This window comes from Haemaphysalis longicornis, unplaced genomic scaffold (genome assembly GCF_048455015.1).
Source record: "Haemaphysalis longicornis isolate Haplotype H1 unplaced genomic scaffold, Haemaphysalis longicornis Haplotype H1 scaffold_2, whole genome shotgun sequence".
Classification (NCBI taxonomy): Eukaryota; Metazoa; Arthropoda; class Arachnida; order Ixodida; family Ixodidae; genus Haemaphysalis; species Haemaphysalis longicornis.
Genome location: NW_027526295.1, coordinates 224,694,023 through 224,765,625, shown reverse-complemented (window position 1 = coordinate 224,765,625; position 71,603 = coordinate 224,694,023). Strand labels below are relative to the sequence as shown.

At 46.1% G+C, this 71,603-nt stretch overlaps 3 protein-coding genes and 1 pseudogene across 4 annotated transcripts; 3 read left to right on the top strand and 1 right to left on the bottom strand.

The window, feature by feature from the left end:
* The first annotated feature begins 3,273 nt into the window (after window positions 1-3,273).
* LOC144170012 (cuticle protein 16.8-like) lies at window positions 3,274-6,396 on the top strand. Its single transcript, XM_077699500.1, has 3 exons — window positions 3,274-3,388; window positions 3,516-3,575; window positions 5,832-6,396. The coding sequence occupies exons 1-3, from the start codon at window positions 3,377-3,379 to the stop codon at window positions 6,327-6,329; spliced, it is 570 nt and encodes a 189-aa protein (XP_077555626.1). The 5' UTR covers window positions 3,274-3,376; the 3' UTR covers window positions 6,330-6,396.
* A 7,166-nt stretch (window positions 6,397-13,562) lies between these two features.
* Window positions 13,563-18,027, top strand: LOC144170011 (cuticle protein 16.8-like). Its single transcript, XM_077699499.1, has 3 exons — window positions 13,563-13,638; window positions 13,756-13,812; window positions 17,393-18,027. The coding sequence occupies exons 1-3, from the start codon at window positions 13,627-13,629 to the stop codon at window positions 17,858-17,860; spliced, it is 537 nt and encodes a 178-aa protein (XP_077555625.1). The 5' UTR covers window positions 13,563-13,626; the 3' UTR covers window positions 17,861-18,027.
* A 3,045-nt stretch (window positions 18,028-21,072) lies between these two features.
* Window positions 21,073-22,911, top strand: LOC144168524 (cuticle protein 16.8 pseudogene; annotated as a pseudogene). The gene is made up of 3 exons (XR_013322186.1): window positions 21,073-21,084; window positions 21,192-21,248; window positions 22,080-22,911. The product of XR_013322186.1 is annotated as a cuticle protein 16.8 pseudogene (transcript).
* A 17,686-nt stretch (window positions 22,912-40,597) lies between these two features.
* On the bottom strand, window positions 40,598-42,056 carry LOC144170010 (cuticle protein 10.9-like). The gene is made up of 3 exons (XM_077699498.1): window positions 41,917-42,056; window positions 41,749-41,808; window positions 40,598-41,199 (listed from the first exon to the last, which is right to left on the bottom strand). Exons 1-3 carry the CDS (start codon window positions 41,926-41,928, stop codon window positions 40,912-40,914), a joined length of 360 nt encoding a protein of 119 aa, XP_077555624.1. The 5' UTR covers window positions 41,929-42,056; the 3' UTR covers window positions 40,598-40,911.
* Between the last annotated feature and the right edge of the window lie 29,547 nt (window positions 42,057-71,603).

Here is a 71,603-nt window from a genome sequence, read left to right as displayed (position 1 = left end):
GCAGGCAGAGTTACTCAATATATACAGTTGCGAAACTCCGCTTCAGAATTCCCCCCGCTCCGTGGAAGCTGAGGGGAAAGTCGACGCGCGCGGCACCTAGGAGATCAAAACTGAACTTCGCTAGACTATTATTATTCAAAATTTTTTTGTAAAATAAAGATTGCCTTTTAAATTAAAATACACTAATTACGTGAAATTTACTTGTGTTTTTGCGGATTTTCTGTTCATGACTTACGGCAGCAGCCGCAAGCACTTGAGTACTACTTCAACGTCCTGCCGACAGACGACAGGCTAGTCAACTTGCTCCGTGCTTGCCCCGGCGCTGGGGGCAACCGAAGACCGGCTTTTGATACATGGGGCCTATGGGGAGTTTCGCAACTCTATGTATCCAGTAACTGTGGTGGCAGGGGTGGCAGACGACAATTGCAGCTACGCGAGCAGATACGCGGCCATTTTTTGTACCACAATATTACTCAAGCAAACATCTAAAATCAACATAGGGAGTGTTTAACATTTTAAACCAACGAGGTCAAGCAAAAAACGTCTGGCTTAAATGTGCTTTCGAAGAACTTACTACAGTTACTTGGCGGGTTAAGTTATCGAACTAATTGTTTCGTTTAGAGACGGCGTATAGTAGCACAGAAAAACGGATTTTAGAATTTTTCCCATATTTCACTAATAGCGTAGTTAATTAACAACGTTTGGATTAAACTTGGATTTTCATATACCATAGTATCTCCTTGAGCCGTTATAACCAGTTGCTACTGATATAATTTGGTTAGGAAAATTTTGCAAATGTCTTGCAAATTATTTTTACTTCTTCGTATTAGTAATTAATAGAAGCAAATTGCCAATTCAATAACTTAAAGCTGTTAACGACTCTTGGAATATCTCCTGGATCTGTATGGTTATAGCCTTGGTTCAACGTTTAACACGAGACAGATGCCTAAAAACAAATTTAACTATTTTATTCCACACTGTTTCATAGTTTCTTCATGCCTTGCAGTCCAGACTTCTGTCGCTGTACCCGAAAAATATAGAACGGGGAGGAGAACAAAGGCTTTAATTATATTAGTTAACGTCGACTGAATTGGTGGAAGGAAAAGAAAACGCTGCGTGGGCGAGTGGCGCCAAAGGAATGAGTGAACAGGTTACGGTCAGGCGGCATTTAAACTGTTAATTCTGTAGCCGTACTGTTTCTTTAAAAGATTGAACACACGACAATATTTACCAATGCTTGGGGTGGCGTGAAGCTTCTGTGGTAAGCTGCTAACCTCCGTATTATATCATGTGTATAGTCCTTCGTGCGCCGGTAAAAGCGATGTACTAAACCGGATATCTTCTCAGAAATCTCCGCTTAACAGAGATCTTTTATATTCCACTAACAGAAATAACACATATGAGAAGCTTTTCGCGTCTCGAAAGATATAATGCAACAGATTGGAATTTTTCTTGTTTACGACAATAAAAAAACGCCAGTTGACTATCGAATGCTTTAAGTTCGAAAGTGGATCTTATCACTGAGCACGGCTGCCAGCTAGAAACTAGCAAACGAGCTAACCGAGCACTTCTAGCACTGTGTGCTCAGCTGTGATTTTTTCTCGTCCGATCCAGCCGTGGTTAACTATCATGGGTCTGGACAGTTTTGCATATTTCTCGCAATCAACAGGCCTATACATTCTTCGTTTCTTGTTCAATTCACCTTTGAGGGCATTGGCCGTACGTAAGTATGTGTCTGCAGCAGTTTTCTTTTCTTCGGAACGCGTATGACCCTCAGCTCGTATTGCATTAGAGTACGTTACACCGTCGCATCTTCTTTTTGAGGTAGATGCTCAAGGATATTGCGAAACGATGAAGGCGCAGACTCGGCTGTTCACAAGAAGAGCGAGGACAGGATGTGTGCACGTTTAGTGCTAAACGCCAGTAATCCTAAATGTGGGCACGTGAAGGAAGCTCTAGCTGTTCAGAAATGCTGCAGACGATTTATCAAAACAATTCACTGGAAATATACGTTTCTTAACTCTCCTTTTCTTTTTGTAGTGTACTGATATATCTCGACGCGTTTTAAACCAGAAAAACATCCATTATATGGCACAGTAGCTTTTGTAAGTTTTCCAATAGGATAAGGACGGTAAGTTATTGCTGAAAAACGTACTGTCGGCCCGTTCGCAACGAATGTCACAGAGGCACCTGAATGTAGACTAACGTACGTTACAAATTAAGTGGAAGAAGATATATGCTCAAGATAAACAATCGCCCCACAAACAATGCTATCAGCTGACATTGCTACGGCCCCCTCCGTCTCTCGACATTTCTGTGTGGAGGAGGATTAGAAGGACGTAATAAATCGCGTTATCACAGTCCTATAAATGTGCAAGCTTTCGACAATTATAAAGCACACAGTAATGCACTTTCTCTGCCAAATTGTGAAATATCATTCTGTGTCCAGCACGGGAAGTCGGATGGGAGGATAAGCTGCGCTAAAGAACCAAGGCAAGAAATATCACCTGTTTAAACTATTCCTAACCGGATCTGAAAAAAAAACCCACAGAGCAAACACACATTCATCATGCGATTGTGGTTGATTTTGTAAGCGTAAAGACGGCAAAAATGAATTATGAAGAGCCTTAATGCTGAGTTAGTTGACAGCCGATATAACTAAATCACGGGCTTGTTCCCGTACTAAGAAGAAAACCGGGAAGTGATTCGCCTTTGTTGGACCTAACCGTAAGAAATCCTTCCAAAAATTACGCACATTAAACAAAACACTGTGCTTTTTTCGCTGCACTTCTGCCGTCCGACGACGGAAATCTTCGCCTCGTGGTCAAGCGTAATGGCCTGTTAAGTCGTTTAACGTAAAGTTAAGAACTCCAAGAGCAGTTACTCAAGCTATTTCTTCAAGAACAAAAAGAAGCGGGGAGGGCTGCGAACTTCACGGTGAGAATTCTGAAATTCTTTCTAGTGAACAAGTGGAGCCTGTGAATTCGATTTTTTTTTCGCATAAAACCAAAGCCGCCCGCGTGTATTGTATAACATTAAGTCTTTCGACATGACCGAGATTAGGATCTGCGAAACGTGCAGGGAAAAGAAGCTCGTCTAGCCGCCCGAGGCGTAAACGGTTGAGGTGCGAGGGGGAAGAAAGGTTGGTCGTGTCTGTTACCGAACTGGCGGCATACCGCAGGTACCCCTCTCCACCCGTCCTTTTGTCGTCCACGCTATTCTGCCCGCCGCCTCATCCAACCTTTGGTGGAAAGGGCAGGGTGGAATCAGCATGCTTTGATGGTCAGGAAAACGCCAGTGAAGGGCTCGATGGGGTATATAAGCCAACACGACCGCCACACTGTCCATCGAATCGGAGCAACCGTTCGCCGACGCCATGTTCTCCAAGGCACGTACTGGAACGTCCTTTCGAGCGTGGATTATTCCTAGAAGAATGGATGCCTTTTTTCGCCAGAATACGACATTCCGGGGGTGTACGAAGTTTTTCACTTTTCGCCCTCTCCCTTCTCGTGCAGGTCCTCCTGTGCTGCGTGCTCGCCCTCGCCGCTGCCCAGCAGCAGCCAAGCCTTGACGGGGTAAGTCGTACCGGCTCGACAGGGTCGCAAGTTTGCTTTGTTGTGTGAGGTTAACTGTGACTAACTTGACGAAGAGAACAGGACGAGTTATCGTCCTCAGCTGCGCTTCGCTTCTAGCGAAGGTAAACCGTATTCTCGCTGCTGAGCACGAGGTCGCGGGTTCGATTCCCGGCCGCGGCGGCCGCTTTTCTGATGGAGGCGAAAAGCAAAAACGCCCGAGTGTACGAGATTTCGGCGCACGTTAAAGATCCCCAGGTGGTCAAAATTAATCCGGAGCCCTCCACTACGGCGCACCTCATCGCCTGCGTTGCGTCGGTGCGTTAAACCCTACAATCAATCAACCGTATTCTGGCAGGTAATTAAGGATAGCATGATGACAACACATATATTGATTTCACTTTAAAGATCTAGCCTTTAGTAACTCAGTTAACATCCATTTAGCTGCGAATAAGGTTCCTTTTACCCAATAAAAACGTTTAACTTCCCTACTACACCAGTGCAGCAATGACGTTATTGGGAAGATTAAAAAAATCAGTAATGGGTTTCCTAGCTCCATTGCAGCATTGAAGAGAGGCAGCCAGATACAGTCATAGGCACCACTACATCACGTTCACTTATCTCTAGCTCCCACTCGCTCATCTGTCTTCCTCTTTATCTATCTGAACTGGTTGAAGTTGGCATCAAATGGGCATGATCGTTATGCTGGTGCGGCAATCACTGGAATGAAATGAACTTTTACCCGCAGCGGTGACTTAGTGGCTATGCTGCTGAGCACGAGGTCGCAGGTTCGATTTCTGGCCGCAGCGGCCGCTTTTCTGATGGAGGCGAAAAGCAAAAACGCCCGTGTGCACCAGATTTCAGCGCATGTTAAAGATCCCCAGGTGGTCAAAATTAATCCGGAGCCCTCCACTACGGCGCGCCTCATCGCCTGCGTTGCGTAGGCGCGTTAAACCCTACAATCAATCAATCGAAATAAACTTGTATTGTGTCTTCATGGTTGGTTCCCCTAAGGAATATGCATTTGACTTTAAGCAATCTGCATTTGCATTTGCAATGACTTCGACTTCTAAATTTACGGGCATTTTGTGAAATTTGCCACAGGAACTTTCCCATAGCAGAGAAGGATGCATTTGTGTGCACAACCGGGGATAAAAAGTTTTTAAAAAGCAAAGAGCAGCTGATTTTTGGCACACTAACGCTTTAGTTTAATAATTTATATCTTTCCGGCTTACATTCCCCAAGTTTCCCCCTTTGTGCATGTAGATGGGATGGAAAGAATTAGCAAATAACATATATAGCATCACATCAGACTTTTACTGTAGGCAAGGTTTCAATGAAGCTATGAATTTCAGAGCCGTAGTGTTGAAAAAGAGGGTTGCTTTTTACCGATAATTAGGGAAAACTTATTTACTCCTCACATATGTGGTTGCTCATAGTGAGAGTAACATAGCATGCCGATTGGTATAAATAATAAATTATTTGAATATATTTTTTGTGCACGAGGTAAACTCACGGCCAGATTCAATTCAACCTAGATTTCTCGCCCATTTCTATTTTCACCCAGTTGAACATTACATAAAGCAAAAAAGAAAGGGTGGAGACCAAATGTTTATTAAGTATATTTGCTATGTATAGCATACTAATCCAGTAAGGAAATTTATGTGTTGTAGATGCTTTTTTAGGCAAAGCTTCCTATATTACATTACGTCGATCAGAAGCGCGTTCTTGAAATTTCGAGATAGATCGAGATGTTCTTACAGGTAATTAGTGTCCTTAAAAGAACAAGAAAAACAATTTAGTTCCCAAAACTGGATCACTAGATATGTCGGTTGTGGAATTTTACTAGAACCGACATTCTTGCTTTGTTGTTTTCCTTAGCTTTAAAGCTTTTCCAGGTGACGCCTAAAGTTCCACGTCGCTATCTTCATTAGTTTACTAGTTGTATCCCTATTCTTCGTTTCTGCCACTAAATCGTCGATGGCTACTTATCTCGTTCGCCGAAATTTTCTATTCAGTCAAATGGTTACCGCGATGTTTCGATAATACGGGATGTCGTTCTTGCTATTTAAAGTCGAAATATTTTCTTTCCTCGTTTTTTCTGCTCACCCTTGCGATCATGATTTCATGACTGAAATAACGGGCATTGCTATCATCACACGGCGACCAAAGGCGCCAGCCCATTACAGCATCAATCCACTTGTAGTTAATGAACGCCCATTTCCTCCCCCTCCCCCCTCCTGAACCCCCTCCGTGCAGCCACCCCAGCCCTACAGCTTCAGCTACGACAACACCGACGAGTTCGGCACCCGCATGACGCAGCAGGAGAGCGGTGACGAGAACAACAACAAGGTCGGCTCCTACAGCTACACCGACGCCAACGGCCTGACCCGTACCGTCAAGTACACCGCCGACGCCGAGGGTTTCCACGTCGTGGTCGAGACCAACGAGCCAGGCACCAAGACCTCCAACCCAGCCGACGCCCAGATTGTCTCCAACGCCGCTGAGGTCGCCCCCGCCCCCGCCCCCGCTCCAGTCGTCGTGAAGGCCCCAGCGCCCGTGGTCCGCACCGTCCAGGCCACCCCAGTCACCGTGCACGCCGTGCACGCCGCCCCAGTCGCTGTGCACGCCGTGCACGCCGCCCCCACCTTCACCCTGCACGCCGCCCCCGTGTCCTTCGCCACCGCCCACCACGTGACCCCCGTGTCCTTCCACGCTCCACTCACCTACACCCTCGGCCGTGCCAAGAGCCGTTAAGAACGGACCGTAGTGATGTAAAAATTCATAGGAATAAACAATATTTTTTTAGTTTTTGCTTTCAAAAGTTTGTTCGGGTGTTTGTTTGATGCTACAGTGATGGTGTTTGATGCTACACTAAAGCGCGCACCATCTCGAGCATCATAGTCAGCATCATCATGATCATAATCACCGTCGTCGTCGTCGTCATCATCATCATCATCATCATACTGGGAGAGGACGAAGGCCTCTCCCAAAGATCTTCAGCCACGTCTATCGAGTGCAGGTCTAGTTAAGTAGACCCTTTCCAACCCTATTTTTGTAGCTCATCCATCCATGGAGTCCATGGCCAACCTGTATTGCGTTTACGGTCTATTGGCCAATAATTGGGCAAATGTTAGAACCGTTACTACGGAACATATTAACCAGGGCGTCGAACCGGGACTCCACTCGGAGGGAAAACAGGACAGAAACTGTTGTTTTTGCCTGAATTGAACCCGAACTCGAAGCGATATTTTTACAGCATGCCGGAACCAAACCGTAACTGAACGAAACGGAAAAAAAAAAAATTGGAAACGCACTTAAGACTGGTCACGTTTAGGAATGCGAGGACACTTCGTCAAGCGGGCGAAATATTTTCGAGTAATGCTTACACAAGCGTAACCCGCACACGGAGATATATCTGGAGCTGCGACTGCGGTGTAACGGTTATACCCCGTGTTTTATTCAATAACCGAAGGGCTCGTGGCACTCATCTATAGCCCTGAGGCCCTAAATTCCCACCTATCCCTGAAACCGATTTGACCGGGTCAAGCCGGTTTGCCCAGAGGTGCCTTCGAGGGGAGCAGCAGCCAAGCAGCGTTTTTTTTCGCTCAGCTAGTGATAGTGAGCCCAGCCCATTCGGCCATCCGCTCCCGCCGCCGCACTCACCGGTTGCCCACGTCGCTCTGCGTCCACCCAAACGTCGCCTAGTAACGGAGGCGCCCACTCTGCTTACAATTTCATTTCTGAGGGTCGGGGTGCGCTTAATGGCGTAACTTTACTACCATCTTTCGACCACTGACGACGCCGCCGCTGTTTCTGTTAGTGGGACACGTGACGAATTCACCCTAACAATGGTTGCCGGTTTATGTCTGAACCGGTCGCGTATTTGGCAAGCCTGGCCGCCTAGACGCAGCCCACGAGAGCTTCTATCTGTCTCGGTATACGAGAATTTCAGAACTAATTAAACGTGTTCATAGGTTAAACTGTTCTAAAAATTGCCAAAACAACCGTATTTTCTAGAAGAATGCGTAGAGTTGACCTAAGTAAGCATGTTGCCGTAAAAAATGTCTGGTATTTTGAAAAAGATTGTAGTCACCGGGGCTCGAACCCATGACCCCATTAGCGGGATAATCCGGGACCCTAACACGACAACAAAACGGAGCTGTATTACTTGCTTAAGAGATTACAATAGGTGTCCAAAGAGAACCAGTAGATGGCGCTGGTGGCGGTGTGTCTATTCGCCCAGGTTTGCCAAACACGCTGAAGACTTAGTTCGGCCATTAAGTCTGTAGCACTTAAAATTGCGGTTCGTTTCTCACGCAATCAATGTAAGGCAGTAGAATTATCGAAATACACTACCGAGATGCCTGGCAATATGCTAATAGATGAGTAATTTCACGAAGGGAATAATTGTCTAAACCAGATGCCATGCACTATGCATATATTACAAAAAATTCGTTTGTACGTGATCAGTGCTGACCCGCCCAATGCAAAAAGTCATTCGCGGATTGCTTGGTATTACAAGTCCAGCTCCATTTTTCCAGCCAAGTGGGGTTCCGGGGCTAGGGTATCGGATAATTTGTGCCTGTGATCGCAGTGTTTAGTCCTTGAAGAGCATTTCTGTCAAGCACGCCCACAAGAATTCCTTCAAGGCATACATATGCTCGTTGTCAAATCAAAAGGAACCCGACATTGACGACCAAATTAAAGCCGCTCCACTCAATGTGAAAGCTGTAGGAACTGCAGAGCAGTGATTCGCCATAATGGGCTGTAGCGCCGTTATTCGCTCACTGCTATCAGCCAATGCAATTCGCAGTGCTCGCGTGCCCCCTCCCTGAAACGGCGCCAGCGGGAGTTCTGTTCTTTTTGTGTTTGCTTGTCCTCCCGCACGTGCCGGCATTGCACTGCCACTTTTTTTTTGCTCACTATCGTAAAAAACAACCCAACGAGCGTTCCTATAACTAAATGAACGCGGGCGCTGCCGGTTAATTACATATATTTTGCGTCAAATGCACCTGCAGTTTTTTTGTGCGAAACAACGGGGAGATGTATGACAAGCGCCAGCGTTTTACGAGTTTCGAACGCTTATGACTATTTAAACCACTTGGTTTTCGATGTTTCTGCGGAACGCCCTACGACGGAACACCGGGCTGCACTTGAGTCCTTTATCTTGCGGCACCGCCTGATTCCGGCAGCCGTTTGACATCAACCGTTACAGCGAGCTACGACAACGACGCGATACCCTAAAGTGCTCCGCACTTCAAAAAGGAGGCGAAATTTCGGTCCAACAGTAGGCAGCCATATTCTTATTTTTTTATCTGAATAAGCTGTATTAAATTCGGCAGCCTGCCCAGCTCTCAGTTATTCTATTTTCATTGGCTTCCTAATAAACTTTGTAATACCTGTCTGTCTGGCTACGAGACTGTCTGCCGTCCTACACTGGATTATCTTTAAAAAGGCCATGAAGACGAAGCACAAGTTTGCTTCATTTAAAAAATTGCCTCGTTAGAATCAAACTGACAGCACTTTTAACGTAAGCTTCTCTCAAACAAGCTATATAATTAGGAAAGGGGAACGGCCATGCGACCCACAGGCTCATTTCCCGCAACAGAACCTATGATGTCATACCAGCCAGCTCTGCAATTGCGGAGGCCGGCAAAAGCAAACGCAAATTTGGCAAGCTTATAAACTTGCCGAACGAGATATTTGCGCTTAAATTTAGGGCACATTTTTTTTAAAGCAGTAAGAATGGTGGGACAAAGAGTGGAAGTTACAAAAGCACGCATTAACATAGAAGTACCGATACGTACTGCTGTTGGTACTTCGAGCACTATGCTTGGTTTAGCTGCACACGACTGCAGGGCTTTGGGGTTGCCTCAGACGACACTGGCCGATTGACGCGGACAGCGGTGTCTTACGTGACCATATTTTTCGAGCGAGCACTATGTTTTACAAAACCATTATTTTCTCCCTGAACAAAAACAAGCCACGTTTAAATACGGTCGAAAACAAACCAGAGGCAGAAAACAGCTTGCCGCGGTATAGTGGCGCCATCTAGGTTCACAAACGGCAAACAAGGCTTCCCAATCGGCGGCAGAGCGGTCGGTTCTTATGATGTCTTTGCAGACAGCGAAAACTCACGATTTAGCGGGAAATTCAAAATTTTAATAAAGCATGATTTGCATCCGGACAAGCGCTGTACGCACTATAAAACACGAAATGTCGAATAAAACAAACTTGTATTTTGTCTTCATGGCCTCTTTAAGCGACTCACCCGTTTAGGCGATCCACCCCATGACAGCGTATTCTTGGGCTGAAGCAAACATCTCCTTTAAAGACTATTATCCCAGATCAATTCTACAGTAACATGTTGCGGTAAATATACGAGAACAAACAGTGGGGTTACCGAGGGATGGAGGAAAGTGAGGAACATGAATAGCAGATAACGGGACGGCATATTCAAATTGAGGCTCCAAAAACAAATCCGGCTGATGCAATGCAAGAATGGGAGTAAACCATTTGGAGAATTCTGACAGGTCATAAATCGTTGAAGTGGTGATGAATGCTGTTAAAGCTAAGAAATCATTGTTGCTTATATAACATGCTCGGTCAATTTAGCTCACTTTATCTGCATAATAATTCCCTTTATTTCCGACTTCGTATAGGCGTGGGCATCAGATACACACACCTATAGTCCACGTAAGTTAATGTATTTGGGAGAATTTCTCTTTTTTCGACTTTTTGTTTCCATAAGGCACAAGATTTATATGTAGGACATACTTATTTCTTCGATACTAGCAAGATGATAAAGAACAACACAGTTTTGGTATTTAAAAAACACAATATTGAGAAAGTATTGCTCAGACAAGTGTGGTTACTCTATCGTCATTGCATTTTTTTTTAAATATTTGCTTAAGGATAGCACGTTTCTTAAAATTCAAATTTGTTTAGCTTAAAACGAATATATGAATAAGGACTAGTGAATGTTCTGCGTGGATCTCTTTTCGCCCTTCTCTTGTTTTCGCTAACTAAATGCCATCAACTGCGTGACTAAACGTTGAAAAACATTAAAGAAACGCCGTGTTTGGTGCATTGTAACTGTGCTCTGTCTTTTTATTATGAATGCTAAACAGCTCACTGTCGTTTTCATATTAACAAATGTCTATACAGAACGCACTTTCAAAAATGCACGCGAAGCATGTGGCGGTCACATCCGCATTAACGACTGACTCACCAGCCTAAAGCTCTTGCGTCTTTTTTTCTTTGTTGTCGTATTTGGATTGGTAAATGCATTTAATACCTATCTTGTACGTTCGATGTCTCGTACCCTACGTAACTCCGCCACCCCCCGCTAGTTATGGAATATATTACAGCGAAGCTGTTTATGGCTAAAGTTCCGTGGAGCTTTCTTGCCCGTCAACAAATCGGGCGCAACTGAAATGCCTTGCGGCCAAGCCACCTTTATCGCAAGTGCTAAGCCGTAAATGGCTGTAGGTCTCGTTTTATCAAAACTGATCCCCCTCCCCTCCCCACCCCAAATGATATCATAATTGACCGCTATGACGATTCTAGCGTTATATGGAGATTCATTTACCTGCCAGAGTTAGTTGATAGTCAAGTTGCATATGTTACGTAATCCCCGTCTGCTCTTAATGCACGGGCTTCTACCTGAGGAATGTGGCTCCCGAAAACGGCTGCAACTGTTATTGTACAGCAGTGTTCCCTACAAAATAATACGTAAATTGGCGATAATGACACTATATCATTACCCCGAATTTCATTAACTTGTCATAATCAGTTAATTCTCTGGGAAGTTGTAAACGTTACATAATTCCCTTCTGCTGTCAATACATTGTCATCTACGGGAGGAAAACGAACAGTATAAAACTTTAGTCCGTCGATGTCTTATTAAGTAATTACAAATCCATAGCCGCTATCATTCCCAATTGGCGAGGAAAATCAATTAGCGCGCATTGTCCAGCCATGTATGTGATGTGTATTTTATGCAGATCACCGGTAATGCACCTTCACAGAGTAGAATGGCTCCTCAATTTGTCTTCAAGGCATGAACGTTTTAGTGCGTCCAAATAGAAAAGTAAATCTTCCTAATCCGTTAAGCACTAATGCAATCGGTTCGCCGTTTTAACGAACAAGATAGCTTTCTGTAGCCGAATGTTTATGAAACAGACTAAAATGGTAGATTCAGACGTCAAATAGCCTCTTTTTAAAACCCAAGCAGCTTATGGCTGCTTTCTCGGTCGCCGTATACATGATGTTGTATATATCCCTTCACATGTTACCTGATTTATTTGAACGGCAGGGTCACATATCTTCGTGCAATACTTTTCACATTTAGAACCTGACAGCGTAACGTTTCAGGGGCCAAGGAGGAGAAGGAGGAACACTAATTTATCCCGGCAAGTGTAAATGATATTGCGGACAGCGCTCAGAACTTATTTTGATTCGGGACCTGGGTAAACGATTGGAGAGAAAGGCATCATGGTTCTTTTACTGCTTTTTTCTTAATGCCTGCATTTTTTAAGAAATCCTTAGTCGGGGTTAAATGAAATAGGAAGTGGGTACTCAGATAAGTAGTTATAAATAGCTTGTGCATCGGATAGTGGGCTGCTTAAACGTTAAATAAAATGTCTTGTAATGGCTGGTTTGCCCTGTTGCGTGCTTCGCGGCCTCATACGCTGATCAATTCTAAACTCAGCGACACAAAAATCGGTTACACAACTCAGCTGCATAAATCAGCGATAAGTGATGCTCACGCATTTCGGTATCTAATAGAAAGCCTGCGTGCCCCCGCAGTTTTTGAAATCAATCAATCAATCGATCAGTCAGTCAATCAATCAATCAATCAATCAATCAATCAATCAATCAATCAATCAATCAATCAATCAATCAATCAATCAATCAATCGATCAATCAATCAATCAATCAATCAATCAATCAATCAAATCTGAGCTGTTAACAAGCGCCAAAATAAAATTTGAAAGGAGTAGCTAGGAGCGCGAAGTGATAAAGAGCGAGTTAATTTTCACAAATATATCAAGGCTACAGAAAGAAATGGATAAAGATAAAGAAAAGTGATTTAGCTTTCCCAAACTGGATGCGCAGCATGAAAATACTTGCTTGCAACATTTATGTTAATTAAAAAATGGGTGCATTCCTGTGTGCCTGTCTGCTTGAGGGACTTCCATTAGCTGCGTGCATCTCCGTGTCTGCGTTGCACAAGATGACTAGGTTCTCAAATTCCACAAAATTACGCAAGATCTTCTCGCGCACTGAAATGCACATTAAGGGTCATTATACTGAGCCAAGGCATCAGCCTGCTCATTTTAACTCGACCGTGGGATATTTACGTTTCTAAATTCCCGTGTGATCGTGGAGATAATAACCCCGGACAGTTTTCTCACTCCACTCCGCAACAAAGTTTGCATTCAGAAGCGTATTCTGTGCTATCGCCTCCTTAAATTTTTTTTTGCGTTTCCGTCGGAATACTAAGAACCGTGGGCGGCACTTTCCTTCCCGCGGGTATTCACTCCGGACCCGCATAAGAAACTATTTCACAGGTCAATTTTTGTAATGCAAAACGGACCAGATGTGAACAAAATGAGAACGCGAATTCTGACGGCTGCTTTGAAGGCACTGTACTCTAGAGGAACAGCACAGAGAGGGACAGAGAGAAAGAGAGAGAGAGTGATAGCAGCTTAGGCGATCTAGAGACCAGTAGGTGCAATATGTTGACAAACCAATCATCACTACGCAATGTCGCTACATCAGCTGCGTCGTACTCTCGCCTCATGAGGGAAGTCTCTTGCCCCGCCAACATGTTGACAGGAGGCTGCGGGGTGAATACTTTCACGCACCAAAGGTAGATTTGAGTGAGTGCGTACAACAGAGTGAGAAAAATGACGTGGACTGCGTCTTCGCTAAGTGACGACACTGGAGGAGGGTGTGAGAGCCTGCTATATAAGGGACAAACTGCTGATCTTGGGTCAACTGTTCGTTTTACCAGTCCAGCACGGCATCCCACCATCCAGTCGCCATGTACACCAAGGTACCCACGTAATTACTATTTTCTTTCAGGCGCTAACTGTTGCAAAGGGCACCTAGCAGACCTTTCTTACGCAAAGTTCTGCTAACGACTCTGCCCTCTTGTGTTCCTTTGTTTCAGATTGTTCTATGCTGCCTCGTTGCCGTTGCTGCCGCCCAGCAGATAAACCTGGATGGCGTAAGTGTAACTGAAATTTTTTTTTAATCTGATACTGTCAAAATCAGGGAAATGGCATTGTAGGTAGCTACAGCACAAAGCAGAACGCACTCAAGGAAGGTAAAGAGGCAAGCGTGTTGTACATTCCGCTCTGCGCGGTTGCAATTTTCTGTATTGCCCATCTGCCTCATTACCATTTTATTACGTCTCATTTATTTTACTCGTAGGATATGAGGGAGGGTTGCAGCATTGAACATAATATGACTGAAAGTGCACTGGGAACTCGAACAATAACAGACAATTGGTAACAACGAATATTTAAAATGTTGTTCAGGCACACAGCGACAATTTTATTCTGCGTTGTTTAAATAATGCATATTTGAAGCGAAGAATATCGGTTATGCTTCTTAATGAACTCGGTAAAAGGTCCCACACCTTGGACTTAGGATTCACGCCTACTTAATTGTTACAACATGGCGTCTAGTGGCCTAGAAGGTCTGCCGTTACGCAGAAAGTCGTGGTCCCGACTAGTGGCTACGGAGATGTATTCTTGAAGCGAGCGTAATTCAGACTCTGTTGTCAACACCACGTTCCTTGGTACCCGACAAATAGACCTAGGTGTTTTACAATCAACTTACAGGTCTCCTGATAAGTGAAGAAAGTTTCCTTTGTGCCCTAACCCCTAATCTGTACGTCTACAAATTCTAATTAGGGACGAAAAGTTCGTTGGCCTTCAACAATACAGAGTACAGCAGGAAAAGATCGACTACCTCGGTTTTGTTAGGGTGTATTGACCATAGAATTCGCTTGAAGCAGAATAGGTGAGCGAACATTATCAACGCAGCAAGGCAGCAGTGACTGTTTTTGTACATGAATTTTTTTATATTTTTTTCTGGGCGTCAACAATGTTGTTTTCAATATATCCAGTAATAAAGATCGAAAGGGAGTAGTCGAATCCGAATAAGGCTAAAAAATATTACCACAAATAAAATACGTCAAGTAATGACCAGGTAAGACGCGATAGAAAGAAATAACCGCGGTATGCTATGTTGATACACCATGTAAAATGTAATTTAGCATGATCAGTTAATAAAAAGTACTTTATTCTTTACCAAAGTACTTTGCCAAAACATTTCGCTACCCTGCTTAAAAGACAAAAGATGCACGGTGAGTAGGGGTATTCTTCTTCCTCCTTAAAATGTAGGGTGTCACGCAATCTTGTCACTCCTCCTGGGTTCAAATGAAAGGAGGGCCGTAGCTCCAGGACTGAAACAACATTAAATGGTGAAAACATAAAATTAACGTACACCAGCCTAGCAACCACGCTTACCTACGGTTGTCACCGTGACGTCTGCACCTGCAGCTGTGTCCTAACGGTAGTAATTGATCATAGGCAGAATGCAATTTTGGCTCATTCGAATGACTGCAACATCAAAGCAGCCATCATGCAAATGTTAACGCAAACTTAAAGCAACTAGACCAGACACTAAAAAAATAAAAAAGGTGGCGATGCACCGGCCACCTTCTCAGACTGCGTTTATGATGTTATAGGGATCAGTTTGAGCTATTGGCAGCCCCCTACAGAAGCCACTACCGGAAAAAGAAAAGGAAATTTACATTGCAATTGGTGGTGTCTTTATTTTGCAATTGGTGCATGATAGCATGCAGCTACTCCACTAATTATCCTGTCTTCAGGATCCCTCGAATGACGTCACTGGTTTCGTTGGGTGGCGGGAAATTTGGAAGTTTGCCAGTGCTACCCTACTGAAACGTTCTGTATATACGGAATTATGAGAATACGGAGTTCATACGGATTATGCCGCACCCAAGCACACCGAAAGTAGATGTTAGTATAAAAAACAGGGAATCACATTTGTGTGTGCAATAAAAACGTTTGGCACAGGTTTCGTGTTTTTATCTTCAATAATAAGCAAAATGACGCTCCGTACGTTTTCCGTATAATCCGTATATACGGAATTCATACGGACAATGATTTGGCGGCTCTAGTAAACTTACAGACTTAAAATCGGTGTCAAATTCTTGGATAAGTATGCACTATTTCGTTCACATTTGTTTCTCAAAAATATTTCGTGTTATGTTGCGGCTTTGTGTCATTCTAGGAAAGTACTCCGTATTCCCATATTTCCGTATATACGGAGCTTTTCAGGAGGGTAGTAACATATTCTAGGTTAGAAAAATGTTCGTCAGGGCCGGAATGGAAGGCTAGTTCTCTCACCTAAAATAAGGGTGTGTGTTGTCTTCATGGTCCCGTTAAAACAATTCCAGAATGAACATTCAAGAAGCCGAGGCGGAAATACGGTTTAAAAAAAACGGCGACACTTTGCCCTCCAGGAGTAAGACCCTCTTTTTTCTGCGATGCTATTCACTTCGCCAAAAGAGAAACGCGCCAGTAAGAAACACGACTCCAGACTTTACGTGCCCTGCGTCGATAGTGCATCGGTGGCACTTTTTTTTTTGTTGAGTCCGACTGCAATGAATAGCGGCCGAATCGCGTGCTGCCCAGTAAACTCAAGGCTGCTGGCCGACTTTTCCCTGTCCGTGTCGCAACCCTACCTGCAAGTTCAGTGTAGCCGCGCGTCTCTCGGAAACGCTGTAAAGCGCTGGAGTTTCACGGAGATCCTCTTTACGTGCCGCAAGGCAATTAACTGGGTCTGCGCTAACGGCAAATCTTGACATTCGAGAACTCGAAGGGCATTTGCATTCACGTGAACGAGCTTCGAAACCATTTCGTGCGCCGTCATTGGAGTAACCTAAAATTGCGTAACAAAATCTATACTATGGAACGTTTACGATGTGTTGGCCTAAGCTATTTCCACCCGTATTCTCCGAAGAGAGCTTTTATATACACTAATGGTGCTAAGGACCCCCTCAAAGCGCACTGCCTAGCTCGACATGTGCCCCATCTTACCGCCGAGCCTATTTCTCACCTGTTGAAAGTACAGTGTCAGAATGTAAAGCGTCAGACATTGTTCGAACGCAAAGTTACTGAACTGAGTGGTTACCTCCATATCTATAAATTCAAGCTTGCGCTTGATGTGGCTGGCTCATCAGGCGCAATAACAAAATTTTAGCTAGGAGTTTTATTCGAGTGATTTGGCTCGACATGCGCCGTTCAGAAGTGAGCTGGGTTACTAATAAACGAAAATCCTTCCTTGTTTCGCCTTCCTTCTTTACTTCTTCTCCTGTTATATTCACAATTAATCGCCAGCATAAGGAAGTTTTTAAACTGTGAGATATTTTATTAATGCTATTATTGTCTGCGGCCTGATGCTGGTAGAGGCTGCGTGGAAGAGGCACAAAAAAAGGCCAGCGTCTTGCCGGGAGTCGTTGCATCAAAGACCCGCGTACGTCAATGAGCCTTTTGTAGCAATCATTGGCACCTATCATTGCTACAGCCAAGGCTGGAAATCGCATTGTCGTAGCGTAACGGTATGGTATTTTATTTTAGCGTAAAGACTTGGCGCCGTATACGAGCTGTTCATCGTTTCCTCACTTAGAAAATACGGTGGGGCGCCTACTTATAATCGTGTACGAACTTAATTCGTTCAAATATGTGACTCCGCTCTACCTTCCACCGCAGCCACCGCAGCCGTACAGCTTCAGCTACGACAACACCGACGAGTTCGGCACCCGCATGTCGCAGCAGGAGACTGGTGACGAGAACAACAACAAGGTCGGCTCGTACAGCTATGTCGACGCTGCCGGCGTCACCCGTACTGTCAAGTACACCGCCGACGCCAGCGGATTCCACGCCGTGGTCGAGACCAACGAGCCGGGCACCAAGACCTCCAGCCCAGCCGACGCCCAGTACGTCTCCAGCGCTCTTGACGCCGCCCCAGCTCAGCTCGCTGCTGTCAAGCCCGCCCAGGTTGTTGTCCAGTCCAGCCCCGTCGTCCACGCCGTGCAGGCCGCCCCAGTTACCCTGCACGCTGCCCCGGTCTCTTTCGCCACCGCCCACCACGTGGCCCCGGTGACCCTGTCCGCGCAGCCATTCGCCATCTCCGGCGCGCCCCTCACTTACACCCTGACCAAGGCCAAGAGCGCCTGAAGTGGCCCCTTTGTCTCCTGCCCTGGGAATGGCACTCCGAAAGTGTGCGCATCCTTGCGAGAGTGTTTCAACTAAGGATGAGATCAAGGATGTGTTGTTTACCTTTCCTCTCCAGAAGTTATTTTTTCTCGTAGGTAGTTTCAAAGAATAAAACAATTCCCACATCATACTGTCTCTTAATGTACCTTGCATCTATAGCGTTCCTTACTGCAGACTGTAATGAGGTTGTTGCAGCTTTCCAAGTACACCAAGAAGAAGAAGACTATTTCTTAGCGAGTGTTTTGCGGTCCCCTAAGAGGAATGAGGGTGGGATTACCTGCTTGAAGGGACCATTGAGACAACATACAACTTTGCTTCTATCGAAAGATGACTTTGTCAGAATAATACTTGTGCGAATATTACACGAACTTAAAGCTAGTAATCTGTATAATAAGGAAAAAAGAACAGAGGTTGCGACTCACCAGCTATTTTTAGACACTCAAGTTGCGACGTTACTACTCTTATTTGCTCAACTGGGTAGAATTCAGTTGCTTCGGGGGCTTTCAGCCTGAAGGTGGAACTGGCATACGGCGACCGACGGACGGCTACAAAGAGAGAGTCGGGCAAATCAACATAAAATCGGGGTGAGCGCTAGGAGGGGCTTTACAAGCAATGGGCACGCCGCACCTTTTATTGAGTGGCTTTCGCTATAGCATGACACCTGAATACGAAAGAATAACGAACAATCGGGCACTTCCGTTTCCTCAAAAAGCGTCGAGGGTTCAAGAGAGCTCAAATCGTCTGATTCTACTCATTTGAATTGCGCACAGAACGGACAACGGCGTTTTCGGGGCATACAGTTATGACACTCTGATACGACTTGCTAATATTAATCAGCGATTCTAAACTTGCCGCTTTTCATGAGCATGTCGAGTCAGCGTACTGACTGCCCATTTTTGGCTGCTCTCCCAAGTACGTCACAGAGCTCTTGACATGTCATATATAGTGAGCAGTAAGCTAGCGATAGAGGTTGCTCTGTTTAAACAGTAATTTGTTCGTCACTGCAGAAACAGTTGTCATCGAAAAACATTGTATTGAGGTGTGAGCTGCTGAGTATTTCGGTTAAAGCAAGTTGTATGTTGCTTTGCGAGCCTGAATCCGCAGGTTCCCTGGTGTCCTACCCAAATCATTCGCACCCATTCACTCACTGTTCCATGCGACAGAGATTTGTCGCCAATGCACACTCTGTAATGGATTTCGTCTGGTCGACCACCTTCAGCTATTAGGAGCTAGATCACCGTGGACTGACATTCCTTGGAAAAATTTTCTCCCACAAAAGCATTGTCGTCGGTGTAGTCGAACACAAACCAGCCACGCGAGCAATAGTGAACACCTCACAAAAAGTGCAACGTCATCGATCTTCACGTGCGCCCGTCTGTGTGGATGCCGTGGAGAAAACCGTGTTCCATGTATCCCACCTCGCGGTAATGGTCGAACTTCTGAGAATCTTTTAAAAAGAACAGTGTGCTTTAGTTCCACTCAGTCGAATTTAGTTTACAAGATGTGAACACGGGCGTTGCAGACCAGGCTGTTTTTTCGAAGCTGCTTAAACCAAGCACGTGTCGGCAAATGAAAAGGGAATCCCAAGCTGCATAAACGCGTTTTTTTTTTATTCCGTTGGGCCCCAGTAATCCCACGAGTGTGAATGAGAGAACTTGATGTAATTGCATGTATCAAACACGTCCCCTTCCTTGCCAACTTTTCATTCTGAGCCCAATTTTACGATAGGCTTACCGGCAGCTGAGCGTTTTTTTTTGGTGGCGTTCCACACAGTGATTTTGCAGGGTTTGTTTTTACATACCGTAAACTCTCATTTGATGCGGTGCTCTTGCGTTTTGTGTTACCATGTACGATGACCGCGTTTCCAATTTCACACTGGCGCCAACATTGGGAGGAGGACGTGAAAATTGGCAGCAGTTTAATTTAGAGCGTCAATGGAGGAATGCCTGATATTATCTATGCGCACACAGAATTCGGAGTTAGTGCTCACTGCCGATATTTATTAGTTTCGAAGCTTTAATAGTTGTTTTTGAGCTAAACTTCCGCAATTGATCCCTTAGAGAAGTATATCAAATTCCCGCTTGAACTTAGAATGCCGAACAGCGCAAATGGCTGACGGAATGATTACCGAACTGGATGTTTTCCGATGGTTCGAATAAACGGTGCACAACCACCAATCACAAGTGGCGAACTGATTTTACAAGCTTCAAGAAGCGTTGTTTTTCATTTCTGTTTCTTACTCGTAGAAATGATATAACACAACTCTCCCCCCCCCCCCCTCCCTTGAAATCTTCCGCAACTTGCTCAACTTCAAGAATAGTAATTGACAGGCGATTGTTCTCTCTATTAAAAACAGAGGTTAAAAAAATGCAAAGTGAACCACATAAGATGCGTTCTTTGCGTAAACACTTCTGTTGCAAGCAGTTCCCCAAATAAGGAAGTTATTGAGTATTGTATCTAAAGCAGATTTGAAATCAATATGTCAATCTACTTTTTAGAATCTCATCGAAAGTAGTAGAAAGTAGATTTGCAGATTATGTTCGTACAACGCTATATAGGGCATTCGCTGAAGCAAGGGCTGCTCCGCGCGGCTTTTCGCATAGCGCCACACAATGCTCAGAACATCTGCCCTTATTCGTATTTATTACCATACAGATCGCGTTTCAGTCTCTCATCGCGACGACAACCTCGATAACGAGGTATCGGCCTCCGAATTTGGCTCGAGGAGAGAAGCCCCGGGAATACCTCATAATAGGAAGCTACACACGGAGGGAGCTAAACATAAGCCGCCGCGTCCTCGCACTCCAAAAGATAACCACTGGTGCGCGCGTCTTGGCAAAGCCTGCGGTTGCTGGACATCTCTCGGCCTCTCTTTCCGGAGCGATACGGTCCCCCAGCTATTCAGCAGTGCGAAAACATGGCCCCTGAAAATATTCCCGCCCTCTCCGAGGTCGTTAAAGTAAGAGTGTGAATAGGGAGAGAGAAAAAAAACGGACAAAAATAATTTTAAAAGCCGTGGTTGCTTAAGCGTCAGTAGGGCTTCCAAGGAGCCGGGTATAAAAACGGACACAGGGTGAGATAAAACGTCAAACATCCTTGAATCACGCAACTCGGAAGAGCTTCGGACACGTAACATCGGGAACGGACTAGACAGCCTCCACACAGGATCTAACATGATCAGCAAGGTACGGACACGAATGTTCTCAACAGCTGAGATCTGGAGCATGGCTTCATTGGCAGTACAGAGTCTTTGTTCATTTCACGCAAGGGGTCCCCGCGCGCGCTTTTTCAGGTTCTTTTGTGTTGCCTAGTCGCATACGCCGCCGGCCAAGCCCTCCAAGGGGAACTGGTGAGTTTTTTTTTTTTTTTTTTTTTTTTTTTTTGTGAATGGAGATCGTTTTACTGAAATATAGCTGATTAGATAACTTAAGCGCAATCTGTAGCTGATAAGCACTGCAAAAAATGGGACTTAACAAGATACGGTGAGACAGCTGCACTTTTCGCAGCCTTTTCAGTCGTCTGCTAAAACTGTTGAAGTCTAGCGAGCGTCATGTGTGCATCTTAGCCCTCGTCTTGTGTTAGCTAGTGACATGTATTCAACTAAACAGCGCGACGACTTAAAAAAATGTAGCCCCATTTGGCCCATAAGTAACCCGATTAAGCACTTTATAAAAAAAGCTGTTATTTATTAGAAGAGAAGGCATCAAGAGGCCAGCAGGAGAGGCGCTGTGCCTATTTATTTTGCCGTTAGGGAATTGCTTTCTCGCAGTTTTCCAACCGTAAACCGCTATACTAACTAAATTACCAAACTGAATGTTTCTTAACTTTGCCTCATTTCGTAAATAACTAATAAAACACCGTTGAAAGCGGGTTTTCATTAATTAAAGGTGATACAGATCAACAGAGGAGGCAGCTGTACCTTTTTATTATGCGTTTATATTCGTACTTTCGCACGATTTTCCAATTGTGAACCACTAAAGCAACTAACCTACCGCAATAATTCGTACCTTTGCCACCCTACATCGAGTATCGGCACGCTTTCTTTATGGAACAGCGTTTAGTGACCACTGTAAACCGTTATGCTTCCCTCACACATGTCAGAGACACGGGATCAGGCCGTACAGTGTTTGCAAATTGTTCTCGCTTGTGCCTTATCGTTCGTTTCCCGCTGTCACCCTAGCCGGCGTCGCCATACAGCTTCAACCACGACACCACGGACGAGTTCGGCACGCGCACCACCCAGGAGGAGAAAGGCGACGAGAACAACAACAAAGTGGGCTCGTACAGCTACACCGACGCCGCGGGCATCACGCGCACGGTGCGCTACGTCGCCGACGCTAACGGCTTCCGCGCCACCGTGGAGACCAACGAGCCCGGCACCAAGACCTCCAACCCCGCCGACGCGCCCTTTTACTCCAGCGCCGTCGAGCCGCCCCCGGCCCCTCCGGCGCCCAAGCCCGCCGCCGTGGTCGTGAGGCCGGCCGCTCCGGCGCCTGTGGTCGTCCACTCGCACCCGGTGGTGCACGCGGTGCAGGCCTTGCACTCCACGCCGTTCACACTGCACGCGCTGCACGCGCACCCGGTCACCCTGCACGCCGTCCACTCGTCCCCCGTCACTTTGCACCATGTGACGCCGCTGACTGTGGCCTCCCATCCCATTACCCTGTCTCACTCACCCCTCACCTTCACCCTGAGCCGCGCCAGGAGCTAGACGCATTCACACCGCCGTCTGCCTCACAGGCGAGATGCACGAAAACGCTGCTGCGGCGGCTCCCGTGCATTCCACAATGAAACAGCCCCGCCGGCGCCCTTTTCTCTGCTCCTGTTCTACCCGCTTAACCCTCCCGTAGCCTAGCAAGCACTGAAAGCAAAACTTTCAAAAACAGCCAACGTAGCAAGAAGGGTATGGTTTTTGAAAGCCTGCAACGAGTAGCGGATGCAGGATGTCTCTTGATGTACTACCAACACCGGTTTGTTGGAGAGCAAGCACTCTTCTCGCCATCGGTCACCAACAGCGTTTGCATTGCGCTCTTGCGACAAATGTCCTTTCCCCTTTAGTGCGGAGTAATCTATAAGCACGCAGCAGGTTAACCGATCGCAGAAGTAGCGTCTCTTTAACGGGGTTTCCTCAGGTTTCTCTCTTCAGGCTTTACGCTTCTGAAACAAGACCATATGTTCTGGGCATTTCCTAATCCCAACGCTGTGCAAGTCTTCACTCTTTCTTAATGATACTGCCTCTAGCCTTGGCCTTAACTTTGTGAATACGATTTTCAGCGAGCAGTCTGTGTTCTGTATTGCTCATTGTGCTTTGTGTCTTGCAAACTAAAAAAAAATAAAGATAATGTACAGATTCGTGTACGTGTATTACCTTTTGGTACGGCGGTAGTAAACACCCACTAAATAAGGATAAAATATAAGGCCGAAGGATATTTTGCCGGATTATTCTTGATCACCCAGAACACAGGTAAACACTTTCATGGAAGCGTGGATAGAGCGTTGTGTTAACGAGCAGCAGACTATGCTTATCAGCCCGTGCTGCTGCGTTAATTTTCGACTGTTGTCTGCATTCATGTTCAAGAGAGGGCCATAGAGCAGGTACTCAAGGCACTCGAAAGGCACGGACTCCGCAAAGGGGTCCCTGTCGAGTAGGGCTGCCCAAGAGGATGCAACGCACGGCCACGTTGAGGTCGGCCCGGCAACCGGGCTTTACCTACTGCAGGATTTAGTCAATAAAGTCCTTTCCATCCATCCATCCGTCTGCATTCATGTTTAAAGCGCGGACAGACGACACACAGGAAGAGGACAACGCGAGCGCTTCTTGTGTATCGTCTTTCCGCGCTTTAAACACGAATCAGATCCAACTAGCTCAACTTTCCGTTCTACTGCTGTCTGCAGGCGCCATGTTTCAGATTAACAAGGAACAAAAAAAATAAAACCGCAAATATCGGTTACCATCAATTAGCACCAGTGAATTTACGTTTACCGAAGGCTCCCTATATGTAAGCCGCCTCACATTACAGGCGTTGGTGTTTATAACCGAACACTATGATTCCAAGTAAGAATTTTTCGACAGCACATGTTCTGTTCGCATGTTCCTGACACAAGTTAGAGCAAGCAATTAACCGCCAAAAAGGGGTTGTTTTGCTTACACGCTGACATGCATTACAAATAATCAAGGGTAGCGAGTAAAAGAAGGTAAGTAAAGATGGTGAATTGGTTATCACCTTAAGCATAATTACTTGACCGGGTAAGCATTCACTCCTTGAGAATTCACTCCTGGAACTAACAAGAGTTATTCCAATTTGCGTCACCGCGCTACTTATACAGGCGCAACCTTGGAGCAATCCAATGGAGACGCATGTGAAAGTTGAAGACAGTGAACCTGATGAACACGAACGGAGCGAGGCCACCGAAACGGCGGAACTGTATGCCACAGTTGGTGCTATAGGCCTTACGACCAGGAGAGCTGGATGTCAGCCTCTGCTGGCCTGCAGCTGTCAGCTGGATGATGATGACACCAGCCTTTTCCTCAGTGCTAATACCATGCAGAATTAACCCATGCAGCAAATAGGACCCTGGAAAAACTGCATCAATGGAGTTTGGCTAACTCACTACCTATCAACGTAGCAAAAACTAGATCAGTTGTTTTCATAACTACAAATACATTATTGCGCGGCCCTCAAATTTATTCCTTGGTGGCACTAAAATACCCTGTGCTCCGAATGTCAAAACCCTGGGTGTTACATTTAATGAGAATTTATATTGGGACCATCAGATTGACCAAGTAAAATTTAATCTTTCGAGGTCGTGTGGGGCCCGGTACTTTCTTCCACAAAATGTGAAATTGCATATTTACAGCTCATTATTCTGCAGTCAACTAACCAATGCTCTATTGGTCTGGGGGAAGACTGCACCAAATTTCAAACAGTGCAAGCAAGGTACTGCGGAATGCAACAAACTGCTCTCGTGGTTCCCCGTCTACAGACCTATACCTCGTTCTAAAAATGATTCCAATTAAGCGTCTATATTGCACGACACTACATAAAGGAAATGAAGACTGGTGGTACATTCTTGCAGGATACTGCTAAATTAACAAAAAGCACAATAACTCGAACGATCTGCTGCATTCCGCATTGGCTTACGTGCCTCACACTAAGCTTTCTTACACCCTTTTTGGCCGAAAGGGGTGTAAGAATCTTGTCCCATGGCGAACACATTTAAAAGGTGTTTTGGAGAAAAAAATGTACAGATGAAAAAAGTGTGTTCGTGTGAACACCCTAAAAAATGAGTGTAAGGTTGCTCAACACCCTAAAATAAGGGTGTGGCCAGGGCAGCAGCTACGCGTGGCTATGTGAATGGGTGGAGCGCGCAGCATTCAACACAAACACTCAATACGCAAAAGTTACACTTGGAACACAAATGAATTGAGCAAGAAAACCAACGGGATGCAAGCAGTACAGGGAGTGCATACTTACTTAGTAATACATGTGCTCTTCTTGCTTTTATATCCAACAAAGGAAAGCCCCCCGATAAAGTCGGTGGGCCTATCGCAAACAAAAACGGATATTTTAGCGCTAATTTTGGAACTATAAACTTTACTATGACAATACAAAAATTAACACCCGGATTTGCAAAAACATTTCAATACCGAGGTAGTGTTTATGTACCAAAAAATCTTCGCCGCCATTTCAACACCCTTTTTCCCAGAAGGGTGTAAAGCTACAAATTAGGGTGTTCGAAACTAAGAAAAAGGGCGTAAAGAAAAAGGGTGTCAGAAAAAGAATGTAAGAAAAGACCGCCAACTAAGAAAAAAGGTGAAGAGACCTCCAACTTTGGAGGCATTTTGTACCCGTTTACACGGGTGGACTGAGCATTTTCTGCAGGTGGGGGCTGTTTGTACCTCACGATGTTTAAAGCAATATGAAATGACATAATGTATTACCAGAGAAGCTGTTTAAGCTTGAGTTAGTTTCGGTAGCGTTAGCAAAAAAATACAAAGAAAAATAACTGCGGCACCTGTAAAGGGTGCACCACCACAGATAGGGTAATATAACAGTGAAGTCGGCTTTCTACATTGTTAGAGTGCGAGCACAAGGGGCATATGCGTATGCGCACCTCTTACTATACCATTTCAAAGGTACTAGTCTTTTTTGGATTCTAAAAGGCAAAAAAAAAATGGCGCAGCTTGCAATAGTGGTGAAAGGCTGGAGAAACAGCATAGCGGGAGTCGACTTAGCTTGTTTCCCTCATGGATCCCCTGGCAGGGGGGGGGGGTAGGAGGGGACACACGGGAAAAGCCTTGTAAAATGCGGTTAAACTTGGCCTCACCCCTCAACGGTCATTCTAGCCTAACAAGAACAATGCAAAGCTTAGCAAACATAACAAAACTTAGCAACCCCGAAGAAACGAGGTCGACCCCTAGCTCCGCTGTTTTTGTTGTTTTTTTTTGCAACTGAGCTCTTATTTCACACTGTTTCAACACCCAACACCCAAGCGTTGCAGTCGGTAAACACCCTTTTCGCCACACGACTATGGTCTTTTTAATTTTGAAGGTTCAAATTGGTGTTTCACGTGCCGAAGCTCGACGTGGGGCATGAGGCGCACCGCATATGGAAAAGAGCGATCATTGCATACGAGCCATTTTTTTGCGTTTGGAAATATCTTGCGAGTAGAGGAGTATATGAGGGTATGTCGTGTTTTTTACAGTTATTATGCATCCAAGCTTGGCCTTATTCAGTGAACAGCTGAACCCCTTTTACACACCATTTCAACACCCTTAGAAAAACCAAGGGTGTTGAAGCTGATCAACGCCCTTTTTTCACGCAAAAAGGGTGTAGAGCTAGGAAAAGGGTGTTAAGATTCAATAAAAAAGGTGTAAAGGCTTCCCAACACCCTTTTTTCACTTATATGCTACATCCTTTTTGGCTAAAAGGGTGTAAAAAAGTTTAGTGCGCTTAAAAGCAATGGCTTCAATATCAGCTGCCTTACAACTTAAACGAACTATACCTATGCAATATACAGCCAGAAAAATTAACGCCTAACTCGTGGATGGAATACACTGTTGACTTGGCGATCTTCTGCTAAATGTGCACACGTGCTCTCTGTACTTGCATTTACGCTTGTTTTATGTTGTACCATGGTACTAGTTTTGAAATTCTCTAGGGTGTAAACAAGGTGCATGTTTGTTTCGTATAAACTTTGCATTGTATACTGTACCATTTAGAAATTGTTCTGATCATTTTTTTTCATCTGTTTTTATTTTTGCACACTAGGCTCGTCGGTTGAGGTTCAACTTGCTTCTGTTCATTATTTTTTCTTTCTTTCGCTGTATCACACGACACTTGCTTTGTAATTAGAGGGCGGCAGTGCTGCGCTGCCGTCGACGTATGTATACGGGGTGGGGTCTTCGTCAAGCCAGCGCCTGTGCTGCCTTTTTTGTCCATACTCCTTGCAACATGAAATGTAAATGCAGAAAAAAAAATGAACAAACTCCCGCCGACAGCAAAAGGACATGACGGTCTCTGTTCTTTCATCTTGTTGCGGTACCACTAGATACGCCGTTCCCGAAAAAGTCGTGATACCCGCCGCGGTGACCCAGTGGCTAATGTTTTGCGCTGCTGAGCCCACGGACACGGGTTCGATTCCGGCCGCAGTGACGGCTTTTCTGATGGAGGTGAACGACAAAAACTCCCGTGTGTCCAGATTTCGGCACACGTTGTCAAAAGATCACCAGGTTGTCGAAATTAATCCGGATCCCTCTACTACGGCGCGCTTCGGAGCGTTAAAGCCGACAATCAGTCAAAACGTCGTGGTTGCGAAGCTTCCTGAGCGATAGAATGCCCGAGGAAATAACGCCCGGACAGCAAGTGAGAGGAGGGCTCAACTTCGTTGCTAGGCGACGCAATGCCGCACTTGGCGCGCTCTGAGCGGCTCGTCTGGTGCCAGTACGAAACAGCGTCCCCGTCTTCCCTCCTGTACTTATCTCTCTTGTTTCTTTCTCCTCTCTTACGACCCTTTCATTTGTCGCCGCTCGCCGTTGTCGAGGCAGTCGACGCCTGCGCCAGAACGCTAACCTAACCACACTCAACAGTGCAACGGCTGTCATTTCTTTTCACGCGCTGTTAAACTGTGCGGAATTTTATAGAGTTAGGCGGGCCAGAAACACCTCGAAATTATTGGCGGTTCTCTCAGCTGCGCTTTAGTGCTGGTAGTGCGTGACGCCGATTTTCAAATCGAAAGCCTCATACTCCCCACTACGAGAATATCAAGCGCGGGCATCGTTGAGCCCTGAAGATGGTCGCACCATAGTTTTATTTTATATGCACTTTACAGACCTCCTGATAGCGATACTTCCATGGAAGTGTTAAAACATCACATGTTCCAGTTCAGGATCAGCAAAATTCTGTTAGTAGGCGATTTTAATCTACCCTGAGTTAACTGGGAGCGTTTTGGCTCCACAAACAAGATTACTACTGAAACTATTTTAGATATCATGCTTACGCACAACGTCAAGCAAGTTGTTGATAAACCGACCAGAACGCAAGAGTCAACTAGTACCCTTCTGGATTTAGTGTTCCTCAATTGCGAATATGAGTACTGCGCAGTTTCTGTGGAGCAAGGCCTGTCCGATCATTCTCTGGTTATCATTTCAATTCCCCTCTCAAAGTTTTCTAGTAAGAAAAAGTCATCACTATGTACGACCAAAAACTATTCGAGAGCCGACGACATAGCTGTGATTGACCACATGGAAACGTGCTTTGGTGCATTTGGAAATAACGGTATATGCGCGTTATGGGAACAGTTTAAAGCCATGTGCCTTCACTGTATCGATAAATTCATCCAAAATAAGCGAAAGAAGAGAAACAAGAAAACAGCCCTGCCGTTCGTAACTCGAAAGACCGTTATTTTAGAGTAGTTCTGCCTGAACCTATAAGGACTGACGCAAAAAAGTTTTGGAAGTTTCTCGGAGAAAAAAGGAAACCTGTCACTGAGGTAAAAATTAAGGTTTCATTTGTGACAGACCGCAGAAAGGTATTGCTGACAATTTCAATTTGTGCTTTCAAGGCGTTTTTTTTTCTTGTACCGGTTCTTGTGACCATGTTAATGAAGTGTTTGATGCACGTGACACCGTTTTTATATCTTATCCTGGTGTGTTGTCTATGCTGCGAAAACTCAAAACCAAAGCGTCCTGTGGTCCCGATGGTATACCTAAGTTTGTCTCGACGATAGCTGAACACATTGAAAAATTTCGTGTGGTCATTTTTCGCTCCTCATTGTTGTCGTCCAAACTACCACTCGACTGGAAGGCCGCCCGCGTCACTCCCTTTTTTTAAAAAAGGTCACCTCCCTTGTCACCTCAAAATTCTCGTCCCATATCTATAACATCTTCGTGGTGCAAGCTAATCGGACACGTAATGGCAAATCAACTCTAATTTTTTGAGTGAACACTCAATCCTATCTGATAAACAACACGGCTTTAAAAAGGGATATTTCACAGACACAATTAGTTACGGGCATTCATACTTTTGGCTTAAACTTTGATAACAGTGGTCGAATTGACGCAATATTTCTAGATTTTAGTGAGGCTTTCGATAGGGTCCCACATGATAACCTAATATTAAAACTTCATCGAATTGGCCTTCCAGCCGTTTTGGAAAATTGGCTCGCGGATTACTTGAGTAACCAGGAAGAATATGCTGCCTTAATTATCATCAATCAGCATCTTCATGTTACGTCTGCTGTACTCCAAGGAATTGTCTTGGGTCCAATACTGTTCCTTGTCTACATCGATGATATCGTCAGTGTAGTTGATTCTGGTGTGCAGATCAGACTGTTTACTGACGATTGTGTTCTATTCAGGGAAATTAGCTGCCCGGGTGATGAAACTGAATTTCATAATAACCTTGAAAATATTTCAAAATGTAGTATGTGGTGTAGTATGGTGAATGTAGTATGTGGTGAATGATCCTAAATACCGATAAATGCGTCTACCGTATATGCAGCTTACCCGTAAGGAATGTCATTAAAATGCATACAAATTAGAAGGTGATGCTTTAAGAGAGACAACAAGCTACAAATACTTAGGATTAACGATTACTAACACCCTGTCTTGAAACCTGCACATTGAAAACATATGTTCAGCCGCTCTTCGAAAACTTGGTTTCTTAAGGCATAAACTGCGCAATTCTCCCTCAAAAGTAATACTCATGTGCTATTTTTTATATATAAGACCTAAACTGGAATACGCCAATGTCATGTAGGACCCGCACACCAAAGTGAACATTAATAAACTTGAAAGAAAACAAATGAGTGCAATTCGATTTATCTACTCCAAATACTCACCGACTGATTTCCCATCCCTGCTAATGTTTGATTATGGCATCCATACACTTGCATCCCGCAGGCGTGATTTGCGACTTGTTATTTTTTTTATTGCTGAACTGCAAACGGTTGATAGACCCATCCCTGTACTTATCGTTTCTTCCAACCAGTCCAACTCGGCAATTCCGTTCTAACTTACTTACCCCGTTTCTTGCAAGAACTGATACGTTTAGGTATTCTTTTTTCCCTCGGACCATGTCTGACTGGAACCCGTTAAGTGAATAGTACTCTCCACGCATTACTTAGAGTAAATGCATTTCTTGCTGCACTTGAGTTGTTATTTTTTCTTGTACCTGTATGTCTACCATATGCCCTTCCTGCTTGGACCAGTGTGGTCGACAGTATGTATGAAATAAAGAAATAAAATAAATGAATAAAAGTCCATCAAGCAGGCGCCTCTTATAGTCAAAGCGGATGCACCTCGGAGAGAAAGGACAATTGAAGAAAAGCTCAATGACGCAGCTGCTTCGTCATGGAAGCGCACTGAAGGAGCGTAATGCGACCGCCTGAGTATCGTCTGCTGCGACGGCCTGCATGTGCGTGCGTGTGCGCATGTGTGCATACGTGTTTGTGTGCGTGTGTGTGTGTGTTTGTGTGCGTGTGTGTGTCTGTGTGTGTGTGTGTTGATTGATTGATTGATTGTGGGGTTTAACGCGCCGACGCAACGCAGGCGATGAGGCGCGCCGTAGTGGAGGGCTCCGGATTAATTTTGACCACCTGGGGATCTTAATCGTGCGCCGAAATCTCGTACACACGGGCGTTTTTGCTTTTCGCCTCCATCAGAAAAACGGCCGCCGCGGCCGGGAATCGAACCCGCGACCTTGTGCTCAGCAGCGGAACGCCTTAGCCACTGAGCCACCGCGGCGGGTGTGTGTGTGTGTTCATGGGTGCCTGTGGGTGTGTGTGCGTGAGTGTATGCGTGTGTGTGTGTGTGCGTGCTTGCGTGCGTGTTTTGGCGGAAAGATGTTACAGCGTCGCATATGCAGAAATGATGCAAACCGACTAGAACTTCCTCCTCTCCGCATTTTTTACACACGTACCCTACTGACGTTTTACAAGGACAGGGGTGCAGTAATGAAAACTGGGTGTGCCCTATAGCTGGGTGTGCCCTATAGGTGGGCCTATAGCTTCCTTCCAGCGGATTTTTAAAAAACCGAAATTATCATCACCATCATTATCATCAGCAGCAGCAGTAGCAGCCTGTTCAGGTCCACTGCAGGGCGAAGGCCTCTCCCAGTGACCTCCAAACGCTGCTGTCCTGTTCTCCTCGAGTGCACAGTTTAGCCCCGAGTTTGTCTATTTCATCCCTCCATAGGGATAATGGCCTTCCTCTTCTTCTAGTCCCATCTGATGGTATCGATTCTGTTACCCTAGTTGTCCACCGATTGTCGGTTCGTCTCACTTCATGGACTGCCCAAGTACATTTTTTTTCTTAATTTTAACTATGGTGTTTTGTACTCTAGTTTGTTTTCTGATCCAGGTCGCTCGTTTCCTGTCCCTCTATGTTACTCCTAACTTTATTCATTCCATGGCCCCCTGAGGCGACCTACGTTTGTTTCCTAGTTGTTTAGTAAGGGGCCAAGTTTCAGCTCCATATGCCATCACGGACAGTATGCTCTGGATGTAGATTTCTTATGAGTGACAGGGGTCACTGAAAAGCCGATATATGGTAGACTTAGTCTGTTTTCGGAAGAACCTATCAGGTGTGTATTTTTAATTGAATGAACACTGCTAGTGTATTTAAAGGGGCCATGGAGGCAAAATATAACCTGGTTTAGTTTGAAGGAACTAGCCTTTGAACTAACCTTTGAAAGAACTCACTCAGGTCTACTCCTGGCGCATTTGATGCCCGAGATGAGTTCTGAGGGGTAGACGACTTGGACGGTCTCCCTCCCTCATCCGCCAGCCAGGATTCCTTGGATCCTCGCGGCGGCTTCGGCCATCCGGACTGTTGTCAGTTGTGCCTCCGGTGTGGAGCTGAGCAGAACAGTCTCCCATTGTTCTGCAGTCTTAATTTTGTAGCTTCTAAGTGTATCTACATCGGATTTGCTATTATAGCTATTCGTATTTTTTGGAGCTTATCGCAGGACCAGATCATGTGGTGTAGGTCGGCACTGCTGTTGCATAAAGTGCAGAGGTTTGAGTAAAGGTCTGGGTAGCAGCGGTTGAGGGATACAGGGCTCGGAAAAGTGTTCGTCTGCAACCGTCACCACGTGACTGCCTCTTTCCTGGATAGAGTGTGGTGGACCGGTGGATATTTGCATCTGGATAACCTGTAGTGATTTCTTATATCCCTGTATGTGGCTAGCCTGTCTTTGTGAGATCTCGTAACGTGTGCTTGTTCTGGTGAGAAAGATGTTTTTAAACCGAAGAAACGAAAGACGTATAGATAAAATTTCAAATTTTAGGCTACATGACGTCAGTAGGGATGCAATAACGGCAGCAGTGACGCAGCAGAGGGAAACACGCAAACGTGGTTATCAGTGTCTTAAAGAGTTAGTATTCAACTGATACTATCAAACGAAATGAGGCGTCACTACAATCTCCCAGTCATGTCTCTTGGAAATGGTTTGGGATGGCGGCCGCCATTCACGCGAACAAAATTCTCTGGCGCCATAAAGGAATGCCCAGAACATGGCCGGGGAGTCGCCACTACTTCACCTGTTTTTTAACACGAAAGTGTTTTATTCGCGGATTCACAAAGACATCAATGACGTCATACACGTCACGGAAATGACGCCATTGCAACGAAGCAAGCGGCCTGTAAAGGGTGCACCCCTGGACACAGGGTCTTCTTGCGGGGAAGCAACCTTTAGTACTAAAGAGTACGCTATACTTAAGGTTGTTTGTTTTCGGGTTTTATATATTAACACGAAAGTGTTTTATGCCGGGATACACCAAGATTTCACTGACGTCATATCCGTCACGGAAATGGCGCCAGTACACCTTTGCCGAAGCGACCTACCAGCAAGATGTCGCTCACCAAGCACAACCACAAGACAGCCGCCGACCCGCAAATCATGCTTAGCCGCAGGTTTCGCTGCCCATGTCACTTTCGTGTTTTACCCCTTCTTGTGACAGAGGAATTAACCACAGTTTTTTTTATTTCGAATATTTTCTTGAAGTATACCATAAAATTGGTATCGCTCTTATTTGGACAAAGCAGTCGGTTTAATGAACCAAACTTGCATTTTGTTGTTTTTTTTTTGCGTGTGGGTTTTAAACGAGCGAATATTATTTTATACTGAGCGTCCCCCAACGCTTGAAACTGCGCAAGACGTAAGTCCTCTTCACTGCACCGACAGTTCCCCCGTGGCAGGCCACAGCTGCAGTTGTCAAGCAGTTAGAGAGATTGCATGTTTGTTTTGGTTACAACGATGTTGTCCGCTTAGTAAAAGTGATTCCACGTTCATCTACCGACTTTCCGCGAAGAGCCACTAAACCCCGAAGCGAGATAGACTGTGAAAGGAGATGCCGCCTGCCAATTAGTGAGTATAGGACATGGTTCTGTGTGGCATGTAAAGAAGAGGGTTACTCGCTAAATCGCAGGGTTGGCTGCAGACCTGGGGCGGTATTCCCGTGTTTTGTCCCTTTTGTGTCCCTTTCAAAAGTGTCCCTTTTGAGCGAGCCGTGATTGGCTAGCAGCGAACACCCGGATGTGACGCCATGCAAGCACGGCGGAGCTATGAGCCGTGGCTACTCGGAGCAGACGATTTGGAGCAGACGATTTTTTATCGCAGTTCGCTCGCGGAACAATAAACACATAAAATATACTCTGATACGGTTTCACTTCTTTAAAATGCGTTTGCAAGAACAGTTACGCCATTTGAATAAAAGGCCCACTGCTTAACTGGAAGTACGTCACGATGAAAGGGACGCAAAAGGGACGTTTTCGAAAGGGACAGTTACGAGAATACCGCCCCAGAAGTAATTTTCAGTTGTGACGAATTTTCGGGAAAGCTTCTAGACGCAGTAGAAGAGCTTCAGCTGCACCACATCATAAGCAAGCAGCAAGCAACGTATCTGTGAGACCTGAAAACCAGCCTGAAGGATGGTGCGATAATTCCTCTTTCGGACTAAACAGAGAATGATAGCTTTCTCATGCGAGATGCTTCCTAATCGTGCAACTGGGTAAACACGCAAGACACGATACATCCCTTCGCGGCATAGCACTCTTCAGAAGAAACTGGGCCCTTTGTGTAAAACCACATGCCGTGATTTCATACTGTCTCTACCACGCCACAGTGGCCGCGGATACTTTGAAAGAGGAGTTGTTACAGGTTCTCAAAATTATATTTTTCGCTGCTCATAAAACTCACTATTTTTTCGCCGGGGAATCCTAACGGTACGGGAAGAAAAAATTGTAAATCTGTGCTACCACGAAAACGACTGCAATTTATTTTTTTCAAGGTCATATGTGAAGAGGACTTGGGACCGAATTGGCAGCAGCCGCAGCACCGTGGAGCGATTGGCAGTCAGGGAGAGTCTTCAGAGGGCTGACAGGGGACAGATACTTCTTACCCGCCGGGTTCTCACGTAGGGGGCAAAGAACATGAAATGTTCTTTTCCGCCACCCTGCCACCCAGGCTTTCCAAGTGGCAGAGCCCAATGTCGGGAACCACGGTGAAAACTGCCGCCTCCAAAGCACCAAAGCCGGCCTGACGACCCATGCTCTACGAGTGCGGCGAACTGGGCAAGTTGGTGAATGTTCATGGTGAAAAACAGCGCATCCAAGACGAAGAATGAGAAGGGAAAACAGCGCCGTGTTTGTGTTTTCCCTTCTCTGTCTTCGTCTTGGATGCGCTGTTTTTCACCATGAATGCTCTACTACATCTGTCTGCATGAACGCAGCGTTGCGGAAGTGATTTAAGAGCTCCTATAAGCGATCATCTGCTGATGACGCGCTACCGAAATCCAGGACCAGACAGCCGCAGTTCGAACGGTAGAGCAGCTAGACACGTGGCAACCAAAAACGCGCGAACATCCGCTTTTTAGGAATATCCGCTATTGATGCATTCACCTGCTAAGAAATAGTTTGCCCGTTGTCTTGAAAGTTATTACCATCATCGTCATCATCATCATCATAATAATCATCATCATCCTAATAATTATCATCAACAACAGCAACAACAGCCTACTAAGGCCCACGGCAGGGCGAAGGACTCTCCCATCGACCTCCAACCACTCCTGCTCTGCGCCGATTGCGTTCACAGTTTACCCCTGAATTTCTTTACTTTATCCTCCCATCGGATAGGGGCCTTCCCCTTCTTCTAGCCCCATCTCTTGTTCTCAACTCTTTTACCCTTATTATCCACCAATTGTCGGTTCACCTCACTCCAAGTCCAGCCCAAGTCCATTTCTTTTTCTTTATTTGAACTATGATATCTTCTACTCTAGTTCGTTCTCTGATCTAGGCAGCTCGTTTCCTGTCCTTGAGTGTTATTCCTAACATTATTCGTTTCACGGCCCGTGTGGCCGGCCTTAGTTTGCTTTTTAGATGTTAAGTAAGGCGCGAAGTTTCAGCTCCGTATGTTATCACCAGCAGTATGCACTGGTTGTAGATTTTTATTTTTAGTGACAGAGGTAGCTTACTTTTCATTATTTGGGAGTGCTTGCATAGGGATCTCCAGCCCATACCTATCCTGTGCCGAATTCGTGTGGTGTCGGAGGAAGTGCTGCTGAGACCTTGGCCAGACGCGAAGCGTTCCCACAGGGGATTTAAAGCTGTGCTGACATTTCTGCGCAGTAGCGGCCTGTCAGAGATATTGTAGTTGAGGTCCGCCCGGTCTAACTTTAACACATGCACAGTATCGGTATAGGCATCTTCTATACATAGTCATTTATTTATTTCTCCGCCATCTTCATCTCTCTCGTCCTCTATCCACGCTCTTTCCTCCCCTTTCCCTTCCCACACACAGAATAGCTGGCTAGATATACTACCATCAGGCAGACCTTTCTGTGTTTTTTTCATTTCAATAAAATTCCTCTCTCTTTTGTCTCTAGTGGTTCGGGTCAGCGCTAACCGTTCGTCCAGGTCACCATCTGCCCAGATAACTGTCTGTCCACGAGAAACCTTAGAAAGCAATTGATAGCCCGTAGCTACTCACGCAAAATTTATTTTGGCGACATTTCTTAGTGCCATTGTTTCTGCTGACCTTATCTCCGTTTTTAAAAGAGGGTTCGTTGCAAGCAGCTTAATAATTAATAGGAGGATCACGCCCATTTCCGCTTCATTTTACGCTTCAGTGTAGCAGCCCATACCGACCAGGGTGAGGCCATGTGCATCCTGTGCACATGGAATGGTTCGGGCAAGGGTCCGTTTTGCTCCTTTTTCCACTCCTTCAGCTGCGCCCGGTGATCGACACTCACATGGGGGCGCAACGTTCCCGTATCACTGCCATATGAGATCGTCTACTCTGTATAGCGGTGGCTCGATCGTTGAAAAGCGCTAGGCGGCCGGCCGGTACTTCATTTGTATGGGAGAACGCGCACTCACAATCTTGCCGCGTATTGCACATCCTGGACCGAGTGGCCGCTGTTCTATTTTTTGCTGTTCCTCCCACGGTGTCCGCTATTGCGTCCTTGATCCATTTCATCCTTGGCGTCCGCACTGGCTGAGCTGTTGGAGGATGCGCTTTCTGCGGACGTCGCGATGCGTTGGTCATATAGTTGGCCACCTGGCCAGCCGACTTGTAACCTTGTACTCGTATCCAACAGCAAACTATGTAGTACTGCTCCCTCTATAGCCAGTGTCGTAGTCACTCACTTCGATGTTGCGAATTAAAAGTATTTTAATTTGATATCCCTCAACAAGAAGACAAACTGAAAGTGCTGGATTTAGGTTGTACGTTGCTTAAACCACGTCATGAAATAAACGATTTAGAGCTCCGCAATGAATTCAAAGAAGCGAACTTACGATAATTTTAAAAGATTTGATTTCATAATAGAAATACACCGTTCTGTGGGCGCCTAAGTACATGCATCGCGCTGATGAAAATAAAGCTTTCTTGTGAAATCTCCGTCTGGGATGATATAATTTGTGAAAATTAGACCAGTCGTTGTTGTTCAGTTTAAAAAAGTGGATAACTACTCCGCTCGCTTAATTTCAATGCAAAATCTTTGCTCTGTCTATTTAGAATTATAATATTTTTACATATTGGAGGAAACTCTCGTAATCCTGTAAATTGTAACCATGAAGCCTTCTACTTTCAGATATATTATAACGGGCGGGAGAAACAAAAAATTATAAATTGGATTCAACCAGATCAAACACAGAACTGCTACTTTATAAGTTAAACCAACTGAGCATGCATTAAGTTTAAGTTCGGCAGAATTATTCCTGGTTACTCGTGCGCATTTTGTAACTGTGAATTGCACTAAGCCTGCTTTTTCAATTGACTCTGTCGTTCCACAAGGTCAGTATTAGGCCCTCTTGTATTCCTAACCTGTCTCAGTTACACTCCCTTCCGGATAAACTTGAATATTCATGGGTTTGCCGGTGAATGCTTCCTTTTTGGTGACATAACTGATATTAGCGACACTGGTAACTGGTAGAGTACGCTGGTAGGTAACTGGTAGAGTACACAACTAATCGAAACGAACAAGTTTACAGTTACGCGTGCATATCGAGTGAGAGAGTGTGCATATTCATATTTCTTTAAAGAAGAGCGCACCGAATAATTCAAGGGCGTATGCGCACACTTTATACTTAAGCTCACTTGGATATTTTATACCCAACATATACTTAGAAACGCCAATAGTATGTTGAATTTCTTGCGCGATTGGCTATCTCACGGCCCATCTTATTGTTATTTTATAAAATGCTCACCCATTCAGTCTACGGATACGCTACAAATCCACGGGAACCTAGCCACATTCGATTAATAGATCACTTGAAGTCGTTCTAACTAACTCTCATTGTTTTTCGTTTTATTATTTCAAGTTATATCCGCTCTGCAAGCATATAACGACCGAAATTGAGTCGTACACTTTGGCTATTACCATTACGCCCAAAACACTCTCTCCTAACACATTTTCAAGAATGGTATGGGCACTGCTTGCTGCGATATGTGCCCATTTCCCAACCTCAGTAAGTTTCTAATCCCAGAGCTCACATTATCATCGTCATCAAGTAACTCTACGAATAACTGTTCTTATTATTGTTTTGTGTTTTTACTCTTTGTTTACGCGGTTGCGCTGTAATATATTTATTTTTATGTGGCTTCTGTTTTCATTGTGTCAAATTTATATTTACAAACCTTCTTTTGACGACAATGTAACCCTTTTACCCTGTGTAAAACACTCACTAGGGCTCCGGGTTTTTGTGAAATAAAATAAAATGTAGGGATAGAACCTCGCAAAAATAGATCTTTTCGGACATCGTTCGCGCCTCTTACATCTCGCGAATCAAACCACAATTCTGCTGATATTGTTGCTATTAACAGTAATGGACATTGTGAGAAACCCTAGCAAGTTCTTGATAGCCCGTAGCAACTTACGCAATATGCTTGTCACACGTTATATTTACGTTTTTTAACCATTTTTGCTGCGTGTTTTTCCTTCTGAATAAGACTTTGTAGCTAAGTTTGGACACTCCGACACCTTCAAATTATATTTGCCTGAATCAACATTGTGGCCTTTTTCACGTCTGCGCCGTCCTTCAAAACGTCGCCACTTGGGAGCTACAAAATGCAGTTTTATTACTCAATCATTGCATTTTTAATGCGAAAGCATTACTAAACTATGTTGGTCAAAAATGCGCCATCTGTGACTCACAAAATCGCCGACGAATGGCCCAAAAGACGGCCGATGGACGGCACAATAGGCAACTGTTGAAATTGCAAATAGGTGTGAATAAATGCTACAAGCGACTCACCATTTCTCAGGGAGGCTCGTATAAGCGAACTAATTGAGTATAAAACAAAATTAGGTGTTTTTCCCCGGGTGGAATTCAAACCTGTGTTCTTCGGAATGCGAGACTAACACAAATCCCCTGGACCTCCACATCCCGATGAAACGGCCACTGAAGGGACCGTGGTAGCTGCTTTTCACATGAAATCTAAGGTTCGACGAAATCTGTCTGGTCGGGTAAAAGATTCATAGCTGAAGAAACTGATGATCGTCGACCAAAGGTTTATTTAAAAAGGTAAAAAGACGCTACGGCTTCCATACTGAGACCTTGTTCACTGAGCCGTTCAGTGAACAACGCTTTCATATGGAAGCCCAAACGTCTTTTTACTTTTTTAAGTAAACCTTTGGTGGCGATCACCAGTGTTTTAAATTATGAAAGCTTTTCAAATGGAGACAAAAGGTGAAAAAAGACCATGCGATGGGATTTCGGTGCACGATAAACGTCGCAAGGTAGTCCAAAATAACCCGGTGCCTTCCAGTACGGCAGGTTTTGAAGCTTCAGCGTGTTAAACCCCAAAATCTGAAAGGCATCTAGCAGGCGTTTGTCGCCGGCAAACATGCCCTTCAAAGTACAGAAACGCACTGGTTCTGCGCAGGTCTCATGGTCAATGAAAACCGGAATTATCTGAAGCTTTCTGTGCAGCCGATAACTCAGGGGGCAACTTGTTCACGAGCATACTGTCCGTGACTCCCCATAGCACATACATGCTCGTTGTAAAGGCGGAAAGGTGGGTAATACGAAGTGCGCGTGCGGTGCTAGTAATGATCTGTCTTTTCTATGCATCTTTGATTTGATTGTGGGGTCTAACGCGCCGACGCAACGCAGGCGATGAGGCGCGCCGTAGTGGAGGGCTCCGGATTAATTTTGACCACCTGGGAATCTTTATCGTGCGCCGAAATCTCGTACACACGGGCGTTTTTGCTTTTCGCCTCCATCAGAAAAGCGGCCGCCGCGGCCGGGAATCGAACCCGCGACCTCGTGCTCAGCAGCGCAACGCCTTAGCCACTGAGCCACCGCGGCGGGTCTATGCATCTTCGCTGTGCATCTTCGCTGTTCACAGCTCGTTGCATAGACATTATCGGCGAAAAACAATTTATGCCTGGTACTTATGTTGAACCCTGCGTTCTTGTTGTCCAGCTTCAAGCTGTTCGATATTCGCTCAAGCGTTAATGTCACAGAGGCACGCGAGATCTTCATTGTCGCGTATTGAACTAACCGAACTTGCTATTCAAATTCTCGCCGTCCATGTTTACCTATTTACTCGCATCGTTAACACAATCTATATATAAGTTGTTGAAAGCATCTGTCTGGAGAGCTTAGTATTAATAATGCCTGCCTGAAATGAACACGTTAACTTAGCAACGATAAAAACGGTGCGGAACCGTTTAAACAGCAGTAATGAGACATTTTTGTAACACAGAGAACGTTTATTTTCTTATTTTTAACAGGAAAGGAGCAGTTCGCACGAGACGAGAGAACAAAGGGCCTTGAAAGCAGTTGGAGATAGAACAGTGAACACTCACGACAGATGGTCACATTTTGACTGCGTCGGTTCAGCAAACGGAACCGGAAGCAAGAAAACGAAGAACAACAAAGAACTAGAGAAGGAATTCATGGAACAAGGCCCGCCAGGAAGAAAAGAAAAGTTAAGGACGGAAGTGAGGAGAATAATTAGTCTTTTTAATTTACATAGCGGCGGTGATGTCGCGTGGCGAGTCGTCTAGCTCTTGGACTTGCCGAAGGTGTAGGTAGCGGGAACCTCGATGGGGTTAGCGTTGATCTGCACGTCGGCCGGGTTCTCGGACTTGGTTCCTGGCTCGTTGGTGTCGATGGTCACGCGGAAGCCATCGCCGTCAGCGACGTAGTTGACGGTGCGGTAGACGCCATCGGGGGTCTGGTAGCTGTAGCTGCCGGTCTTGCCGTTCCTCTCGTCACCGGTCTCCTGCTGGCTGATGCGGCCGCCATCCTCACCGGTGGAGTCGTAGCTGAAGGTGTATGGGTGGGGGGGCTGCGCAGAAGATGGCACAGCGATATGAGAAGCCTACTCAAAAAGGCAAAAGCCACTAACAAGATATTTAATGCGGCTCGCTGTTATAGGCACATCAGGGATGTGAAATAATAACCAGAGACGCGACTAAACTCGCGATATTTTGAAGGCAGAAAAATTTCAAGAAGAAACACTGAGAGGAGAAACATGTCGTGCCTTGGCACTGTGCTAGTACTTTTCCATATTGGCTATACGTTGACCTGAATGTAAAAGCGCAGTGAAAAAAACGTCTGCCCATTAGGATCTGTTAATAGCATATGGTAAAGTTGTTTGTTGCAATGTACGATGTTCAATACACTAACCAGCAATTGCTAGAGCTTACTTTCGTTCACCGTAAGCACCTAAACATCTAAATTATGATCGAAATCTCCATTAGAACGAAATCCCTGGTACCTCAGATTATCTCCAAACATCAAACGCTCCCTGTGTTCCGAGTTTACCACGAAATGAATGCACACGAGCGTATTGTAAAGTGCAAATAGAGTAGAGCTGAATGAAAGCGGTACATACGAATTGTTCCTGGGCCTGGAACTGGGCGGCGGCGTACGCCACCAGGCAGAGGAGGGCAACCTGCAACGGAAGAAGAAATAGGATCAGTTTTCTTTTTTCTTCTTCATAGCCATCACTGAGAAGTCCCCGAAAGCCTGCACGCTATCTCCTCTGCGCCCGCAACCGTACCTTGAACAGCATCGTTGAGCGGGCTTCTTGTGTCCGACCTGTGGGGTGGAAGAGGAAGCTTTGGCCTGCTCACAACCAGCGGCCGAGTTTTTATAGGCATGTGAAGATCGACCACGCTAAGGCCACCTCCGATGCCCGCCGCCAAAGGGAACCGGACATCACGTACGCGAGGCGAGGAGGTTCCGGCAGGCAACAGCGCATCCCGTTAGCCATAAGCCGCACCGATGCGCAGGCTGAACGTTGGAGACGGAAACCCCCTCTTCCTCGGCCGCATGCATTAGACGCCTTGCGGAGGCGGCAGAGAAGCCGAGGGGACGCGGCGTGTCCTTGACGACAGCGAGCGTCCAGCAATCATTGGAAGCATCTACAGCCCGAGACTCCCTGAAACTTTTTTTCTCGCGTCTCTTCCTTGCAGGACCTGTTAGGACGACCTCAGCCTAGCAATGAGCCCCCATCCTCCGCTCCTGATCAACAGCCGGGGCTTATTCAAAAAAGCTGAAGACGGGCACGAAAATCAAGATCGATTAAAAAAAGCAATTGTAGGATCGCTCAACGGGGCGACGCGCAGGGGATCGAGAGAGATATACACACCTAAAAACCAAAGAAAAGTTGTGGCATTAAGTGGCGAGTGGGATAAGCAAGGTGTCAGAATTGAGTTAACGCGCTAATTCTCAGATTCTTCTTCGTAATCCTTGCGGAGTCCCAGCAGTGCCGGGAGCGAAAGCTTGTTAGCATGGCCAGAGCCTATACACGCGCATTTTCGATGAGCGAGAATGTTCCGCAGACGCTGCGTGATTTGGTTTTGGGAGCAAGAGAGGCGCGCGCACAGTACCGGTAGGAAAGCAGCCCGGCGGGTCTCCTGTTCTCTGGAGGGGATTACGAGGTTATAACGTCCGACTAGCCTCGATTACGAGTGACCTCAGAGACCGGCCGAAAGTCACCAAAACGGAATGTTTTTGCTATCGGGAGATCTTATACTAAGTACCCAGTGTCGCCGAGCTGGAACGACATTCAGTGCCAGTAGCCAGTGAAACGGTTAGTAGCGACCCAACATGCAGTTGCGAAGAGTAGCAGTATTTGTGTACTTAAAATAACCTCTGCTTTCGTCACGATATTGGTCTTAAATTATGTCTTGCCTCGGTCGCATGTAGCGTCGAAGGAAGTTAGAGCTCTTTTCTACTGTTTGTAAGAGACACAGAATCTATACTTTCTACGGGTTTTTTATCCTCTCCTTCATTGAAATCCTTCATTCTCCTTCATTGAGTGCTATACGGGTTTCAAGGGTGGTTATTTTATAGTATTTACTTCGCGCCTGTACTTTGGAGAAAACTTCATCATTACGTTATACTGACATGCAATGAGAGACAGCGGTAGATAAGAGAACGTATTCCCCCGTCACAGACTCAGCTTTCCCGTCTATTGCAACATTTGCTGAATTCCTGTGGTATCAGATGACTGTATATCCATTTTTCCTGTTCTAATACAGGAGATGCAAGTATGCCTAAAATAAATAAATACACGATCGTATAAGAATAAAGTGTGCACACGTGTTCTAGAACTTTGGGCAGAAAGCGAAGTTATAATATAATCAAGTATGGTTCTTGTGCGTGCTATTTATACGTGGCAGCGTTAGTTTTGAAACTATGTAAATTGCACAAAGCGACCGCACTTAGCAAGCTAAATTCGGCTGCGTCAGAAATTACTAGTCATCGCGTATTTCCCAGAGGTGAATTTTGGTTTCGTATGCGCCCAACAAACCCCCTTCAAAGTATATAGTACCCCGAAAAGGAGCTTGAATCATCTGCTGGAGGGTAAACACATTTTGCTTGTGCGATGAGGCGATGAGCCACTTTTGCCTGTGCGATGAGGCAGAATCTAGGTAACAAAAATGAAAATAAAAATTAAGCGCGGAAAATTGGGTATAGTCGGTTACACGATGCTGAAGACATAATGTTAGCGTTGAAAGACCGGGCACAAGACACGAATACACGGGACATAAACACGGGAAGACCACGACACAGAAAGAAAAGGAAGACGCGGGACACTTTATTTTTAGCGCTTGTCCCGTGTATACTTATCTGAGTAGTTGATATCTAGCCTTGCTCCCGAGCATTTCTATTTGATAACATCTTGCAGGTCTAACATTACGTCTTCAGTACCAAAGAAAAAAGCTGATCAACCTAAAAAGCTAACTAAAATGTCATTGACTCAATCGGTGAAGAAGGAAGGATCTTGCCGATAAAAAAAACGTGTCATTTATATCATTTTGTAGAAAGATATGGAAAAGACAAGATAGACAGCCTGATATCGCAAGCAAAAATTTAGGCCCAAAGCTGGGGTGCTATTTCAGAAGACCCGAGATTCAGTGAAACTCGGAAGACATGTGCAGGAGCTCTGGCGATGCCCACGCAGCAATAAGGTAATATGTCGAGGCGTAGTTCTAATGCTTTAAAAGTCTATGATGGCTAACAGCGCAAAAATATTGGGCGAAAATACGAAAATACAAGACACAAACATAACGACGCTCGTTTGTGTCGTCCATTTTCGCGTTTTCGTCGTTTTTCGCTCTGTTAGCCACAATAGAACCGTAAAAACTAGCCCAGATTAAAAAACTCCTGCTTTAAAAATGCGATTCATGCTATTTGCCAATTATTGAGGTGACAGCCGGTTAAGGGAAGCCCGCTTCAAGGAGGCGTGGCTAGGCAGTGGCGCATTTTTAGTGCGTTGTCTCGCTCCACTGTTGCATTGGGGGCAAGCAAATCCAACTGCATTACTTTATTGCGGTTCTATTTTATAAATATGTAACTACGAAGTTAGTTGTTTTATTTCAGGTGCTCATGTGAGCTTTTGGTTCGAGAGTTTTCTCATAAGGAGCAGTTCTTGCCGTCGGTGGCAGACAATGAAGTCACGTGCCTATAGCTGACTGGCAAAAAAAAGAAAGCAGGTGATGGAAGTGCACCACATTCAAAATAATTGCTGCTCGATATTGCATTATCAAAGTCCTCCACCCGCTTTTCGATACAAAATTTCCCCGGGGCACTTATTATGCATACGCGCGTTCAAGGCGAAAGTTCGGTGATATACTTATGAACAAGTTCTTTACTGACAGATTGCAGTTGCGTCTTTTTCCTCGCTTTTATTTCTTCGTCTTTTTCCACGAATTACTTCTACCGGCATCTTTTCTGATATACCGTATCCGCTTCAGTTTCTTAGACAAGAAGCCTGGCCCACACCACAGCCTCCCTAAAATCCGGGTTCTGCGCGGGTGGTATACACCTGTCCTGATCACATGCCATCAGATTAACGTGTCACGCGGGACGCAATATTCTACAACTTTTGCATATCCCATGCACAGCTTAGTGAATTTTTAAAACCGGGCACATTAGCTCCTCAACGCTCAAAGGAATATCAACAACGCCGACGAGACTGCGGCCCCTTGCGGCCACTGGACTCTGCGTAGACGACGCCTCCGCATACGCCGCATGGATACATAGGCGCCATCATCGTTCACTCCTTGACTTCATCCGCGAAGCGAGCATTTTCATGTTCATATAATCACCTTTCGTCATCAACTCATATTCCCTATATATGCCCTGTGGCAATATGAACGCTCATAAAAAAACACAAACTTTAAATTGTTTGTTGGCTTTATTTTGTATGGCTCTTCACCGTTCTTGTTCGACGAAACTCTCTACTGTCGTTGGCTTCTTTTTATAGAGTCCAGTCACCTCACTGCCCTCTCTTCTTTCGCCCCCTTCCCACACTGGCTTACCCCTTTCTGACGTCGCGCTATTACGAAAGTCGAGACCGAAAGTTATTTCGAAAGTTGAGACCGAAAGGTCTCAACTCTCCCTTTCACTTGGTTTGCATGCTCTGATTCCTGCCAGACGACGACGCTGAAAAAAAAAAACCGTTAAAATGTATACAGATCGTCTTCGATAATAGATACGCGCAGTTGACTGTCTTAGCGGAGAGCGCGACCACAGGCGCCTTCGTGTCGTCGTCTTAGGAATTCTCGCATTTGTCTTCTGCTTCTTTTGGGCTCGCTTCTTCCTGCTGGTTCTTTACGCTCGGTTGACATTTGGGGCTTGTCCGCTCCAGATCGTGCATGTGCGTAACTTTTTATAGCAATAAAAGAGTTAAAATCGCATACACTAGCTCAACGCGGGGTTTAAAGTATAGTGTTGCGAATTGCCGAAGATGAAGCTCCTGGTACATACCGCCCCACTATCATTGTCATTGTAAATCGGTCTGTCGTCGCCATTAAAAGCGTTCCATCAGGGTGTCTTACGGCTCGATACCCTGGCTGTACAACATATATTTTAGGATACCGCTCGGAAGAAACGTTGCCGGCGTCGCCCCACTCCTTGCGAAGCCGACCCTGTGTGGAGCGCGAAGAGTCGGAGCTAGGCATTAGCTTATGTATTGAGCAATCTTTCGAAGAAAGGGAACAGCCAGCTGCTAATAACCGACAGCAGCGAAAATGCAAGACGGAAACAAATTCCTGGCCTTCGGGGCTGTGGGCTTTGCTTTGAGGTATTAAGATTCAAGTAATCGTATGCAAGGTAAAAGAGTTTTTGCAACCTTGCCGAACGATCGAAAGTAGTGTATCACATCACTTTACGTTGTCATGGCATGAAAGTATGCCGGCATGCACTATGAGCCGCAAAAAATGAATGTTGAGTTATAAATAACCTGCAGTGTGTATGGGCGCCCGCTGCTTTCATACCAGGCTTCTAAACGGTATTGTAGGCGGCCGATGAGGCGGTGTGGCCGAGCCTACGTTTATTTAGGTTGCGCTGGCCGTGCCATGGTCAGGACGAGGCGAGCAGAAACGGGGTGCCGTTCCAGATTGGGTGCCGAGTGCTGCGTGTCCTCCGTGCCAGCTGGCCAATCTGCTGATGATGATGGTGGCGCTGAAGAATATGATGATAGTGGCGCTGCAGTATTGAGCAAAACGAGTCAAGTCTACGGTAAAAGTTCGGTAACACTATGTTTGTTCAGACCTGGAGGGATATTTCGCCACATTTCCCACAGCCGTATCTTCCCAATATACATATATGCGCTATAGTAAATCTGCACTCAAGAGCTGAAGGAGGAAGAAGAGAAGGAGTAGAAATATTTATTTAACAGTAAAATCAAGCTGGTTAGTGGGCAGAGTCCTCAGTCCAAAAGAACAGAGTAAAAGTAATTTTTCTCAATTCAAAGAACACCATCCTGAGTAAGCTAGGATTTGTTATCTACGCCTGGAAGGGTTGGAAAACAATAAAGATCTGCTTGGACATATTCATTGATTCGATTATTGGTATTATGGAAACCAGCACGTGTATACTATTTATTGCGTTCGTTAGCGAGTATACCAAGCCTTGAACACCGTAATCATGTCAAAAATATTTGGTTTGAGAGTCAGTTCATTGTGATAACGATGGTCACGATAGCAACTCGGAGCACAAAAGCCGCCTTCGAGTACTCTGGACGACGCTGTCTGCGACGTTTCGCGGTGGCGTAGCACATTCCTTCTCATTGCATTTGCCGGGGAACAAGCAACGCACGTTTGGGATATGCACCTTCTTGCGCGCCGACATACCGAAAGCCAATTTGTGAAGAAGGTTTTGTATGCCTTACAGCCTGAAGAAAATATCCACACGAACATTATGAGCCCTAAAACATCCCCCAAACCTCCTGATAAGACGTTTGTGACGGTGCAGCAAAATTAATGCGTTGGGCACAGAAAAAGAAACATTCACCTAATACCACTCAACAACAACGAAATAAATAGAAGACGCTTTATTTCCTGCTATGCAATGAGCGTAGCATTAGACATTAGACAATGAGCGTAGCATTAGTGGTGCGTAGCACTATACTCTTGAGTCTTCATGAGAGCATCTAAAAAATACCATAGGGAAGGCTACGCATTTTCAATACCTATCGAGGAGCTATGCGCCCTGAACCTCGCAAATAAGCTACAACGGACGAGTTACAACGCTCATCTGAGAGAGAGAGAGAGAGAGTTGCTTTATTAGAAGAAAAACGAAAGTTGACTGAACCGATAACTGCCTCTCGGGTTGAGGGCACCTCAATCAAGACTGAGTCTAGGAGGGGGATAGAAAGGAAAGAGGGTGTACAGAAAAAGGTAGAAAAGAAGAATAAGATAACGGTTCACAAGCCGCGCAGCATGGACAGTACTGACGGCATCATAGCCGGTCCGAGAGTCCCGTGTCTTATAAAAAGTCCAGCAGGGCTCGGAACGCTTTTTCGCGATTTGATTTATGACAATCCGGGAACAACAGGTTTGATGAGGTGCATGAAGGCAGTCCCAGTTTCGCATACGACGCTCACAGCGCTGATCGAGCCTGCGAATGTTGTGGACACTCGCACAGTGCATGCGCGAGTGTCTCTATTGCAGGACAGTGTGGGCAGGCGGGTGAACTGGCGATGCCAAGCCTGTGACTTCTTTCCGCGCAGCGGTGAGAGCCGATTCGCAGACGAACAAGGAGAGCACTGTCAGCTCGGGTCAGTCCCCTTGAAGGAAGCGCGCGCGGTGGCTTGCCGGATGCAACCACGCCCGATGCTCTGAAGAAAGTTCTCTCCTCGTGTGTTGCAAATTTATGCAGGATTCAGCTTGAAATTATGGAGATGTGTCAGAAGCCGGCAAAAATAACTGCGTTACTGGAAATTATTACACTTATTAATTTACTAAAGCATCAAAGCGAGCGATTTCTAGAACAGGCACTGCTGCCCCTCACAGCTGCGCGAGTCCCTAAGCTGACGTCAGAGCCAGCAAGTACCACTGAAACATTTCACTGCCAATACTATCCTGCCCGGAACGTTTTTACAACAATGGTGCGACCGGCACCATAGAGTTTATTAGTAAGTATACTGGAGAGGAAACTGCCCCTGGGAATCCATATCGTCGAGGGGGGGGGGGGGGGGGGTGAGTAGGGGGGGTTATGGGAAGACCACCGCTTCTCGCTTGGGCTAGGCATGCCAATTGAATTCTTAAGCGGTTTTTGGGATTTGCTTTCTTCATAATGCATTAGAACATCTAAGAGCTACGCCGAAATCATCCCTGTTCTGTGGTAACCGTCAGCCGTGGCAACTGCGTGCACGCTGAAAGAGCAGGCAGTCCGTGATCGTACATAACGTTGGTTATGCCGGAGTCGAAGTAACGTATGACTAAGCGGGTAATATGCCGCCGCGAAAGTTGTAGCTGACGAAAAAAAAAAAGAAACCAAATGTATTTCGGCGAAGCCAAGATCCGACAGATACGGGCGCCTGTATCCGTCCTATCCCTTCTTGGTTCACGATTGTTGAACGCAACGTTTTCTTTTTTAAGTGCGAATGCACTTTATAAGCGACCCCAAACCATCCACCGCCGGCGGCGTTGGCGTCCGCAGTGCTCCTCTATATTTGAAAAAGAAACAGCATCCGGCGCCAGGTTTCGATCCGAGGACTTTGCGGCCGCAGCGCGACGCTCTACCGACCAAGCCACGGACGCGACGGTGATATCAGTGTTAGACGCGCCTTATATCTTTAACGCATTCAAACTACGTCGTCAGCGGCGTGCGTTGGCGACTCAGCGGCGTTATAGCGGCTTGATAACTGCGTGGTGTACACGTGATACTACAAACCCGATGGAAGAGATGGAAGAGAAGGCGGCGAGGCGGTGGGCTGCGGGGGCCGAGCGCAAGCGCCGCAAGCGGGCCGACAACCGTGCATTCGCACTTCCACATTCTCCCCCTCGGGGAAATGCGGGGGAATTTTTTTCCTCAAGTCTGAACCAACGCGTTCAGCAACATGTTTTGTTAAACTAGCTGACGGTCGGTGCACCAGTTCACCACGAAGGTGACGTTTTCATGGGCACGCATAAAAACATTTCCAAACTCTTCAAACAACTTTTTATTTGAAAGAATGGTGAAATAATAGAATAAAAATCTCTAATGAATTTCCCAAAAAGATTAACATTGTTGTTAACTGCCAGTTTGGCCTGCACAAAAATAGGCACGACTATTTCGGCAAAGCTACGCTTTATTTTTTTTTTTCAACGTGAGTGGCCTCAATCGGGCGCGCTGATAATGCCAAGCGTGCTCCGCGCGATTGCGCCGGTGTCGCTCGAGGTTTATCGGAGGCTCCACTATAACTACTTTGTTAACTCGAGCATCTGGAAACTCGAGAGCGAGCTATCTCGGGATTTCTGGAATAGTGCCCCGTGTTTGTCTTTACAACTGCTGCCGTGGTTGCTTGTGGTTGCTGTGTGAGGCGTGAAATAGACCTTTTTCAATTGTTCTATCTGCGCAAGCGCTTGGAGGAGCTGTAATACTTCGGGGGCTCACTACTACCTGAGTTGCCCCTGATGACTGATGCGGAGCGCACGCTGGGTCCTACTTCAAACAGACTGTGGCTGACATTCGGTGGCCGCTGCCAAATCCATAACTCAGCGGGGAGCCTGGATGTGACATTGGTAAACGTATAAAGAGTCGGCTATAGCGCACTCAAAGAGCGAGCTTCATGCATAAAATTAAAGAAAGGGAAGTGCGACCTGCCTACCAAGCAGTCCTACTAAGCTATCACCATTGGCGCTCTGTGATTACCAATATAGAACAACTACACCTCCAGAAACCGTGGTCTTGCGAGTCCCCAGTTGCGCTTCCCGTAAACGCTGTAATAGAGCTTTTCTTTGCCAGGAAAGGTTAAATTCGATTCATTATCCTGCTTGCTCGATCACATGTGTTTCCCTGGGTCCTTGAGCTCTCAAACAGGCCTGAGCGGAGAGAAAAACAACTCAGCGCCAGGCGACAAGAAGGGTGTGTATTTTTAAAGCGAAGCTTTAGTGTTCTCATTGATAGCGTCTGTAACGGAAAAACGCCCTGCAGGAAATCCAACTTTCTCTGATGGTGATGACGAATGATCGTGGGTGAAGGGAAAAAAAATCGCCTCAAAAAACCGAACCTGGGTCCCTCACGTTATGAAGCCGGCGTTTACCAGATCACTCCGTTTCGACGTGGGCGAAACACAGTCCAAACTCAAACGACCACCAAAGAATCCGTCACTAGAAAGACTCGCGTTCAACCATCGTCGTTATTAGACGGAGGGTTGCATGATTTTTTTGGCTTGTGTTCTCTGTGTGGCGGAAGTAGGCCGTTTACCGCAGATCTGAAAACTAAACTAATACGTTGGTCAGTTTGTAGGCGTCGGGTATCGAAACCAGATCCCATACGTAACACGCGCGAATCCTTCGTATCCTATCGCCCACCGTTTTTAAATAAATGCTAAGAGACATATCTTACACTGATAACAAGCCTTCTTAATTCATCGGTGTGCTCTAAAAATAAAGGCAACAGCGCTGGTTTAGGTATCATTCTGCTATAAGGTGCACCTAAGTGCGGGTCCCTTAAAACGTTGTCATAGCAAGTCGGTATTGGGTGATAGCCCGCCAAGAAACTGTACTCATTTATTGAAACGGAAGCGTTCGCTGCAAACAGATTTAACCAAAAAATGGTGCATTCTAAGTCGCATCTGTATAGTGCAGAGTACTTTTAAAACCGTTGTGGCTAGTCTCGCTCTCTCAGATGATCTTCAGTGCTTTCAAAACATGGCTGGTGTATGCCGCAACGCCGTTCCAAAACGTAGCCTCGATGACAAACTAACGCTGTGGCGTTTCGTATCTCAAGACTTAAACGGTAAAGTTTTCTGCCACTTTTATGTTATCAAGCTGACATATGAATTCAGACCGTATGTGCAACTGTGCCCGCGCTGCAAAATACAGTATCTCTTTGGTGAAGAAATAAACCTAACCATGATCCTCAATAACCTTCATGCTGTCGTTGTGCAAATTGACGGTTTACGGACACTATCACATCCCATATCTTTATATAGCAAGCCTCGCGTATCTCTCTTGCTCCGCTATTACGGCACCGACCAAAAAGAATTGGCTTCAAGTGCACGACGAGCAGCGTAGGGGAGATGCCTGCTTGCGTAGATCTGTATCAAAACTTTATGCTCCCGCATTCGCAAAGTTTGGTTCAACAGTTTGGCTTTCGTTTACTTCGCCACATGAAAAAGGTATATGAGAGATAATTCCATCATAGAAAACTCCACAGGCATTTTGTGCGTGCGTGCGTGCGCGCGTGTGTGTGTGTTTGTGTGCATGCGTGTGCGTGTGCTTGTGCGTGTGTGCGTGTGTGCGTGTGTGCGTGTGTACGTGTGTGCGTGTGCGCGTGCGTGTGTGTGTGCGTGTGCGTGTGCGTGTGTGTGTGTGTGCGTGCGTGTGTGTGTGTGTGTGTGCGTGCGCGTGCGCGTAAGCGTGTGCGCGTGTGCGCGTGTGCGCGTGTGCGTGTGCGTGCGCATGCGCGTGCGCGTGTGCGTGTGTATGTATGTGTGTGTGGGTGTGCGTGCGCGTGCGCGTGTGCGTGTGCGTGCGCGTGTGCGCGTGTGCGCGTTTGCTTGTGCGTGTGTGCGTGTGCATGTGCGTGTGTGTGCGTGTGCGCTCGCGTGTGTGCGTGTGCGTGTGTGTGCGCGTGTGCGTGCGCATGTGCGTGTACGTGTGCATGTGCGTGTGCGTGTGCGTGGGTGTGGGCGTGCGCGTGCGCGTGCGCATGTGCGTGTGCGTGTGCGTGTGCGTGTGCGTGTGCGTGGGTGTGTGTGTGTGTGTGTGTGTGTGTGTGTGTGCGTGTGTGTGTGTGTGTGTTTGCGTGTGCGTGTGCGTGTGCGTGTGCGTGTGCGTGTGTGTGCGCGTGTGCGTGCGCATGTGCGTGTACGTGTGCATGTGCGTGTGCGTGTGCGTGGGTGTGGGCGTGCGCGTGCGCGTGCGCATGTGCGTGTGCGTGTGCGTGTGCGGGTGCGTGTGCGTGGGTGTGTGTGTGTGTGTGTGTGTGTGTGTGTGTGTGCGTGTGTGTGTGTGTGTTTGCGTGTGCGTGTGCGTGTGCGTGTGCGTGTGTGGGTGTGTTTTCGCCCAATCTTACCTCTCAGAATGTGCGGGCAACTCCCAGCAAGCGTGAGCGGTGCTAGAAATGTCACGTCAACTCCACATGTCTTAAAAACCTTGTTTGTTAACTTCCCGTTCTCTTATTTTTGCATACTCATGCTGGTTGGTAGCTTCAGAATCAATAACAGCAACTGAACAATAAAATAACAGAAAACTTCTGATGTACTGCACTTGCAATGCATTCGTGCCTTGAACTGAAGCTGATTTTAAAGGGACTTATTCTACAGCGTTTTATGGGTATATCACTCTGGTATACATTGGGCCGTCATACTTTGATATAAATATGTTTGCAATGGCCCTTACAAAATACCTTCTCAGCATTGCAGCAGTGTACAGCAGTGAAGCCGATTAAGGGGGTTTCATGTATACCACAGCGGCTGTAAATAAGGCTGCGCGACTCATAGACTACTAAAAAAATTGCGTACAATGTAGGACTCTGGCGACGCCAACTCGGACACGGAGCCATTCGGGACACCCCCACACCGCACGGCTTGCTTGCAAAAGCTTCGCGCAAAGAAACCTTGCCAATGGTCCAATTTCGAGCTAGTTTTCAGGAATCCCCAGCTAAAAATGTCGCCCGGAAAGGACAAAAAATGAAAGAACACAGTAAAACTGCCGCTGGCTGACGACTGCATCTTATTGCGCCAAAGGCGAAGTAAAGAAAAATTATCACAAAGTAAACAATCTCAAGTTCTTGCACTATGGTGTGAGCGAGGGGTAGCGCTGGAGCGGGGGCCACCGCTTGGTTATTTCTGGCTAGCTAGTTTCCATTGGTTGTTGCTTTTATAATTTCTTTTTAATAGTTCCTGGCGTCGTTTACGCAGTCATTCGGCTAAATGACTGCCACGACGAGCATCGACATCGGTCGAACTGGTTGAACCGTCTACCATGCGTAACTATTGCGAATATGAAAAGGCGAGAGGTGGTTCGCTGCACGAACACGAGGAGAGATAAAGAGAGAGAGAGAGAATGCATAAAGAGAGGGAGAATACCGAGCTATTTCGCGCAGCTTGCTAAGCCATATGACGAAACAAAATCATGAGGGTCTGCGAAAGTAAATAAATAAATAAATTAATAAATAAATAATGAAAACATGAGGTGAGGCTCACGAACTTTCAAGCACATACATAGAGTTTGGCAGTGAAGTTAGTCCCAACACTTCGACAAGCCATATGATATGCCGTAGCCAGATGATATGTTTGATATCTTATGTTACAGGGCATGTTGGTCAGAGTGGTCAAGAGTCCAGCTGAACTTTGCAGAGGAAATACCGTGTGTATGCCCCGTTTATACGTAGGCGGCGTAAGCCTCATGCTTGCTGAGACTTACTGTTTAGGGGTCGATTTTGTTTAGGGGTCGATTTTGTAGCAAAGACTATTCGCACGCTTTCGAGCGATTTGCTCAGTATGCGGACAGACAGATTTGACTGGTATCCGTTGACGCAAAGCCTGAATAATTTCAAGTTCTGAGATGTCCGTAGCTACGGCCACAATTACGCCGACATCACATTTGCCTGGACGTGGTTCGTACGCCGTCACCGGGATCCACACAACGCTTGAAATTTTCAGCAAGCACTCCATTGCATCGGTGTTACGTGTGTAGACAGCCATGAGGGTAAGCCTGTATTTAGGGCGCACTTGGAGCATCCCATCGGGAGCCGGAGATTGTAATCCCTCCTTGACAGATGTTGAATGTAGTGATGATTTTCGAGGAGTCCGCGTGCTTTACAATTACGACAAGCCCGTATCTCAGGGATTTCTTTACAGCTGCGTGCACGTACAAGACTTTCTGGATACTCTTAGATGCCCGACGGCGCTTTGAAGAAGATAACACAACGTAAGGAATCTGGTTATATACACGCTTACTATACCACCCCCCCCCCCTTCTACATTCTGTGTGGCTACCCCCTTCTGTATTGGCCAACACGCCTGGGCAACGCGTTGTTTAGCAACGCTCTTTTTTGCTCGCCCGGCATTCTTTCGCACTGTGACCTTCATTGACAGGCTTCACAGACCAATAGGATAGGACACCGAGTGTTATCACTCTAGAACTGGGGGTTGACTTGATACATATTTGTTCCAAATACGCCACCATGACTATTTTTTTTAGAATTAGCGTGGCAAACACAAAGGAAGCACGTCAGAAAGCATCATGTCAAAGTCCGGTCGTGAATCTGGACACGAACCGTCGCAAAGCGGGCCCAAATGGATCTTGCTTGTTTTCTTTAGTCTACACACACGTGCGCAGAATACTTGTGATGGACCATCCTAGTCTTCTGCACAAATATTACCATGTGTTATATAATTCCCTCGAGTGGATATACAACGTTGCTCACAGCACGCGCACATGCCTATCAGACAATCTCACTCTCCGACAGAACGACGGACGTGCTTTTACGAGGTCGGGCGCCCAGCTTTCTTGCGCTAAAAAAAAAAGATACAAATTACAAAAAGAGAGCTTGGTGCGAGAAAGCGCTGTCATCCGTCCTACTTTAAAAGGGTATAAAATGTTTAACTCTGTGGTTCTCACGCGTGAAGACACTATAAGGGTAGCTTGCGGAATCACGTTCTCTTTTTCTTTTCCTGAAATTTTCAACACAGCAGATTTTGTTCTTGTTGTTTTTCTGTATTCGTCACGTTTTCCGCAGTAAAGTGCAGTCGTCAGTCAAATCTCGAGCTCGTCTATTTCTTTTTTTTTTCTCCCCGTCATTGCACTGATGCTAAATTTGAAACTTCCCGGTTTTGAAAAGACACTGGAATAACGTAAGACTCTACGTAATGCGGGTCTAAGCTACCAGGGAGCCGGTGCAGCACTGAAAAAAATTATGGGGTGCTTAGGATTAATTAAGAATGCCCAATAGAAAAGCGGAGTTGGACCTTCTGTTGGTCTGCTGTTGAACTTCCTGTTTTCGTGTTGCACTCGTCGGGCCGCTGCCGTAGTTCAATCCATAGCCGCTTCTTCCCGAGGACGGTTATGACGAGAGGCATTTCGAGCTACCCCAGCCTCTTCCGCCCCGGCTTCTGTTCTCGGTCTTCCCCGCCCCCAGAACTAGGGCTTGTTGTGTTGTCACCCACATCGATGTGAAACGAAGCTTTAAGCCTAGTGTCACTAGATAAGGTTACAAAGTATCGGCACTCTTTTTCTCCTATTGTTTTCTGCCGCTGCCGTGATAATTGGTCATTTCGCGTCACGGGACATCTGTTTACACTACGACGGTTCATGGGCACCGCTATTTGGTTGTTTGTGCGTTTTCTGTCGGTCACCTGTGGTAGTCGCAGCTTGTCCTCCCTGCTCAGCGGCTGCGCGCGACTGGCGTCGTTCCGAACGGGAATCAAAGATACCGCGCTGCGCAGCATTTCAGCTGCAGAAATGTGCCTGAAAATTCCGTATTGCTGCGTCTTCGGCAGTGTTGTTTACAAATGACCTCGTCGAAGTTTAGGGGAAGGCCGCAGAAACGGCAATCTGGCAACAATGATAACCACCAAAATGGCCGCCGTTGCTCACTAACGTGCCTCAGCGACGGTACTCTGTATCTTTTCTAGCGACACTATTTGAGCCGATTCGGCGAGGTGCGTTCAGACCGTTTTAGGCCTGTTGTCCTTCCTCACAACCTTTCTTCAGCGCGTATGTTGCCCTGTCACGGCGCATGCTCTGATTTTCTGAGCGATTTTGTGCAAACCAAAACTATTAGATGCAAAGCATCTTTTGCTCGGGGCTATGTCCGTTGGCCATTGTACGTTGTGCGTTGGCGTCCGCACCTCTACTCCTGATCCCCCTCTCCACGCCAGCTGTGCGATAATGCGCTTCTCACTCCGTCCTCCCCTCCACGCCAGCTGCGCGATAGCGCGCGCATGCGCGCCTCTCCCTCCATCCTCCTCTCCACGCCAGTGCTATATATAACCGCGTGCACGCGCCGCTGCCTCAGTTGCTTCGTCGGATGAGTCTCGCTCCGGCGTCTGATGAGTACCGACAGTCCTGCTAGCGGATTGGCTGACACAAGTTCAGCCAGCATCAGCCGTTTGTCATAGGGGAACCCTGAGGTGATGCGGAGCATCGCGGAGTTTCCAACAACGTTCACGCGATGTAGGTAACCAACGCAAGTGAAAATAAAGGGAACTCCGCGATGCTTCGCATCACCTCAGGGGTTCCCGTATGGAAGATGGTGTAATTTTTTTATATGCTTTCCTATACTTCACAACGCGACCTTACGAAACAGAGATATCAAGCTTCCGCCTTAAAAAAAGCTTCCGATGTGTTCGTTGATATCTTGAGGTTAGTGAAAAGAATGCACCATTGTACGATAGGGATAACTAAGGAATTAGCCTGGCGACCTTCCCAGTTACATGCATTTAAGTGGGTAACATGAAGGGCCGTGAATTTTTGTCTAATCGTGACTTCATTTCCTCCTGCTTCGTCAATCGACAGCAAGAAACCAAGGAAAATTTCACGCCAACGTGCAATGGGTAATGTTGTGTTATCGGGTTTGTGCATCGTGGTGCTGCAGCATACGCGCTCCGCTTTCAGCGGTGGCCCCGGGCTATTCTTCTACGTGACGTCAATTCATCGGTGTGTTAGTGGCTCGATTCTGTATATAAGAAGCCGCTCTTTCTTTCCTTTTGTTAGAATGTTTCGTTGTACAACCTTTAACGCGTGATGCACTTAGGCAGACTGTGCTGCCGGCGGGTTCCTCCTTCCTGCTTCTGCGAAGATACACAGGGTAGCGGCAGCGACAGCCTACGCAATTCCTCCTCCGATGCGTCCACCAGACATTCTGTCTATAGCATTTTGATGGCATGCACCTCCCCAGTGGGTTGGTCAAGAAGATGAATGTTGGGCGGAAGCCAAGCCAACTTAATTGACCTACTTCACAAATCAGGGTAACAATAAAATGTCATAGCGCCGGCTTCGGTGGATACAGCAGTTGGAGTAACACTATAGCGCCTGCGAAATAATACGGAAGTGCCATACCAAGAATGAAACATAACAAAACAAAGGAATGCAGCAAGAAACACGAATTCGTGCCGCTTGCCATAGCACATGAAATCTTCTGTTACGACGCCTCTACCGCTGCTGGTATTCCTTCAGGTGCTAATGCCTATACAACCCTACCCCCCCGCCCCCTTTGTTTACACAAAAAGATGCAGGTCTACAGAACAAGCCAAGAATGTAAATCATGTACCCTAAAGCAAATGGTTATGAACTTGCACACTTGCGTGTACTGCAAAAGACATGGCCATGATTGTCACGTGGCGTCATAAGGCTGCGCGGAAGAAAAGCCACCTCAAATGTAAGACCTTCTAAGAGCGTTAGAAGGTCGCTTGCTCGACAAGCATCTGTTCAATACGAAGAGACGAATGAAGTCTTCCGCCTGGACGTGACATAGCAATTGGAAGGGACATAGTTACCCCGGGTGACTTGATTTAAATTTTTGTAACGACTTTTGAAACGTAAACCCTGAATTACTCTTCGTAAGGTTCTTTGCTATTATGTGTGGCGTGTACATCGGCTGGCGAAAGCTGTAGCACATTTTCGGAAGTAGCGTAGAGCCTCGGAAGTGGCGTAGAGCCTTGGTAGTTAGTGAGGAACTGGAGAAACTGATGTGCATCATTAGAGTCCTACTGACTCTGCAGTGCAAGGGCGTGTGTACCTCATGATGTGCGTGCGATACAGCTGACGGCTTCGTAAGGTGAAACGGGTGCGGAAGGACAACAAGGGATCAATAGAGCCGAAAGCCATATATGTCACATCAAACGCGACAACTGACCAAAATTGCCGTCTTCGGCGTCAGCACGAATGGTATAAAACTGGGGGCAGCTTTAAAGAGAGTATAAAATGCTTCTGGGTTAGTCTGGGATTCGAACCCGGGTCTAAGGAGCAGGAGCCGAATGTGTTACCAATGCGTTAGTTCGACAGGCTGCAGGGAGAGGGAACAAGCCTGTTGTATGCCAATTGATAAATAATTAATGGCACTTGACTGCAGGTATGAGAATTCAATTAATGATCGATTGGTGTTTGATATTTATGATTACCAAGTTGAGATTAAGAGAAATTTAGGTGCATGAAGATGTTATAAAATTAAAGTGGATTACGATTAATAAAAGTCATGCGCTGGAAGCAAGGACATTCTCAGGAAATATCTGATGGCGGCAGGCATGAATTTGCGGCAAGACACGCATTACCATGGGTGGCTCTATGATCCTGCCTATCGTTGTTTCTTGCTGGACTATATTCGGGATGCTAACACCTTGCTTCGAGGATATATATATATATATATATATATATATATATATATATATCGTACTCGCGTCGTAGCTCGTAGGCCTCGTCGCTATAAATAAACGAAAACACAATAACAAATAATGATGTATCAGTGATTAATGACAATAATTTGCAATGCAAAACTGAGGTGGATTAAAAACGTTGAAATAGTAATGAAAGGGTATTAATTCGAATTGAGTTGGTCAGTCATGGGCGTGCTAATGCTGGCCAGGAGCTGTAATGTTTTTTTTTTTTAATGCTAGAGGCACTAAAAGACCAGGGAATAGATGAGACATACATAAGACTTCTGGAAGACATATATAAGAAATGCACGGCCAAAGCGATAAATTTCTGACGCGAAAGGGAGTAAGACAGGGAGATACCATCTCGTCGTAACTATTCACAGCTCGTCTAGAGGAGGGTATTTACAAAGCTTGATTTGGAAAACACAGAATTAGGGATAAACGGAGAATAATTGAGCCATTTGAGATTTACAGACTACATAGTCTTGCTGAGTGAGACTGTAGAACACATGCAAACAATGCTTCAGGAACTGCAATCAGAACGCACGGCTGTGGGGCTAGAAATAAATATCAGTAAAGCTAAAATAGTGAGTACTGAGCATGCTCAAAGTGACCTCCCCAGCTTAGGTAACGAAACGCTAAAAGCAGTAAAAAAATATACATCGGACAGATGGTTAGTGCTCACCCAAACAACGAGAGAGAAATCTGCCGCAGAATACGTAGGGGTTTGGGAGCACTCTGCAAGCACTCCCAACTAATTGAAAGTAAGCTACTTCTGCCACTCAAAGGAAAAATCTACAACCAGTGCATGCGGCCGGTGATGACATACGGAGCTGAAACTTCGCGCCTTACTAAACCACTAGAAAGCAAACTTATGCCGGCCAAACGGAACATGGAACGAATTATGTTAGGTATAACACTCAGGGACAGGAAACGAGCTACCCAGATCAGAGAACAAACTAGACTATAGGATATCATAGTTCAAATTAAGAAGAAGAAATGGACTTGGGCTGGCCATGTAAAGAGAAGAACCGCCAACCGGTGGACACTTAGGGTAACAGAGTGGATACCAAGAGATGAGTCTAAAAGAAGCGGAAGGCTTCTAACCCGATGGGAGGATGAAATAGAGAAATTCGGGAGTAAACTGTGGACTCGAGCTGCGCAGGACTGGAGTGGTTGGAGGTCGATGGAAAAGGCCTTCGTCCTGATTTGGACATTAGTACGGTGATGATGGTGAGGATGATGATGGTGATGTAGAGGAACAAGATGCATTATGGTAGATCAAGACGTATTAGGGTGGATTAAAGTAGATTGGGCGATTAGGGAGGTGCAATTGCGTGGCGGGTTCGTCTACGGATATATAAAAGGTAGCCGTCACAATAGTGCACCAGGATTTAGCATTTAACATACGTAAGCAGTCTTCAGTTTCTCGAGTTGTTTTAATAAACGCATCTTATCACAAACTATCCAATATTTCTTTGCGCAGAGGAAAAAATCGTGCAGAGTGTCACCTGTTGTAGTTCATGAAATGCTCGTTCTCTGTTGAGGTGTAAGTGCTTTCGAATTATTCCTAGTAGGCTCCTTCCAAATACGTCAATACATAGGTTTAAAGGGTGCAGTGTGCTAGCGGTAGAAAATAATACTCGACTTTTCCCCTAAAAGAGCCACAAAAAGGGTGCTGAATTTGTCCGGTTCATTGCAGTCAATAATAACATATACCAGATTTAGTTTGTCTGTAAAAAGAGCTTTAATGCCGCTTTTTCGCACGGAAAAACCGATAACATTCCCAAACGTCCTAATGCAAAGTATCTCAACAGTATACTGAATGGCTATCTGAAAATGATCACTCTTTTCTTATCCGCGTATGGTCAGAATCTGGACTATACTATACCATAGGGTTGAATTGGTGCCTGCTAGCAACGCTGCGCATACGACATTGCTTCTCTAGTGAGGTGAACGGTTCATCACTTTTTAGTTGCTTGATCCCGTGCCAAAGGAACGAATTTTCATTCATTTTTAATAGAAAACAAGCACTTTTTATGGCCTGGCGACTTTATCGGTTGAAGGCAAGTCACATGTGGCGTTTAAAAAGCACACAAGCTTTTTTTGTAATAAAACACGCGTATCAAAAAGACTCACCTAATAGTTATTGGGCATTATTTTGGAGCTTCAGGTTTCTCATGCCCGATGGTTGCTTTTTGGGTGGCTGCAGTGGTAGATCACATGCCCGCTACTTTGAATCGCTTTCAAAACGAAGTTCTCATTATATCGTTGCATCATCTTTACTATTTCACGCGTATGTTAAAAAGCAATGTATCATTAACGCTAGTAACTTTAGCATGTTAACAGCACGTTGAGTCGATGGTTTACCAGCGAACTTGGTGCTGAAATCCCGTAAGCTTGCGTCTATGCATTGAGTTCATGCCTCACGTGCCAGTTTAATACACAAGCGATCTTTATAAAGTAGTTATCCACTGCCCAAAGCTCTATTTTGTTCAGATGAAGGCGAAAAGCAAAAAAGAAAAAGAAACGCCAGCGTGTGTGTGTGTGTAGAGATTCCGGCGCCTCTTAAAGGAGCCATGAAGAGAAAATACAACTTCGTTTAATTTGAAAGAACTGGGATTCAGTATCTCACTCAGCTCCATTACAGCCACAAAATATGTTTTTTAACGAAAAAAAAATACAAGAAGTATTTAAAAACATTCATATTTTGCGCCACAGTGACGTGTTATGAGCAAGAATGACCCTGCTGCAAGAATGACGTCATACAGGCCAACAATAAAACATAATTTTGAGTGCGTTAACTGCACGTTAGCATTCAAGTGATGCGGTCAAATGGAACTGAGGCCCCATTACAGATGTCCAGTCATGTGTCGTCGCGACAGGTCAGTTAGGTGGCCGCCAATCGCGCAAACAAGGTTCCGTGACGTCATAGAAAAGTTGCGGGAAATTGGCTAGGGGGTCGCGACTGCTTCACACGTTTTCTTTCATATCTCCGTTATTTTTTCGAAGGTTGCGATGATATTGGTGTCATTGTTATCAGGACGAAGCAGTCTTTCTAATAAACCCAAGTTGTATTTTGTCTTAATGGCTCCTTTAAAGACCCCCAGGTAAGGAAAATTAATTCTGAGCCCTCCACTATACGGCGCGGCGCGCATCTTAGCCCAGGCTTAGCTGCGGCGCGTTAAACCCCCAAATTTGAAAACCCTATATGAACGTGGCTGTACCATCTTTGTACCATCTTTCATTTAAGTAAGGAAAAAGCTTAGCTTAGCATTCGCGCGTTTTTATCCGAAGGAAAACCTGACACACCACTTTGCGGCCAGTCTTTTCAAAACTGAAAGCGGATTTCTTTTTTTCACAGGCACTGTCCTGCCCCAAATACCTCCACGAAGCCTTAGCCATTTCCAAGAATTGCCCCGCCGAAGGCCTGCAGCCTGTTCGCCGTCACTGATCAACACAACGATAAAGACTAAGCCGTTCGGCGCTGTTACCAAGGCGCGAGATCGTCCTCGCTTGCCCAACGGCAGGTCGTGCATGCATTGGCCAAAGAATAGCAGGATTACAGCTGCGTAACGGGACTTTCCCTCGCCACTGAGCTCAGGGTAGTAGTATTTAAGCGCCAGAGTCACGTCGAATACGTAAATGCCTGAAGCAACCTGTGTGCTGGTGGGAAGTTACTGCAGCTAGAAAAAAGCGTCCGCTATAAGGGCCGAGCGTCTTGATTTCTGATGATGGTTGAACCTTAATGGCGCAAGGCCAACTAGGGCAAAGAGCACCAAAGCCAAAGCACTGGCTTTATATGAGAGATGAAGATGTAAACACTAAAATCGATCAGGAAGAACAAAAGTAAAATCAAAGACAATGAGGATGGCTGCTGTAGAAGGCCAGGTTATGACATTGCGTGGCATGAAATTGGGTTTAAAAGTTTCCCTTCAGCTGAATAGTTCAAAACGCAATTGACATAACACATGAGATCGCCAGACAGGAAAGCAGCGGGTGTAGTGGGATGTGTTGTCTGCAGAGTTGGGGGAGGGTTTGTGTCGTGTTGTGTCGAGTGCTTTGCATTGAAGTAGTACGTGGATTACGGATACGCCCTCTCCACACCTGCTGCAGGGGTCTTGGAGTTCCCTGAGCAAGTAGGGGTGTGTGACATAGGTGTGGCCTATCCGTAACCTAAGGTAACTTCAGTGTGTCTGTTGTGTCTGCCAGTAGTGTATAGTCCCAACAGTGGCTTTATTACCTGTAGTTTGTTGTTTTGTCTGCCTGTTCATTCCAGTGTGCTTGCCATGTTTTGCGAAGGTTTTGTCCGATGTGTGACATAATGTCATTGTAATGTATTCATGTTATGTCCATTGACTCTGTAAGTGGAGCAACAGCGGCCATTAGATTCGCTGCTTCGTTTCCGGCGATCACCGAGTGACGTGGCACCCAGCATACGGTCATTTCAAGATTTAACGCATATGCTTACATAAAGGTCTTTATAAATTACGTGAATAACATGATTTTTGCAAGACTCGTTGGATGCTGATGCGCGTACAAAGGTAAAGAAATCTGTGAAGCTGATGGATTTGGGGATTTCATGTTGGACTTCGTGATTTAAAATCAGAAAAATGCCATAAGCTTCTGCCGCAAAAATGCTGCTTTTGACGTTCAGGGTTTAGCAGATCCCGAAATCTGGTCCGTGCGCAGCCCACGACACGCGGTTTTTGAAGCGTCGCTAAAAAATTCAGGGAAGCTTGCACTCACGCCCTAAACTTGAATGGCGAGGCTGTTGTAGGTGAGAATTGCCTGAGGCATAGTTAAGTTTCAGTATCATTGTTTATTTGCATATTTGCGGCGCTAGTAATCTCTCGTCATATGCATCGAAGAGGTCGTCGTCTTCTTCGCGGTGAGTGGTGGATGTAAAGCTATCCTGAACATTGTAGGCTGCCACCAGCTCTTCGTCATCGACTCGAGGCAGCGGTGGCGGTATATGCAAGTCGCGTCGGGAAGTATTCGCCAGCATCGGGAAGGGTATTCGCCAGCATCCATAATGGCTTCTAGAGATTGCCGCGGCCGCGGTGAGATCTCCCAAGCTGGGTGTCTTTTCAGCGCAACATTAGCGCTGGAGTTAAGTTTTTTACATGCTCGGTAGCGCTTGACGACAGCACTGGAGTTATTCATTTTTTACTAAAGCCACTGTGCATGCCGAGGACGCTCGGCGGTAACCGCGAGGAACGCACTCACGAGCGCTGAACATTTTCTTGGTATTTTTTCCTGCAACCGCGAACTTACGGCTAGTACAAGAGCTCCGCTGTTAAAATTCTGCCCACTTGTATTTCCCTCGCAGAAACAAGAAGGGCTGCAGAATTGCAGCTGTCGGCATTCGCTTTTTATCAGTTTCTACAAACGATAAGTCGCACGACATGGGTTGAAGGTATACCATGGCGGTTTAAGGGTCAGAAAGAGGTGATTTGCAGGTATCTGAAAAGGCGACAGGTAGTTATAACGCTTCCTCTCCCACTCTAGAAGAAAATGGAGCCGAAATAGATAGACGATTTTGAAGAATTTGGGACATGAAATTATCGCAAATAAAAGGTGTGGAAGGATGGTGGGCCATTGGCGAAATTTTAAACGCGTATAATAGATCCATGTATGCTCGCTGGTAATCCAGGTTTGTGCGGAAAGCGCCCGACGCGAAGCGAAACACCAAGTGCAGCACTGGATCCAGCTTTTTCAGTGCTGTTTTTGTTGCCGCACTAAACACCACACTTCCATATTCCAAGCGGGAACTCACCAACTAGTAAAAACATGTAAGAGGAGTTGCTTGTTCGCTCCATAGGACTGATGTGAAAGGACCTTAACAATGCTTATTGTTTTAAGGAATTCATGTTTGAGTTGTTTTATGTGAGGAATGAATGTAAGTTTTTCGTGTAAGACCGCGTCTAAAAACTTGTGTTCCTTTTTTACAGAAATTGAGTCGCCGCCATTCAGTTTAATGTCAGAATCGGGCCGGAAACCGTGCCTATTTGAAAATACGAGGCAGGTACTTCTCCCAGGATTAAGTTTAAAACCATTTCCGACTGCCCAGCGAGCAAGCTTGTTTACATTCTACACAGAAAACAAGCGCAGTAAAAAACAGAGGACGAGGCGTGGACAGGACAAGCGCTAACTTTCAACAATTGGTTTATTGCAGAACCACCGCATATAAACACGAAGAGAGGTAGAAGGAAAGGAAAAAATCAAAACGATGGACGAAAGAAGAAATACAGTGACGTGCCGCCTACGACAAAAATCAAGCACAAGTTTCGATAAGCCCACAGACCACCTGCTGACGCATTGATCACCGGACCTTGCAATCTCCGCCGCCTCAACAATTTCTCTTGCCAGACCCGAGCGGTGAAAATACAAAAAAGTCGTTTGGTCGTACAGAGGATGACACGGGTTTCCCAAGATACATTTTTTACAATGGGAAGCCAGCTGGCCGTCGGTGGCAATGCTACTGACCTTGTTTTTGTGCTCTTTGTGCTCCTGTAAGTGAACGTTTAAGCATCCGCCGGACTGGCCGATAGCTGTTATCCCATACATACATAAAATCTCGCACAACCTCAAGAAAGTTGGGCAACGTTCAAGGGTCAAGGTCTTGTTCACGACGCCTAACAAGCTTTTGGCTTTGTGCAGGTTGAGCTGTCCCACGCGTGCTCGGAAACCGATCTGCGCTATCAAGCACAGAGACGCCTTTCTTCAATGCCGACATAAGATTGTCTACAAAATTCCTCTGTCGTGTGGCAGACACTATATCGGCCCGACCGGCAGATGCTTAAACGTTCGCTACTAGAGCACAAGAACAAGGGCAGTAGTGTTGCCACCAGCGGCCAGCTGGCTTCCCATTGTAAAAAAACGTATCCCGGGAAACCCATGCCATCCTCTGTAAAACCCAACGACTCTTTGTATTTTCACCGCTCGGGCCTGACAAGAGAAATTGTGGAAGCGGCAGAGATTGCAAGGTCCGGTTATCAATGCGCCAGCAGGCCGTCTGTGGCCTTATCGAAACTTGAGCTTGATTTCTTGGCGTAGGTGGCACGTCACTGTTTTTCTTCTTTCGCCCATCGTTTTGATGTTTTCCTTTCCTTCCTCCTCTCTTCATGCAAGCCAGACGTGTTTATAAGCGCTGGTTCTGCAATAAACCAGCTGTTGAAAGTTAGCGCTTGTCCTGTCCATGCCTGGTCCTCAGTTATTTACTGCGCTTGTTTTCTGTGTGGCAATGAACCAACACGCCCAAACCTTTTGCCTTCTTTTTACATGCGACTTGATTTCTATATTTTACTTTGAAAACCATGTGGAGTTTGAAAGCCGCACCGTTTGGGGGCGCGTGTAAGCAACCCGCTTCCTTAAATAGTAGTAGCAATAGGAAAATTTTACTGAGCCATGAAGTAGTAGTAGTTCCCTAGTCCGCGAATCCAAGTGATGGGCGGTGACCGATTCCCTGTGGCCAGGAGTTGGAGTACGTCGAGGTGGTCGGTGGTGAAGCGCCTGAACAGCATTCTAGCCGGCCTATTCTAAATGTCGCTCCTTACGCCATGCCTATTTTTTTTTAAGGGAAACCGAAAGAGGGGCAGCTGATTAAAGAGAGATTTCATGGTATGTAGTGTGAGTACGGAATAGCAGGAAGGAACGTTCCGCTTTTAGGCTGCGGTTTAATGTAACACTAAAAAGCATAACCGGGGCTGGTTAGATAGTGACGAAATTTAGTCTAAATGTGCCTCTGTACGCATATCTGAGAGATCGCGTCGTGATATTGTGTAGAAATCGGGTTTTTTGTGCTAGCTAAAGCAGACAACATTGACGCCGAATAGTTTATTATTATGAAATAAATGCCAGCATTTTTCACATAAGCTCAGAGGTTATGCGCATTGGAGAAAAGAATTTCCCGTGAGCTCCAGCACGGCTAATATGTGGCGGCACACTGCAGAAATAAAGTACAAGTTCTTTGTAACCATACTACTCACTTTAAAATTTGTCCTTTTTAAACAAAAACGCTATAAGTGTGTGAATTGTGTTGCAGAAACTAGTAGCTTAGCCCGAAACATCCGTGGTTCCACGATTGAAGAGTTATCTTTACTATGGCATGACACGTTATTCCGACGATCCAGCAACTTGCATAGGTGAAACCTTTTGTGTAAATGTAGGGTAGACTAAAAGAGTGATCGATATAGCTTGTACGCCAATTTTGTGTTTTTGTTACCTCGGTTCTGGGAGAATTTCATGTGGCCAAATGTCCCATAAGCAGATTCTTTCCCCAACCAAATCAGCCTCCCTTCCATTAGCCAGTCAACCGAGCGTGGAGAGGAGGAACGTAAAGCCGGGATGGCTATGGGTGACCGGTAAAAAGCGCAAAGGCTCAGGGGTACGTCGTCTGCTCCCGCGAATTCCTGTTCGAGATCTCTCCTGCCCTCCCGTAGGCCGGCGGCTTTCAGGCGCGTGTGTGATTGTTGTTTATTTTTCCCAGGGGGATAGCCTGGCAGAGAATCCCCTAGTAGGGTCAATCATTGTTATTTATGGAATTCCCGATGCATGAGGTTTTTTTTTTTTTTCGGTGTAAACAGATAAACAACAAGCACACACGCGCGTGAAAGCCGACGGCGTACGGGAGGCCAGGGGAGCTCCCGAACCGGAAGTGGCCCCACTCCGCGGGAGAAAACAATGTACCCATGAGACTTTGCACTTTTTACCGGTCACCTATGGCGTTGGCTTCGGTGGCGCTGCGTTCGCGTCACTTGCGGTTTAGTTGAGTTGCTCAGGATTACATCAACTCGAGGCGGCAGCGGTGGCGGCTGGCTGCTTTCACGGGGAAGTTCCCCGAGTGTGTTGGGACGCGTCACGTCGCTGCTTAATGAGCTGATGCGTAGCGTAAATTGGATCCTTAACTGAGTGCAGGTCCCAGTATTCGGCAAAATTTGATGAAACGGGAACAAGGGTGACAGAGCGATGCAACTGCTGAACAACGAAAGTAGCCACAGGAAGCCGACACCACCGCTGAAGCCGACAAAGGTGACCCCTCACCCGGCAATAGCGCGAAGCGTGGTTGGCATGTTGTGCGGACACGTCTCGCAAGCGCCGTGTTAAAAAGCAAAACAAAAAAAAACATGTGTATCGAGCTTCTGAAGCCAGAGCAACGCGCTGGCGCATTGGGCCGACCCTGGCGATGTGCCATGATCAGTTTTAGTGGGACGAGAGAAAGTAACGTTTTCTTGTCACATTTTCCAACACTTCCATTAACGTAGCACAGCAACAAAAAACACAGTCAGTGCTTTAAATCGTTTTTAAGTGATAATTAAGCTGCAAGCTGTAGCCATGCGTGCTATAGGGACAAAGTTGCAAGGGGGCCACGATGGCTGTACATAGTGGCTGCTGCAGAAGGCCGACATTGAATCACATGGCGTGTCCCACTGGGTGATCAAGGAAACGCGAATTCCCTTTAAAACACGGTGAATCAGGATAAGCTGAAAGTTCGAAGCTTGAAAGAACTGTGTTGGCGATAGTCGGCATCAACTGCAACGAGAATCGCGCGCTTCTGATGCCCATGGCCGCAGGAGTGCTTACGCTCCCTCATCGACTTCGGCGTTTTCGGCAGTGCATTTACACTGCACCATCTGATGTCAGTTGCTGTCTTCATGCGTCAGTTTACTGTCCTGAAACGTGGCGCACACTCACCAGAACTGCTGGCAGGATTAACACGGTAGACTTTATTTAAACTAAGCTTGCCTCATCTTCTCACTTCCCCTTTAGGGGCGATACCCCTTAGGGGCTCGGGCTGTCGGCTTCTCATGTCGTAGTACTACAATGTATACAGTCACGGTACTAAAACACCGGGACGTTTCTTTACCGGCTCCTCAGGCTAGAACGCTTCGTGCTTCAAACACACGAGACTTACAGCAAAATTGTATACCCCAACCCCCCACCGGTTTCATCTCCGCGGGAAAAAACACCAAGGAGCCAAGAATGCCCTCATGCACTGCATGCTTCGCGCCTCCTCAGGTTTCACGCTACGGTTTTATCTCCATGGGCAAAAATGACAAGGCGCCATAAATACAATTATACACTGCATGCTTTCTTCCTCCTCAAGTTTCATGTTAGTGGAGATGGCCCGGAAAATTTTGCGACCAAGCAATAGCTATTACCACTTCCGTTTACCACTTACCACATCCACACGTCATTGTGGGATCCTGGATATTTTTCCGTCTCAAATGGGTAAGGAAAAGATACATGTTCGACTGTGACGGAGGTACGACAGTTAACACCAACCGACGCACACAATCCGACAGCCCTCACCTGCCCCCACCCCCCCCCCTCCCCAACAAAAACGGGGTAAGAAGTAGTGCAGCTCAACGGGATGCCTATCTGTGCGTGAGCAGACCAGGAAGAGTATACGCGTCTCCTAGTAATCACAGCCAGCCAACAGCTGAGCTAGGAAAAGGGTTTATATCACAGCAAAGACCTCCTAAAGCACACAAAACTACCCGAACTGAAACAAATAACAGACATTCGGGGAATTATCTACTAACGTTTCGAATTCATATGTCGCTTCTCTACACTGCGAATTTGGATCCAGATTGAGCTACGAACAGCCAAAGACGTCGGGCTATTTTGTTGTTTTTGAGTTTTTTGTTTCTTTATGCCAATGCTGTAAATTTATAGCACTATAAAGATAAGGTGCCTTTACTTCAACGATTAAGAGTTTTTTCCGCAGATGCAAAGGGTAGTGCGGGGTTGGTCACCTTTCGCTATTTTTTATTAGTGTTCCCAATTTTACGTGATCTTTAATTTCAGTCTTCTTTTTTGGAAGAAATGTAAAAGTTGGATATTTTTTATTTCATCGGTTTGTTATTTTAAAATACTTTTTTGTATTTTTTTATTTTTGTTTTCTCGAAATACTATTCGGCCAAGAATCTTCACTTACGCCATTACAACGATTAAACGTGTTACTTACGACTATTCTTCATGGTTGTGCAAATGCAGGGCGTTAGAAAGTTTGCCCATTTTCGCTATTTTTATACATATTTCCACATTTTTTCGGGATTTTTTAGTTTAGTGGTTGTATGGGGAGGGAGGTGTCTAAACTGAATATTTTTATCTCCTTCGTTTATTTCATACGGAAGCCGCGGCAGCTGCAGCAACGGCAGCGCCAGCGCCAGCGACAACAGCAGCCGTAGCAGCCACGGCAGCAGCAGCAGCACCTTCTAAAACTGCAGGCGCTAGTTTTCGAGCGGTTGTCGGGAACGTTGGACGTGGGAAGAAGAGACACGCAGCGTCGATATGATGAGAGTGGTCGGCGGCGCGAGGACCGATTGTTCTAAGGGGGGTCAAGCGAGGCTGGGGTTGGTGGTGAGCAACGCGTGGGTGAGAACCGTGAAGAAGTCCGATATCACGTGCAAACGGTGCGCACCCTCGTCGTTCATCTTGCTGGCGTCGGCAAAAGCGGGATATGTGTCCCCGAATCCCGCAGTAATAGCAGACAGGCCGGTCGTTCGGGAGCGCCCATGGCGAGGGGGTCGCATGTTGGTGTAGTATCCCCGCGGAACGCTTGCTGTGGAGATCGCTATTAAATGCCGGGCGCCAATGGGGCATCCATTGGCAAGGGCTGTCGCGATGCGGTCAGAGTAGGGGTGGCGGGAGTGGTAGCACCGGGAGACATGGGCATCGGCAGGATTTTGTCTTGAGGGGGGCAAGCCCATTGTATTAAGGGGAAAGAGGGATAGGGCAAGGTTGCGGGGCAATATGTTCCTGGGTGGCTTGAGGGCGGGGAGGGGGGGGGGCAAGTGCACCTTTTGCCCCCCCTCCCTGCCGACGCCCGTGGCTGGAGATGGCGTTGGCAGCACACCCGTCATTGACGCCAGCTCCTGCTTCACAAGTCCCGCAACTGGAGAGCTTTCGTACGAAAGTGATCGCGTGGAGAAGGCAGGTCATTGAACTGGAGCTGTTCGCGGATGATTTGGCGGATGAGGAAGCATAAGTCCATGTCCCCTTGTGGCTGCATAGCCAGAGCATCCGGTTGCAGACGAAGGAACTGCAGTTCGTCCAGAAGGTGATAGGTGGCTCGTACGTCGCTGGTGGTCCAAGGATTCTGAACTGCAAGGGCGTTGAAAGCAAAAGGAGCGATGCCCTTCAGGATGTGGGGAACCTTGTCGGCCTCCGGCGACAAAGAGTGAGAACGTTCTCGATGTACAACGCATACGTCTCTCAGAGCGCTGAAGGCGAGTGGACAGCTTCCTGTTCGCTACGTCAGACCGGGCGGTTGGCGTGCCGAATATCTGCCGCAGGTCCTGGAAAAAGATGGCCCAGTCGGCGATGTGGTGTTCCTGGTTCAAAAACCATGTTTTTGCCACCTCGTGCAAGCAAAACATAACGTTCTGCAGCTTCGACGCGTCATCCCACCGGTT

Coding starts and splice junctions, on each gene's coding strand:
- LOC144170012 (XM_077699500.1), top strand. Junction 3,576..5,831: donor AGCAGCCAAGCCTTGACGGG/GTAAGTCGTACC, acceptor CCCTCCGTGCAG/CCACCCCAGCCCTACAGCTT.
- LOC144170010 (XM_077699498.1), bottom strand. Junction 41,200..41,748: donor TCCAGGCCCAGGAACAATTC/GTATGTACCGCT, acceptor TCTTCTGCGCAG/CCCCCCCACCCATACACCTT.
- LOC144170011 (XM_077699499.1), top strand. Junction 13,813..17,392: donor AGCAGATAAACCTGGATGGC/GTAAGTGTAACT, acceptor CTTCCACCGCAG/CCACCGCAGCCGTACAGCTT.